This window comes from Marmota monax, unplaced genomic scaffold, assembly GCF_021218885.2.
Source record: "Marmota monax isolate L192 unplaced genomic scaffold, Marmota_monax_Labrador192_F-V1.1 WCK01_AAM20220418_F8-fsc00327, whole genome shotgun sequence".
NCBI lineage: Eukaryota > Metazoa > Chordata > Mammalia > Rodentia > Sciuridae > Marmota > Marmota monax.
The window spans coordinates 945,449-1,015,835 of NW_026692808.1; the positions used below are offsets into that span (position 1 = coordinate 945,449).

The 70,387-nt window shown below is 49.6% G+C and overlaps 3 protein-coding genes across 4 annotated transcripts; all 3 read left to right on the top strand.

The window, feature by feature from the left end:
* Nucleotides 1–1,650: 1,650 nt before the first annotated feature.
* Nucleotides 1,651–39,243, top strand: Gcsaml (germinal center associated signaling and motility like). Of its 2 annotated transcripts, none has more exons than XM_058580638.1 (5): nucleotides 1,651–1,735; nucleotides 23,241–23,300; nucleotides 29,049–29,098; nucleotides 34,411–34,439; nucleotides 35,235–39,243. In XM_058580638.1, exons 1-5 carry the CDS (start codon nucleotides 1,731–1,733, stop codon nucleotides 35,460–35,462), a joined length of 372 nt encoding a protein of 123 aa, XP_058436621.1. In that variant the 5' UTR covers nucleotides 1,651–1,730; the 3' UTR covers nucleotides 35,463–39,243. The 2 variants fall into 2 exon arrangements, with proteins under 2 accessions (XP_058436621.1, XP_046304395.1); XM_046448439.2 differs by lacking the exon at nucleotides 1,651–1,735 and adding an exon at nucleotides 9,533–10,082.
* Nucleotides 39,244–51,064: 11,821 nt separating this feature from the next.
* On the top strand, nucleotides 51,065–51,997 carry LOC124095250 (olfactory receptor 2G6-like). The gene has a single exon (XM_046448428.1). The coding sequence runs from the start codon at nucleotides 51,065–51,067 to the stop codon at nucleotides 51,995–51,997; it is 933 nt and encodes a 310-aa protein (XP_046304384.1).
* Nucleotides 51,998–59,296: 7,299 nt separating this feature from the next.
* Nucleotides 59,297–60,250, top strand: LOC124095251 (olfactory receptor 2G2-like). The gene has a single exon (XM_046448429.1). The coding sequence runs from the start codon at nucleotides 59,297–59,299 to the stop codon at nucleotides 60,248–60,250; it is 954 nt and encodes a 317-aa protein (XP_046304385.1).
* Nucleotides 60,251–70,387: the final 10,137 nt, after the last annotated feature.

Here is a 70,387-nt window from a genome sequence, read left to right on the forward strand (position 1 = left end):
TCCATTTGCTCCAGGAACGGTGGTACCAGCTGTGACCTCTGTCCTTCTCCAAGTCTCCCTCCCTCTCATGCATAATCCATCAATAAATCCTCTTAACTCTAACTTTGAGTTATCCAGACTAGGATCCTTTCCCACAACTAAACCCTCTACCTTTCTCAGCAGATTAACAGCGTTAACGGTGAATCAGGTCACCTCCACCTTACCTGGAAATACCTCACCATTGTCCACCGACTCAGGAAAAGCCTGGCCTGGCTGGGTCTTCCCCTTCCACCTCCATGACCTCTCTGAATCCAACCAATATTATTTTAATCATTGATAAATGATTAAATAAACTGCTGTCCGTTGGGCAGCAGTCAGTGGAATGTGACCCCATAATGTGGCAGGTCGCAGGTTTTCTTTAAATTGCTTTTAAGGCTAATGAATAATAAAGTAATTTATAGAAAAATAATAGGTGTGCTAAGCCTGGGAATAAACAGGAAGAAACAAAGAGAGCCAATTAAGAAGTAGATCAAGAAGGAAAGGTCAATGAGGTCAACCCCTGACAAGGTCAGCTGGGGTCACTGTACAGGTAGGATTTATGCCATGGGTTCCCCAGTGTATAACAAAGGGACATTTCTTCAGTAGTGCAGTCCACATAGGTAAAGTGTGCCTGGTCTTGCAGCCCAGTGCCTGCATTAACATAGGACTGACTTGCAGAGGAAGTCCCCAGGTTGGGATGGGCACTATGACAGTTTTGGAAAGGACCAACTAGGGCCAACACCCCCACACCCCATGTGAGGGAGTTCAACATCTGATTAGTGGAGATGGCAGAAGGACAAGCCTAAACAGCAACAGGTCTGGACAGAGCACTGCTCTCCTCTGCTCAGAGACAACCACGTCTCCTCAGAGTGCTCCTTGCTGAGCCTTTCTTTGCTTTCACTTATGACAAAGTTCTCTTGAGTGGCTTTTCCTGCCTGAATTTAAATTTTCTTTCACTAGAACACAAGAACCAAGATTTGAGGCTTCAGCTCCTCACCCTCCTGTGACAATTCCCCAGGGCCTTTGCTTGCTCCTCACATCTGCTGGGCACTCACTTCCACACACATTAGTCCTGGTGGGGACCAGGCCAGAGAGGTGTGTTTCCCAACTCTTGCTTGGTCACGTCTCTGTCTTCACATCTGCCCTCAAAGCTCACTCCTGGGCACTGTGCCCGACTGGGGTTGCCCAGTCACCTGTCCCAACTCCTGCTCTGTTTCCTCTAAACCTCACTCCAAATGACAAACACTTGGTAGTGGGATGATTGAATTTTAAATGAATTGAAAAGAAAAAAGGAAATTGCAAAACAGGGTGAAATTTTTATCTTTTTTAATATATAATAATTTTATTCATTAAATGATACCATTAAAAGGTACAAAGAGAAGTGACAGAGTGGGAAAATAATGACCTCACATATAACTGAGCACTTTTAATTAAAAAAGGAAAAGACAGAGACACCAAGAGAAAAGCAGGCAAGAGACTTGAAAAACCACTTTATATAGGCGATAGCTAAATGTTCAAAAATCAGCAAATCTCAGCATCTTAAAAGTAGATGTTATCCTTCAGTTCAGCACCTGGCTTCCATGGCTTCCTCCCCAAGTTTTACTTCCGTGCTCTGCTCTTTCAGAACGTGAACTCGTGGAGTTGCCTGGTGATGTCCGCTCTGTAGCCTGGGCATCTCAGTTGCAGAACCCAGCACAAGATGCTGCTAATGCATGTGGTGAGTGCGGAGGGCTGTGGTCCCTGGGGTGCAGCATAGCAGGAATTCCCAGTGAGAACAAGGACTTCTACCTGCAGGAAGGCTTGAGGGGTGGAGAGGGGCGACGGGTAAAGTGTGTGCGTTTGCATGCGCAGTGAGAAGGAAACCGACGGGGGGGGGGGGGCACCAGGGCACACTTGACAGACGCCACGCACCTGGTCATTGCGCAAGAATGAGCATGCCGCCACCTGGAGGGGAGTCGGGATCCAGGCGCTGCTCCTGGGGGGTTCCCCCTTGACTGGCAGGTGGCTGCTCCTCTGGCATGTAAGGCCCTTCTGCTTACAAACCTCCTCCAGTGAAGACCTGGTTGTACTGGAGGAGGGTCCCCTTAAGGGCCTCGTTATAATCGCTCACCTTATTAGAGACCCAGCCCCTCTTATGCACTGTTTTACTTCTGTGGCTGCAGTTACCTGAGGTCAACGGAGGTGTAAAAAGTGGGAAAGTGGGAAAATCCATCAATGAAAAGAACCTCTCACCCGAAGCAGCCATAGCCCTGTGCGGTGCAGCAGGCCACCCTTCTGGGCTCACACTCCCACCCTGTGCCACCCGCAGGGTCGACGCTCCCACCTGCGGTGTTTCCAGAGAGACGCACTTTTTACGCGCTGTCTGGTCCAGTCGCTGTTGTTCCTCCCTTCTAACTGGCAAGCTAACTTTCGGGGTGTGCGCTGTGGGAGACCGCAGTACCCAAGAGTGCCGCGCCACCGCGGTGCAGGCAAACTTGGGATGTCTTGGGAAGGCCCCATGACTGAGCAGGGCCTACCGTGCAGTCACATCCTGAGGTCCGGGGGCTGCGTCAGGAGAGAGGAGGTGAGGACCCTACGCTTATCCCCCGCCACTATCATTCTCCAGGACCGCTCCTGTGGGCCAGCATCTCCAGAAAGAGGAGCTCTCTGCAGCCAGTTCTGACTAGACCTACCTCCGCTTAGGGCTGGGATGTGGCTCAGTGGTGGAGCCCAGGCCTAGCACTGCCCCTGGTTAGACCCCAGCAACCTCCAGGGAATGTCCCTGTACCCAACTTCTGCAGTCAGTGAATGACAATGTAAAGACACGGGCATCTGTGCACATGCTCAGACGCGGGCAAGTACACGTGTGAGCCTATTGCCTGCCCCACACCTTTGCACAAATGCAGACCGGCCTCTGGCGGAGCCTCCGCCCACCTGCAGAGTCTCCGCCCACCTGCAGAGCCTCCCCCCACCTGCAGAGCCTCCCTGATGAAGGAATCCCACCGGAGCTCTCCAGTGCTCTGGGAAATGAGGGAGGGAAGCGGATGTGAGGGAGGTCCTGAGGAAGTCACTGCATTCGGTAGGAGTGCTGGCCTTACTCAGGGAGGCATGGGAGTCTGTCCTATGGTCAGTGCTGGATCCACACTTTGGAGCCTTTCCACACAAGGGGGAAGCAGATCACATCTGTAGCACCACGCACAGTGTCCTGTCAGACCTTCTCTGTCCTGGTTCTTGGCCAGGGCAGGAGGCTGTCTCCATTAGGCCAAGCCCCGCTTTGGTCATTCTCCTGCTGGCCATGGTAGGGTGGCCTGAGCTCCCTGCCAGGTCACTCTCCTTTCCTGTGACTTATGGAATAGGCTCTGAGACCCATGGGCCAAGAACCAAGGCTGTGACCCTCTCTACCAGGTGGATCACTGCCCCAATGCCTGCTCAGGGGTGGTGTGAGATGCAGAGCCACTGGTGACCTCGGGGAATACGTGGACCACGGGACTGTGGGATTCCAGAATGCAGCATTAGGAATAAAGGGTTGCCTGCATTCATCATGTAATGACCAAGTCAGATCGATTAGCACATCTGTCATTTTAAACATTCACCTTGTTTTTGGGTGAGGGCATTCAAGATCCTCTTTCTAGCTTTTTTCAAATAGATATTACACTCTTGTTAACTGTGGTCACCCTATTGTGCAAGAGGAAGCCAGAACTTATTCCTCCTGACAAATGCTGGACTCACTGACCAACCCTCCCCACCCTCTTCCCGGACACCCCACCTCTGGTGACCATATTCTAGTCGCAGCTTCTATGAGATCAATGATTTCATTATTGCGTATCAGTCAAAAATAAAATAAAGCTCAAAGAAGGAGATGGGAGATTTGCATACTTTGTCTTAAAGAAGATGCCGCTTCTCTGTGGGATGAGACAGAGTGGCTATGATATGTAAGTTCCACATTAGATTTGTCTGCTCCTCTGAAGGCCAGAGGCGAAGAGATCCTGCTTCCTGACTTGCAGAGCCAAGTCCCCTCTGCACTTCTGTGATTGCTAATGAGAAGTGGATGCATCTTGGTTGTATGACAGTGGATTATATTGATATTTTCCCTCCATTAAGGATTACACGTTTGAAAAACTAAGATTCCTATGTAATTTAATGCAATTCAGATATTTACTACAAACCCCTCTTAAGTAATAGGCATCATATCCAAAATAAATGACTAAGTAAACACCATCAATTTCTGCAGATTAACCTCCAATCTTACTTGACTGTAAACATCAGAACCTTTAGAAGTCCCAGTTCCTGGTGAATTAGAATTAAAATCAAAACCCTGGGGCATAGAAGAACATGCTGAGCTTATCAACCAATGCTGGGACATATCTCTGCACTCAACAGACTGCTGAGGGAGAGCGGGTGGAGGTGGGGTTCGTGGGAATTGCTCATGATGGGTAGGTACTGGGGAAGGCCCAGAGTCGGCGGAAGGACAGGAGGAAGCCGCGGGTCTTGCGCAGTGAGTTAAACCAGCCTGCCTCACTCGCCAGTCCTGATGCCAGTGGGGGAGTCCAACCTCCCTGTGCCCAGCACTACCAGCTCTGGCCTTTGCACCCCTCGGTTCCTGGCAGTGGAGCAGCTGCTGTGGGAAGCAGGCGAGGCAGCACCTCCAGCCCCAGTTCAGTAGGCCACCTGTCACAAGAGGACCTTCCTAGTGCACAGCAAATGCACGGTGCCCACAGGTCCAGGCGAGTGTCTGCCAGGCGCATTAGAATACGCTTTAGCATTGAGAAACCAGCCTCTACCTCAGAGCAAAGCCTGTCCAAGGAAGGGGGCGTGACCCTTGTCCTTGGAAAGACCCATAGAGCACTCCTAGGCACATACCCACCCCGCTGAGTTTTTTATCTACAAATAACAGGAGAGATTTATTTGCTGCGCCAGGTGTCCCTGACTCAGTCAGGCTAGGTGGGGACCCCCTAGCAACCTCCAATCAGCATGAGATAGGGAAAATACCTGGGATGCCAGATGACCCTCCCAGTAGTTTATGGTGATTGATAACATGTTGGGAAACCATGTAGTTTAGTGTGTACACCTCTTGTGGCTTAAACCAATCAGTTCAAACGAATCCCCCTCTTGTACTAACCAATCACCCCTACCCAACCTGTTCCCACCAGTGAATGTGCTAATCAATGTTAAGAGTTGTTTTATGATTTTCCTGAGGTGTGTGATGATTTGCTAAGAGATGCTATGATGTATGTGAAGTCCCTGCCTTCCCCAAAGAGTGTATAATACTGCTGCAAACCCTGGGCTCGGGGCTTCTCAGCGTCACCAGTTGCTGTGTGCATGCAGAGGATGAGCTAGCTTGCAATAAATGTCTTTTTGCTACTTACATCGATCTTGGTCTCTGGTGGTCTTTTGGGGGTCCCGAATTTGAGCATAACAGCATGAGATGAAAACCAACCAATCTTCATTCTTATTCCTCAAACCTGAGCCAATTTCTTTCTTTCATATTATAAATGTAGTAGAATTTAAATTTCGTCAAGCAACATTTAGGTATTTGAAAATAAACATCTAATTTCTTGGGATGCTGGCTTTTCTAATGACTGATCCTCATTTTATTGAACATGCCTTGAAAATGAAATAATTGCATCAGGTTTGGGTTTGGGTAGGGAATTTTGATTCTGTTACCTGCAAATGCCAACACAAGGAGGGAGGTCCAGAGGAAGTCACTCCAGCTGGCCCTGCCTGCCCAAGTGGCTGGGTCAGAGCGCCCCCTCTGGCCTGCAGCTGCTGATGCAGATTTAATAGTACAAATATCTAGTTTTTCATGGAGACAAATTTGCCAACTAATATTAAAAATCTTAAACATTGTCAATGATATCATGTCAAGATTTATTGATAAGAGCATTAATTTCAGCATTATTATAATAGAAAAACTGAAATTACTGCAAAAACTACTTGTTTTTTTGCCAAATGATTGTACATTGGGATGCTTTACATCTATCAGTGATGACATTAGGATGTATTTTATAATAATCATCCTAAAAAATGTAGCATTATGACTTTTTCTCTCTTATATGCTTTATTTTATTTTTAATTGACACATAATAACTATACATGTTTACAGGACACAGTGCGATATTTCAATACATGTATGAACAAATTGGGTCAATTTTCATCACTTTCAACATTTATCATTTCTCTATGGTAAGAAAATTCAAAATCCTCTCTTCTAGCTACTTTGAAATATATAAAACGTGTCATTATCCATGCTCTCCTTGTGAAAAAAGCAGACTTCCAAGCTTGTTTCTCCTTCTAGTGTTTCAGCCACCCTGTACCCTCTCTGCCCTGCCCTTGGCCTTCCCAGCCCCTGCAGACCACTACTGCAGTCTCACCCATGAGAACAACTTCAGATTCCACACGGGTAGACCGAGCAGTACCAATCCTCGGGTGCCTGGCTTGTTCACTTAACACAATGCCACCCATTTGTGTTTCCCCAGTGACTGGTGACAGGAGTTTCTGGCACACACCTGCTGGACAGTCCTGCCACTTCTTGGAGAAATGTCTACTCAAGTCCTTCGCCAATTTTTAAACTTGGGGATTATTTGCTTGTTTATGTGGTTAGCTACTGAGTTGAATGAACCTTTACATATTTTGGAATTGACCTCTTATCAGATATATGGTTTGCAAAGTTGGCTCCCATTCCACAGGTGGGTTGTTACACATAGTGCTCATGGTTAATAATAAGGCATTGTTCACTTAACAGTCTGTTAAGAGGGCAGATCTCATGTTACATGTTCTGTGGAGGTGCTCAATAATAAAAGCAGAAGAACACAGACACACAAGGAAATTATAGAGGTGATGGCTATGTGTATTATCTTGATTGTGGTAACAGAAATGGATGTTTAATACAGCTCAATAAATTGTACATGTTAATTATATTCTTCTTTTGTATGTCAAGTATGCCTCAATAAATCCAGGAGGAAAGTGGTCTTTGAAAACATCTATGATGGTATGAAAAGAATGTGCAAAGATGAGCTCCACTTTGGAAATATTTGAACAACTGGGTCTGTGCAGTTGCCACAGAGGTGCTCATCAGAGCACACACAGCAGGCTGCAGAGGGGCAGTCAGAGTACTCAGGTGATCAGAGAAGGCTGCAGAGGTGCTCATCAGGGTACTCAGGTGATCACAGCAGGCTGCAGAGGTGCAATCAGAATACTCAAGTGATCAGACAGGGTTACAGAGGTGCTCATCAGAATACTCAGGTGCTCAGACAGGGTTGCAGAGGTGCAATCAGAGTACTCAAGCTCTCACAGCAGGCTGCAGAGGGGCAATCAGAGTACTCAGGTGCTCATAGCAGGCTGCAGAGGTGCTCCTCAGGATTTTCAGATGATCACAGCAGGCTGCAGAGGTGCAGTCAGAGTACTCAGGTGATTACAGCAGGTGGCAGAGGTGCTCACCAGGGAACTCAGGTGCTCAGAGAGGGCTGTAGAGGGGCAATCAAAGTACTTAGGCACTCACAGCAGGCTGTGGAGGTGCTCATCAGAGTACTCAGAAGCTCAGAGAAGGCTGTGGAGGTGCTCATCAGAGTACTCAGTGGCTCACAGAGGGCTGTGGAGGGCTCATCAGAGTATTCAGGGGCTCAGATAGGGCTGAGAAGGTGCTCATCAGATTACTCAGGTGCTGAAAGAGGGCTGCAGAGGTACAATTAGAGTACTCAGGAGCTCACAGCAGGCTGCAGAGGTGCAATCAGAGTATTCAGGTGCTCAGAGAGGGCTGTGGAGTACTTGGATGCTCAGAGGGCTATGGAGGTGCTCATCAGAGTACTCAGGTGCTCAGAGGGCTGTGGAGGTGCTCATCAGAGTACTCGGATGCTGAGAGGGCTGTGGAGGTGCTCATTAGAGTACTCAGGCGCTCTCAGAGGGCTGTGGATGTACTTGGAGATGGGGTGGTTGCTGGAAGGTCTAACAGGCAGGTGAGGAACGTGTGAGGAGATGGACATGCCAATCACTCTGATTAAATCACTACAGTGATTACAAAGATTGAATTTTCATACTCAAACTCATAAAAGGATACAAATATTATGTCTCAACAACACATATTGAATTATCATACTCTACCCATAAAATGATACGAATATTATGTCTTGACAACAAAAAATGGCCTAGGAAGTAGTGGTCTGTGGGCTTATTTTGGGGTAGTAGGATTCTGGAGGTTTTCTTTTCTCTTATAGTTTCTAGATTTTCCCACACCAAGCACATAGTAATTTAGTAAGCAAGAAGCATATCTCACTGGACATCTGGCATTGAGACCCAGAGTGACATGGTAGTGCTGTCAGAGCAGATGGAGGTGATTCTGTCTTTCCGGGTAGGTGAGCCCTCAATTGCCAGTGGACAGGAGCCTGGGCAGAGACCAAGCAGAAATGCAGAGGATTGAGGCTTCATGGTTGGCAAAGCGTCCTGCAGGATGGAGGTGGCCATGCCAGGGAGCAGGCGAGGCAGGTGGGAGGCTGACTGTTCAGTCGGTGGTAATGGAGCTGAGTACCGTCCTTCCCCAGCTGGGTTCCAGCTAGTGTGAGATGCTGCATGACTCCCAGGCCTTCTGTGCTGCAGCAGGCCTGTCCTGCTTAGTGGAGCCTTGGGGACTGAGGAGTCATGTGTGAGAAAGAGGGCTGCCTGAGGTCCCCCACTCTAGCAGGCAGCTGGAGCACTGCCCAGCAGGTTTCTGACTCAGCCAACCTGAGGCATGGTCTCAGTGCTGCTGCTGCTGCTGCTGCTCAAGGACCACCCAGCAGCACACCTGGCCAGGTGCCTTGCGATTGCAGGACCTGCAGGCATCCCCTGGGCACCTGTCACAAAGGCAGGATGCTGACCCATCAGACAGAATCAGAATCTGCACCCTGAAAGGGTCCTTGGATGACTGGCACATGTGAGAAAGTCGGCAGTGGAGCTTGGTGTGCTGGTTTTCAGGTATGACTCAGGTGAACCATGACCTGAGCCCAGGTGTGCAGCACCCCGGCTTCTGCCTAATCTTCTCACATTTGAGAACAACAACAACAACAACAAAAGGAACAGCGTGAAACTGATAAACGAGATGCAGTCCTTCAGATCCTTGCGTTCTGCTGCTGGCTAACAGTTGAAACTCCTCAGCTCTAGTCTCTCCCTGGGGGAAAGAGTTGAAGTGGACCAGCTGCAGCTTCTGAATCCCGCAAATGGATTTCGCCTTGGCTCAATCCTGCAGGAGTTGCTACCTGCGGAGCACCTCCCAGGCTGGAGGCTGCTAGAGGGGCTTCTCTCCCCTGAGAGCAAAGGCTCAGTCAGCTGTTGGCTTATCTCCTGCCCTTGATGGTGGTGCCTTGGCGTTATCATCAGGACCAGCTTGCACTGTGGCTCCAGTGGGCGGCCCGGCAGGAAGCACAGGCCAGATGGAGGGAGGCCAGTCAGGCTCTGCATCCTTCCTCCTGCCACATCAGCCCTGGAGGTGACAGCTGGAAGGAGAGCTGCTGCTCCTCCACCTACTGCAGAAGGTCTCAGTGTGCCCCATATACACACTCCTTTCTCTTCCCATCTTGTCGTTGGAAGTGTCAGATTTGGAGAAAGGGGCTCCGACATGTGATTTGATTTTCATGGCCAGAGCCACAAAAATAAATTTTATTTTTTCCCTTTGCCTAAGAAGATATTTTCTTTTTATGTGCTGGGAAGGAAAGGCATTTGGGAGTCTTGAGCTCTCAGGCTTTTGAGGAACAGGCAGACACCTACCCTGTCTGGTCTTGAGCCTGGAATTTCTTTGAAGCAAAGAGCCGAGTCTTAGATTCGCTGCTGTGCACCCTAGTTTGCCCATACCTTGTAATTGTGCGTGTGCATGAACTCTCTTGCATGTGCACACGGTTCTTTTCCCCTCCCCTCAGGGCCATCTCTGCTTGCTCACTCCTGCCCGTTCCCCCGGCAGCCAGCACTTGGCAGGAGCTCAAGCGAGTGGTCAGATGCCACGAGGACCTTGCGCGTTTTGCAGGGCGTTGCTCTGGTCAAGATTGCCCCGTGGAGTGAAGCTGGAGCTGAGAAGCAGAGCCCTGTGGGAGGATGGGAAATTGTCTCCTGAGAGAGCTCAGGTGAGTCCTGGCTGGGACGCTGCCCTTCCTGAGGGAAGGAGAGGGAGGAGGAGGCAGGGCAGGTGGGCCAGGCTGTGCCACAGAGGTCTGCTCTGAGGGCAGTGTCCTTGAAGGGCAAATGGCCACTCCAGCTATGGAGCCATGGTAGGGTGCTAGGTGCAGATAGTGCTAGGTGCAGACCATGAAGATAGCGGATGATGGGTTGAATCCGAATTTCAGAATACCAGGCAGGTTTCGCTGTTGTGGTAGTGCACCTCGTGTGATATCCTGGGCATTTTTTTTGTGGGTGGTACTGACATGAAACACAATTCATGTTCATCTGAAATTGAAACTTAACAGTCTGAATCTGTATCTTTTCAGGCAGGTCTAGACCACTGCCACTTGAGTCTCTCCATTCCTTCTTTTTTCCTTACCTGGGGTCTAGGATTGACCTCCAATCCAGCAGCCTCTGGGGTTGGCAAGAAAATGCATGGCCACGGGCCTGAGAAGGGGGAGGCAGAGCACGCAGGTGCATACTTTCAAGTAGTGGTTCTGCTCGGTGGGTTTTGAGCCCTCTCGCTTCGATGTCTTGAGGTGGTGGAACAGACGTGGACACCAGGCCCAGTCCTCCTTACATGTTTCTGAAAGGATTGGCCTTGTGGCATCCTCTCTGTGGTCCCCTCTCCCCAAACCCTTCGGGATCCCCCTCTGCACGGTTCCTGTGCTCCAGGCTGCCTCCCTCCCCTAGCTAAGCTCTCGGGCAGCCCCACCCTGGCTCTGCTCTCAGATTCTGTACACACTGCTCCTTCTCCTTTGGCTGCGGCTTCCATTACTAGCTTTGCTGCAGCCCCTCCCTTGGTGCCTCCTGCCTGGCGGACAGTCGTCCACAGGCACCTGTCGAGAGCCCTGCCACCTCCCTGGGGGTCAGCACGTGGCAGGGACTTGAAGAAAGTGCGCCTAGCTGGTTAAGTAAACATGCCTTTTTGCCCTTTCTGTCATAACATGGTGCCTGCATCTTGTGCTGTTGTCACCCTGGTCACTGGCTGAGGTTCTGATTTCAAGTGCCTGCCCTGGCTGGCAGGTCTCCTGCTCCAAAGTTAATTCCAGTCAACTTACTTGTCCAAACATCCATTCTGCAGTGCTCTGATCTAATGCTTCGTCTTCCTGGCTGTTGCCAGAAATTGTTCTTTCAGTTTTCTCAGAGACAGTTTGTGTCCAGCTACAACACTGAACACAGGCTGTCTGCTGTCGTGATTCTACATGTGTGAGTCCTTTAGATTATGGATGATTTGACCACAAGGACAATGCCTTTTTTACATTCTGTGAAGTCCCTGAAACATTTGTTGACACCCCAGCACTAAGGCACAGGTAATTCTCAAGGAGGTCCAGGGGAGTGAGTTTCTGCTTTGGAATGCTGAGACTTAAGGGGGCTCTCCCTTTCTCAATTTCCCCCTTTGTGTGTTGTTTTTAAAATGCGCTCATGTTGGCAGCCTCTTTGGGAACTTTCACGGACATCACTTAACTCTGTAAACATCACAGCAGCAAGAGGATACAGATCCAACTCAGCCATGTTCAGGTGAACTGTGGGACCCAGAGTGGCCGTGCCTGGGCCAGCAAAGGTTCCCAGCTCTGCCTTTGGTTGACCTTCTCCTTGGGCTCCCATACTTCCCTTCCAGAGAGCTTTGGATTTCAGCTGTTTGGGAATCTGAATCATCTCAGGCTTTCCCCTGCAGTGGTGGTGGAAAGCTGCAGGATTAGCTCCTGAGGGTGGGTCCCTCCACCTCCCAGCTTGACTCCAGCTTTCCTGTGCCCTGCCCTGCTGCCTTGCCCTGCTGTGCCGGCTTCTCTGCAGCCAGACCTCCCCAAGGCAGGCTCCTGCCACCACTCAGGTGTGCTCTGTGGGGACAAAGGGCCTAGAAGAGCACCAGGATTGGGCTTCAGAGCGGCCAGGCCCTAGCTTGGTGGGTAACCAGGATTCAAAAAGGGGGAGGGGACATCCTGTCCTGATCTGGCTGTGAAGATTTCAGATTTCAGGCACAGGGCACATGTGTGAAGGGGCACATGTGTGAAGGGGCACAGGTGTGAAGGGGAACAGCTTGGTGATTGTGCAGAGGCACAGATGTGAAGGGGCACAGGTGTGAAGGGGAACAGGTGTGAAGGGACATGGGTGTGAAGGGGCACAGGTGTAAAGGGGCATGGGTGTGAAGGAGCACAAGTTTGAAGGGGAACAGTGCCGCAGTCCGGCTGCAGCAAAATAACCGGGGGGTGACGAACAACTTGTGTAGATTGATACAGCAGGAGTGGAAGCCGTTTATTGTAGGACAGGAGTGGTATTTATACATTCCACACAGCTTATCTAATTAGCATAAACTAGATACATCAGTCAACCAATAAGGAATCTCCACACTTAATGGCTCGCTGGCGTTACTTCACAAACCACTCCCTCTGGCAATATGCCAGGCGCCATCCAGACTTGTTTATAGACTCTAACATTCCCCTGGCAAAATTCCAGGTGCCATCCTGACTTGTTTACAGACTCTAACATTTCCCCCTTTTGTTTAATTTAAATAATGACCATAGTGGTTTTTACACAAACACCATAAATAATCTGCTACAAGCAGAAGGGGAGGATACAAAATGCCACAATACCAAGCCAATTGATGGCTCCATGCAAGAAGCCCTTGGAAAAATTATACCAGCAATGACACTGTTAGCAAAGATACCGAGTTACAAGTTGTTGTAGATTACAGTTTGTTGTCTCAGTCCAGGTAAAGCAGTGTCTCAATAGATTAACTCACAGTCCAGGTAAATCACAGTCCAGGTAAGTTCTGCAGGCAGCTAGCTTAAATCACAGTCCAGGTAAGTTCTGCAGGCAGCTAGCCTAAGCAGTTGTAGCAGAAACAGCAACAGCTCCGAAGTCTCGTCCATTTCTCAGCCGAAGTTTCCTCCGGTTTTCAGCAACACTGGAAATTCTTCCACCTTCGTCTTCACCGGCACTGGGACGAAGGCAGGAACTCCGGGTGCCTAAGAAAATCCTGTAGTATTCCAGCAGGCGCTAAGAAAACAACCTTCTGAACAATTTAGTACATTATCTCAAGGTTTTTTACATTTGAAATAAGCCTTAATATAGTGCTCATTACTCATTAGCTTCCAGGTGTGGGAGAACCATTGTAGTTACTGGCCTTGGAAATGATCAAACTTCAGGGACGCCGGTAGCATCTTCTGCTGGCTGTAGTGTCCCTGGCAGCCCCAGATGGCCCTGGGGAGTGTCCCGGACTCAAACTGCCACTGGGCACAGGGAGCAAGAGCCTGCGAGACTGTGCCTGGATTTGGGCTCTCACAGTGGTGTCCTGCTCCTCGGGCAGGGGGCGGGGAAGAGCCGGTTGCCGCCGCCTCTTGGAAAATCCTTGCTGCGCTGTGACCGGCTTGCACACTCGACAGCCACCTCTCCGCTTCACGCACCCTCCGGTAACGAAAAGTATTTAGTAATAGCCTTTTGCTGCAACTTTTTTCCTGATAATCTTTCTTCTTCTGAACTTTCTTTTTCTTTCTGACTAGAGCTCCTGGGCTTCTATCAACACATGCCCTAACTATTCTTGGTTCCATTGGGCTGCCTTCTTCCCTTAGTAATTTACTTTTCACCCCTTCCATATTTTCGTCACAAAGACAATACAACATTTCAAGACAAAACAAGACACAAACATACTGTATCAATCTTCTCCATTTTCTCGAAATGGCCATTTTTCCTCTCGCCCTATCTGTCCAGGGACGAGCAGATTTGCTCCCGCCCTATCTATGGACGGGCAGCTTTTTTTTTCCCGTCACTTACCCCTGAGTGTCCTGGGGCTCCCCGTAACGGGCCACTATCTGAACTTTCTTTTTCTTTCCAGACTTGTTTACAGACTCTAACAGAACAGCATGGTGACTGTGCAGAGGCACAGGTGTGAAGGGACATAGGTGTGAAGGGAAACAGGTGTGAAGGGGAACAGGTCTGAAGGGGCATAGGTGTGAAGGGGCACAGGTCTGAAGGGGAACAGCGTGGTGGTTGTACAGAGGCACAGATGTGAAAGGGCACAGGTGTGAAGGGGAACAGGTGTGAAGGGGCACAGGTGTGAAGGGGAACAGCTGGTGGCTATGCAGGTGTGAAGACGGCTTTGTCTCCCTAAGCTCCCTCCTTCAGCCCCTTTGGTCTTAAGGAGCTTGTCCTTGAACAGCCCCAGGACTGTTTGGCTCAGGCGGAGCCTCATGCAATTGTGCTAGAGGCACCAGGGAGGCCAAGATCCTGGCCTCACAGAGTGCTCCAGCAGGAGAAGCGACATCTGTGCTAGCGCTGCAGTTCTGACTGTGGGGACACTTTCAGTAGAATATAGAGCAGCAGGGCTTGGAAGGTGGCTGGGGGGGGCGGGGATTTCATGGCCCTAGGTAATGAGATTGACCAGTTTTGCAGTCCATTTCCTGCTGCGGTGTACAAGGAAAAGGACTTATTCCTCTTGGTTCTGGGAAGTCTGAGTGTGGTGCCGAGTCGGTGCTGCAGCGTGGTCAGGAGGAGCTGGAGATCTCGCCCTACAGGCAGCCCGCCACAAGGGCCATGTCCCCATGACCAGACCCCCTCCGCAGGTTTCACCGCCCAGGGCCATTACTGACAAGTGTTGACCCGGGTTTTGACAGGGACTCTCAAACCATCAGAGCAGGAAGGGCAGAGATACTGTGGGCTTAGCCTCCAGACACAGAGCCCAGTGGGGAGCCCCTGGACCAGGGCTAAGCTGGTGCGTGGTGGGACAGGGAGGGTGGAGGCCGCCGGGGTTCCCCTGTGACTACTGCCCATCCTACAGCTGCTTCTTCTGAATTCTTTCCCCTCCGTCTTTGAACTTCTCTCACTGCCTAAAAACACTTGATCCTTCAGGTCATTTTGTCCACATTGTGGTGTCCTGGTCATCCAGCCAGGCAGAAGAGTGTCCATGCCATCTCTCCTGGCCATGGTAAAGGGCACAGCTGTCTCTTGGTTTTCCACCAGGCCTTTCAGTAACTTCCTCTTTCTTAAAAAGACCAAAGGGCCGTGGTAGAGCAGGATCATCACTATCCAGGGTGATACTGAGCTTGTGTAGGTGGAGGGACAACAGGACCCAGCTCAAAGTTTAACTCAGCATGTGCCCAGGGTGTTGCCCGTGTGGCACAGCAGGCTCGCCCTTGGGAGAATGGGAGCAGGGCAGATGGCTGTGAAGCCCAGTGCACAGGTCCTGAGGAAAGCACCATGCATGCTCACGCTGCTGTAAGTCAGACAATGGAGATCCTGTAGCTGAGAAGTGGAACTGGGAGGAGTGAAGCTTGTCCAGGTCAGCTCTTCTGAGAGGAGTTGAAGCAGTGTGTGATTTAGATGCCATCTGTCATGACCACGGTGGCCACTCTTGTCAGGTCAGGCAGATGCAGAAACAGGAGAATGGGAGGGAGGTGCTTCTGAGGGAGGATGGCAAGAAGGAGTGTTGAGCATCTGCCTGTGGGGGTGCTGTCATGGGAGGCAGGCTTAGCAATGCAGAGACTGTCCAAACACAGGGACAACCTGGGGACCGGGCAAGCGTTTGGAGGGTAGAGCTCTGCAGGAAGTGAAAACTGGTTGTCCATCGTTGGAGGATATTTGGAAGGGTGGACCCCCATGGGGGAGAAGTTAAAAATGAGGCTCACCAACTGGGGATGAAGGGCCTTCAGAGGCCCTTGGGAAGTGGTGAGATGGTGGACATGTGTGAGCTGGAAAGAGATGCAATGTGGCCCACAGGTTAGGGAGAGTGTCCATCCTCATGATGAGGTGCAGCAACAGGGAGAGGCTGAGGGAAGACACTGACTCCCACCAGACGTTAGATGGCGAAGAGCTGAAACTCACCAGGATCAACGGAAATAAAAAGAATGCAGGGAAAGTAAATGCAGTCCCCAGGGGCTGTCCTGGTGTTCGATGGTCATTCAGATCCCAATCGTGGAGGGGAGGATGTGCTTATGCTCCTCAGCTAAATCAAGGCTGCCCCGGCCTCTCCCAGGCGCCTGTCCATCAGCAAAGCCATGGGGTGGGGGGGGGGTCCTATATGTCTGAAACTGGAGGAGTCGAGGAAGGAGGAGCAGCAGGGCATTCTGGGCGGGCTTCCTGGGATCCCAGCTCCTCCTGCACCCGCCACAGAGTCTCACACAGCTGCTGGATGGAGGAAGCAGGTCACAGGAAAACACTCACCCTATCCGTGGAATCTCCTTTTTTTCTAATTAGTAGCATACTTCTCTTTATTGGGACCCAATAGCACCCCACCCACTCATCCAACCATAGAACTCAAGACTGCCCACCCCTCTCCAGCCCTTGCTCTGCCACTCCAGTCCAGTGGCATGGACAGCAAATAGAGGCCACATTGCAAGTCCCAGTGGGTGCCCAGCATTGAGTAGGTGGACCAAATCCTCAGTGGCCCCGTAGAGGAGGCATTGCTGCCTCCCTGTCTCACCCGGCTTTGCCGTTGCTGTAAGAGAATCTCTGAGACTGTGTGACTTATAAAGAGTATAGATCTATCTCTTACAGCTCTGGAGGCTGGGCAGTCCAAGGTCAGGGCCTGCCTCTGGCTGTGTCCACTCATGGAGGAAGGTCGAGTGAGCAGGCGGGAGAGAGAAGGAAGAGGCCACTCCTCCTGCTTCAAGAGCCCACTCCCTGGTGACCAGTCCTTGCCCCAGCAGTGCACTGATGTGTTCACAGGGAAGAGGCCTCAGGACCCAGTCACCTCTGGAAGGTGCGCCAGCACTGTTGCACTGGGGACTGAGTTCCCACAGGTGAAGTTTGGGGACACCTTCAGACCATAGAATTCCAATACTTTTTAACAGACTTTATTTTTAAGAGAAATTTGAGATTCACAGAAAAATTGAGTGGAAGGTGCAGAGACGTCCTGTGAAACTGCTCTCCTGCCCCACCCATGCACAGCCTCCCCCGTCGTCAGCACCCGTCAGAGTGGCACACGTAACAGTGTTGACCAGGGCACCTCATTGTCACTCAAAGTCCACAGTTTTCACTAGGGCCCACGGTCAGTGATGTATGTTCTGTGGGTCTGGGCGAATGCGTACCATGCACACAGCACCCTGCAGGGCACATCACTGTGCTCTACCTCTTCACTCCTCCTCCCTTCCCACCAGAAAACCACTGATCTTTCATTGGCTCCATAGTTTTATCTCTTCCGGAACATTCTGCAGTTGGAATCACACAGTAGATGGCTGGAGGGTGGCTTCCTTCCCCTGGTGATATGTGTCAGAAGAGGGTTTAGTTTCACAGTTCTAAGAAATAGTTTCCGGCCCTTGACACGAGCCATGGGACCTCTCTGATAATCTAGATGGGGAAGGGAATTCATGTGGGACTGTAGGGCTCCTGTCCTGGGAGGGTGGGCTGTGCCTCCCCCACGCCTTCTGGAAGCCGGCCTCTGGTTCCCAAAGGGGAATAATGGGTGCAGTGCAGCCTTAAGCTTGTTGCTCATCTATGGGACAAATGCTAAGCAGAAGGCGGAGGGTCTTCTTTGGCAGACCTCTAACTGGTGCACATGTCAGATCTAGAATGCAGGATTCTCTGCCTCTCGACCCGTCTGTGCAGCGAGTGAGATGTGTATGCACACCTTGCCTAATCAACTAGAAAGAGCAGAGAAGTTTCTTAATCCAGACAAAAATCTGAATTGTAGATTGCTAGGTTATTGTTCTTAATCATCTTGGATATCTTATGATGTCTATGTGAACCAGCTTTTCTTTTTTCCATTTTTTATTAGAGTTTTATAGTTGTACATAGTAAACTGGTTCATCCAGCTGACACATGCATGGAATTCGATTTCAGTTCACGATTCCCCGCTTTCTCTCTTCCTCCTCCCCTTCCCCATTCTCCTTCCTCCAGTAGAGTTCCTTTCGTTCATATATTAATTTACGATTGGCTCTTTATCTATGCATAAAGGTGACGTTCCCTGTCCTATATGCACATATGCACATGACATCATTCTGCACTGCCTCCCCTTACCTATCCCTTCACTCTGCCTCTCCACCATCTAGCTCTTCAAACAGGACAGTCCAGCGTGGGAGGGAAGCGTGAAGAAGAGAGGTCAGATGTGATTAATGCACACTGCATGATGAGTGGGAATATCACGTGAACCCATTAATCTGCACCACCAGTGCCTGTTAGTGGAACAAAGATGAGAGCTGAAAGAAAGTTCCAGTCACAAGAAAATCCATCCTGCCTGGGGTGGTTCAGACTCAGCCCAAATTCCTCAGACAACATGGATTAGAACTCGGCTTTTTGAGGGCATGGCTCAGTAGTGGAGTGTGTGCCCAGCATGAGCAAGGTCCTGGGTTCAATCCCCAGCATGGGAAGTAAGGGTTGGCTCTCCATAGTTGCTCACAGGGAGGTCCCCCACGCCCTCTCAGGGCTAAAGGAGCCAGAGTCAGTTTCAGGTGGTTCCCAGGGAGTAGGGCTCTTCTCTGCCCCATCTTCTTAATGAAGGAAGGATGGTACAGGTGCTTTGCTATACATGCCGTGCTCCACGGGGTTTCTTGCATCATTTGTGATTGGTGCATGCTCTGTGAGTACCTTAGACACCCCTGTGTATCGGCCACTGCCAGCATCTGTGCCTACCAGGCATGGCTTCACTTCACTTCATGTTGTTGATCAGAAACCTTGAATACTGAGTAGTGAATCCATCAATTTTTATCTCATAGTTTCTATTTTTTTTTTGTCTGTTAAAATACATTTCCTTGAGTGGATTTCTGAACTGAGGCAAGGTTTGCACATAGTGAAATGGCGCGTTCATTGTAACACTTGCTGACTTTTACGAGTGCTCCCACCCACAGTTACAATGTCTATGATTTCTGTCAACCCATGGAGTTCCTGGTGTTCCCCCGGTCAGTCACCTCCAAATGCTGCTGTGGTTTCTGTTGCTGGGTGTGGCTCCTTGTGAGTGGACGCACACGATGTCACCTCTTCTGTGCTTGCTTTCTTTCTCCGACATCGTCAGAGAGACTTGGCCACACCACAGGCACCAACAGCTTACTCTTTTTTTTTTTTTTAATTGAATGTACCAGAGTCTGTTTATGTGCAAGTGTACACGAGCATGTGTGTGCATCCTCCACTGATGGCATTTCGGTTGCTTCAGTTTGGACTGTCATGAAGGGCCTCCATAAACACTCAGTTCCAGTGCTCCTGGGGGTGAGGGCTTCTGCTTCTCTTGGGAACCTCTAGATTATTCTTTTGGGATTTATGATAAAGTCCTGCCCCTCATGTTTGTTTTCTGGTGCGGGGAGGGAACCCAGGGTCTTGCACACAGTAGGCCCTGAGCACTCTACCACTGAGCTGCATCCCAGCTCTGCTCCCTACTGGGTCACAGAGTCATTATTCTGAGTTTTTTCCCACTGACTCTATGCTTTGCCTTCCCCATTAGACCTTGAATCTCCATATCTACTATATGGCATAAAGTGGGGTTTTAGCTTTCTTTTCTCCAAAATGTAAGACAGATTTTGCAAGTTTGTCTTTAGAAGATCCATTCTTTTCCAATTGAATTTAATTCTTTTTGTAGACCATGCACCGAGTGCCTGTACTTGGATCTGTTTCCTTAGGCAGCATTCTCCATGTCTGTGCAATTTCTTTTTGCTGCAGCCTTTCATGAGCAGCACACTGTCTTCTTAGTGTAACTGTTGCATGCTCAGTACCTGCTCCAGTGTCACTGTTAGTCATAGTCACTGAGGGAAATAGGAACCATTTGGAGGGTTCTCCAGTGGGGAGAGCTCTACACAGAACCGTGGGGTGGCTGGGATGAGGGTTTGAGAACTGACTCGGGAACCTTGGATACCAGGAAGCTTTGTGAGTAGTTTCACATTCAAGCTTCCCCAGTGCCCTCTGCCAGGCTGCAGAATGGACACTAGAACTTGACACAAAGATGGTTCTGTTTGTCAGAGGAGAAGCCAAAGCCTCCTGGTCCTTTGGACAGCACCTGTTTTGCCACCAGAGACCTGGCAGCAGCTATGAGAGTCCCTCACAGCTTGGCGGTCCTTATGTCAGGAGGGCAGGGTGGTATTGACTCTGCCCAACAGTGTCCAGTTCACGTGTGCCTTCTCGCTGCTCCTCAGCATGTCGGTTAAAACTGGACCCATGAGCCCTATCAAAAGTGCCAGTTTGAACTGTGATGGGGCAACACTAAACATTCAGCTGAATTTGGTGGCTAAGTGTGACACCTATGCAGACAGTCTCCTCCAGCCAAGTACTTGCGCCGACCCTCTTGTGTGCTCTCCAAGTTTCAGGTTTCGTTCCTTTCTTGAGTTGTTTTTAGGTTGAGTTCTAGATGCCATACGTGATGGCAGTGAGTCTGAGGTCACCGTTTCTGGCCGCCCTTGTTGGGGTGCTGCTGGATTCTGTGAGACGACTGCCCACCAGCCTCACTGAGTACCTCGTCTCCACTGCTGATGGTCAGCGCCTGGGCTCCTGCCTGGTGAGGCACCCTCTGTGCAGATAAGGACCTCCCCCGGCTCTACTGCCCACAGCACTCGGTCCTTTTCTTTTTTAATGTCATTTTGCTTCAGTATTTGTAAGCATGCTTGTCCTGTCCCGACCTTAGTAACTCTCCTGAAGGTGTTTCCACGGAGTTTGCTGTGTACTTGTGGCCCATGGCCTTTATCAAAACAAGAGCATTTCATGTTAGAACAAGCATGATGAGAACATTTGTGGCTAATGGGGGCTAAATCTTATCAAATGGATTTTTTAAACTATGAGACAACTTCACAATTTTTCTGTTAAATTAGTTTTTTTATGTTAATTGATTTTTTTGTTGGTGATGGTGACCTATCCTTGAATTTCTGGTGCAGAGCCCACTTGGTTGTGATGTATATTATTTTTGCATCTTTAGATTTGGCGAACTCTTGCTTTAGCAAGGATTACTGCATCCATTTTCATGAGCAAATTGAGCTGTGATTATTTTTCTTCTCCTTGCCTCCTTTTGGAATGAGATCATACTAATCTCATGAAAGGGTCTGACAGCAGTTGACATTTTCTACTGTCTGAAGTGCAACATTTGCCTCGTGGGCTGGATCCTTGAGAGCTCCTGAGTACACTTATGCACCACCTCCTGCAGTTGGTTTTCTTGGTGTTTGTTCCAAGCCGTGTTTATTATGATAATCTTTCGTGGTTATCCTCAGGCTGCAGCATTTGCTCTGAATTTTCTGCTTATTGAATTCCTTAGGTCCTTTCCCTTTCCCGTGGCTGGTCTTGCCAGGGCTGTAGCACCTTCTCGACAGCCTTCCTGTCTAATAGCTGGCTCTCCACCATGTTTATTTTTACCCACAACTTGCTCCCCATCCCTTTCCAGCTTGTTGAAATGAACTCTCACTTCCTCCTGGTTGGCCCCCAGGTCTTCCTTCTGAGTCATTTAGAAACCCGCCCTCACATTTTGCCTTGGCTTTGGTTCCCGGCACTTTGAGCTCCAGGAAGTCCCTCGAGGTCCTTACCGAGGGGGTGTGCAGCATGTTGCTCATACCCAGACACGCACCTTGAGTTACAGTTTTACTCTTGGTCTTTACTTTCACTTCAAAATAGTTGGAGAAGCAGCGCCAGTGGCTGATGTGGGAGCTGCCCACTGAGACTTCCTTTATGGCTCTATGAAGTCATAAGTTAGCACGGAAAACTTGAAAAATCAAGAAAAGCATAAAAAAAAGCAGAGTGTCTGAAAAAGTTCCCATAATCCCAAAACTTTGGCCAAGATACATTTTAAAGTTTAATATCTATTTTTTTAAATGATAAAGTATTAGCTGATTAATTAATCCAGTCAAACAATTTTTACATTATCTGAGTTCCTCTTAATAAAAATTTACGCTGTGTGTGATGAGAATTCGTATTCATTAGCATATTGATCTGACATTCCAGTTAGGTCGCTCCAGTGCCAAGAACTGTCAGATCCTGCTTTTTGATTTTAAACTACAAATATTCTTTGGTAGGTAAGTCACTGGACCCTAGTAACCATGGGAGAACTAGGTCACTGAGGGTAGGCACCTCCTGCCTCATGGTCTGCCCAGTGGGACAACCATCAGTGCATGGTTGTGAATACCATGCCAGCGCCACATCAGAACACTCCTGCTGGAAGTGAGACCCTGACTTCCTCTGCATGCTGCAAATCCTGCTGTCTGCTCAGGTGCCCTGCACGTCAATTTCCAAAACACTTCTGGAAGGTGCGCCAGTAACAGTCAGGGGTGGCGGGCGTTTCCTCAAGCTGCTCGGCACTGGGTCTCCGTGGTTGGTTTCTGAAATGTGCTCTGTATCAGCGGATGTTGGCCAGTGTTGAAGGACAGAGAACTTTGGCAAAAAAAAAAAAAAAAAAGGTTGTGATGGTTGGGAAAGCTGGAGAAGGCACGGAGGGCTTTGGAGGACAGGGTTGGTCAATGTGGAGGAAAGGTCAACGTAGCCGGAAAGCAGGAACCTGCACAGAGGTGGAGGCGAGGACCAGGGCTGGGGCGTGACCCGGAGGGCCCTGGCCTTCGTACAGGGTGGGTTCTGAGGGAGAGATGCACAGTGCTCACAGTCATGGTCAAATCTGGGTGCAATGACTAATAGAGTAGACTGTAAATCAGGGAGACTTAGGGGAAAAAGCATTCAAAGAAATGCTGCTTGGATGGTGGTAGAGTAGAAAGTTTGAGTAGCCAAGTCACAGGCTTTGGCCCATCACTAACCTTCGCGTTAACCATGCAAGTCACAGGATTTGTCTCACCTCAGCTTCACTCTTCAGATGACTTAGAAGTTCGCTCCCACTCAGGGGCCAGGACCCATGGGCCTTGCCCTGCAGGGCTGAGGACCAGCTGCTGGCTCTGTCTGGGCTATGGGAGAAGCCGCACCTTCCCTATGCTAGGGTCTCCATACCTTGCCAGGTGATTCACCTGAGCCCTGTGGAGACTTGGGAAATTTGCTGGCCTGGTCATGATAAACCCCAACCCTGGAGCCTATCTAAAATGTCGGACTATGGACATTGTCCCATTTGAGCTACGGCTTCGGTTCATTTCTGAACCATGTTCTGCTTTTGTGACTCCCTGTCAATGCAGAGAGAGAGAGAGGTGTTTGGCCAAAGGAGAAGATTTCCACAGTTAAGTAAATTGGAGAAGGGAGTAAAGCATCTAGAGAGGGTAATGGTCTTCTTTTTCCTCCTATGTGTCTCCATCCAGCTGCCTGGGAAAGAATCCAAAGAAGAACAGGAAGGAAAACCGAGGAGTGAAAAGGAAACGGTGAGCAGAACTGTCAGGCATTTTTCCTGGGTTCACTCCCAGAGTCTCTGTCCACGGGACCCCTCAGAGCCACGGAGCTGCCGAGCCTTGAGATCACCTCTGCCCTGGGAGCAGGTTAGGTGACGCCTGTCAGCCAGAGAGGTGGAGCTAGTGCAAGTCTTGCTTCTTACTGGCTATTCGAGGAAAGAGAGGAGTCCCGGCCACGTGATGCATGCCTGTAGTCCCAGGGACCAGGAAGCTGAGGCAGGACGGTCAAAAGTTCCAGGCCAGCCTGGGCAACTTAGTGAGGTCCTGTCTCACAATAAAGTATAAAAAGGGATGTGGTTCAGAGGTAGAGTGTGCCTGGGTTCAGTCCCCAGCAACACACACACACACACACACACACACACGCAGGGTTGTTAGCTGGAGTAAAGGGTGCTTATTCCCCGTTGACTGTTTGCATTGGGCTTCTTTCAGCCTATTTCTCATGGAGTAGCCAGGAGAACCTTTGGAAAATATGTCTAGTAACACCCTTTCCTTGCTTAAGACCATTGGCTTCCATTGCATCCAGAGTGAAGCCCACACTCCTCACCAGGACCCCCAGCTGCATAGGACTGGCTCCTGTCCACCTCTCTAGACTCATTCCTCAGCCTCCGCCCTGTCCACAGCCTTCGGGACTCCTGCCTCCATTTTGTGTTCTTCAGCCATCCGGCCGAGCCTCCCCTCAGGCACTGGTGCCCTGCCGCAGTCTGGCTGGGCACAATTCAGGAGCCACTTGTCAAAAGAAACTAACTTTATTTTTAGAACCACACACGCCAAACAAAACAGCTCCTCAGGAAAATCCCTCAGAGCCCAACTGCCACCACCGGCTTCCCACAAGCCTCTCAACCTCCCCCCTGTCCATTTTTTGGCAACGGAGCCCGATGCCTTTCTCCACGATATCATGGATAAACACCTGGTTCTTGATCATTTTTTGATAATGGAGTACCCTCTATGGTGGTTTGAGAACGGCATTCATTAGCCCAATGTCTCCCTCTACGGCATCGTGGGCAAATACCCGGTATTCTACTCCTTTGATACCTAGTTTTGTTAAACCCTCCTCCTATGGGGCAATTCCTTTTAAAATGTCCTGTTTGTTCACAATTGTAGCATGTTCTTGGCCTGGCATCTAAAGCCTGTTTTACTGCAGCTGCCACATGCCCCATCGTTTCTCTTTAAAGCTACTCCTCCTGCTCGGGGGAGGGTGGGGGGCTGATTGATAGGAGCGCCTCCTGGAGGTGCTCAATCTCATGCCTCCTCTGAAGGACCTTGCCGGCTGGGGTGCGTGGGGGAGTGGCTGTGCCTCTGCACCCACAGCTTCTGGCACTTCCACAGCCCATTTCCCCCTCCTGGCCCAGGTCTCAGTTGGAACTCTGGACTTACTTTGCTTCTTGTGCTTCATCTCCCTTTGCAGACCACTTGCTTTTACAGGCACCAGCCCTATGTGTCCCACTGCCTGGATGTACCAGTTGTCCCATCCTCAGTGGAAAAAGGAAGACAAGAGTGCACAAACAGCTCGCTGGCCTGTGATATCTGGCCCTGGCTCCCGGGCTCAGAAACACCTGATGGACTTGATGACCACAGGCTTCTGTATCTCTGCCGTCAGCTTCCTTCCTCATCATATCATCCTGGGTCTTGGTCTGTCTCTCTGGGGCAGATACTTCCTCCTCCTCATGAGGGCGGGGCAGGCTGCTTGCTGGAGGGCAGCTGAGGTTGGCAGCTTGGGCCCTCTCACCGCCTCTCACTGTGACTTTCTCTGCACAGGGTTCCATTGGTATGTGAATCCGCAGAAACAGCAGGGTGGTGGAGCCTGTCCTGTGACACATGCAAGCCTCTGGTCTCAGGCAGCAGTAATGCCATCTGTGCAGAGTCTGAACCAGGGCTTCTCCTTCAGCCATTTAATTTAGGCATCAATAAGGAATTTAAAGAACACTTTTGTTTCATAATCAATAGAGCCAGACCTGACTCTGAGACATGGTCATGCACAAAGGCCAGCTCCCAAACACACCTGCAGTCAGTCAGTCAGTACCTGAGGCCACCTTCTGCCAGCCCTGCAGTCAGTCAGTCAGGGCTGGAGTCAGGTGTGCAGTAGATTTTATCTTCTCCTTTTTCTTGCTAAATAAGTGAAGCCTTCACCTCAGCTGATGCAGCATTCTTGATTACAATCAGAGGATACCTAAATAAGACATGGCAGGCCTCTTTAGCCTTCCTCACACTGTTGAGGTCAGGAGCCAGAGTCCAGGAATTCTGCTTGCGCTGTGCTGAGGCAGACCGGGAGCCCTGTTACTCTCTCTATCCATCACATCTGCGGCCTGTTATCCACCTGCTGGGCCAGAGACAGTATTCTTCCTGGTTAAATTTGCAAATTCGTGCTCCTGAGAGGAGTGTAAGCTATCTACGTCTTTCTGTGTAAATTTTGGCTATTATTTTTTACCAGAATATCATTAAATTAATTCATAACTTCAGTCATACTTCCAATAAGGACTGTATGAGATCTTTCAATGCCTTTGACTTTAATTTTCATTTGTGGAGCTATAATTCGATAATATTCACCTTTTATGTATATAGTTTAATAAGTTCAGAAAAACATACACAGTCCTGTCACCACCACAATTGAGATACAGTTACCTCCCTTTCTTCTCCCCTCCCACTTGCCCTCGGTCACCACTTTTGTAATTTCTGTTTCGCTCTTTGCAGGAAGTCATACATCACTGTTTTATCTTACTGGAGTCTTTTATTTTTTCCCTAAATTGTTGCTATTCTAATTATTTTGAACCCCCAATTTTCTGTTTCTTTTCAGTCTTTCCTGTTAAGGAATGGAAAGATGAAAGAATATAAACTTAAATAATATTCTGTCTGTGCCACAAGGTCTCATTCATGTGTAAAAAGGTGGTCTCAAGAGGTGGAGCAGAGTGAGGCTAGTGAGGCTGGGCGGGGAGTGGCTGGAAGCAGGTGGCAGGACCTGGGATTGCAGTGAGGCAGGAGGGAGACCAACAGTGCCCAGAGAGAGGAGCAGGGGCAGGAGGGACATGGCGTCTGGGTCTGAAGGCTGGACGCGTGGGCAGTGGCTGCCAGATCAGGGAGTTTCCTTTTTGAGTGAAGGAGACGTGTGGGAACCACTGTGGGTTGGCCGCACTACTCTGAGTACACTAGAAGCCATCAGTCTGTGCTTGGAACAGGCAAGTGGTGATGTCTCAGTGAGGCCACTTCTAGGGCACACCAGCCTCCTCTCATCTCAGGAGTTTGCAGGCTGTGTTCCCAGCATTCAGTGTTGGGCTACATTGCCTTTCACTTCTTCTTGGATATGAGGAGCTCTGGATCCCAAACACCACTCTTACCGTCTCCAACACACCTTTCTTCTTTGCGCCCGGCCCGTGTGGCCTGTGCTTCTGCTGCTGCATGGGTTTTCTTAGTTCTCCTGGCCACTTGTGTCAGCTGGGAGTCGAGTCACCTACACTCTCTAGGTCCTCGTGTAATGTGGTCCTGCACTACCACCGGAAGTCGGGGCCGTGAGAAGCACAGCTCAGACCCAGGCCTGTCCTTTCCCGGGTGTCTATCAGGAGCTCATGTGGCAAAATATGTTCTGGCTGGTGGCGGGTCTGCTGGCCTCAGGGATTTTGAAAATATATTCTGCACCTTTTGTTTCAGATCATAATTTTGAAGTGTACCTGCTACAGAGACTTAGCTCATTACGTATTTCAAACACTCCCTGCCCTCGTCCTCCCTACTCCTCGTTACTGACTGACACAAATGATGCACTGTCTTTTCATTTCAGTTAGTTTCATGGTTTCTTTTGCTCTGCTTCACATGGAGTCCAGGCACCTTGGTGTGAAGGGTTCAGAGCAGCCGCAGGAGCCTGTGGCTTTCCATCTGGCCTGTCTGGATCCTTATTTGAGATGACCAAGGTGGTCTGCGGAGTCGTCCTCCGGAGGACTGTTGGTAGGGTGCAGGGAGGTGGTGGAGGAGGAAATGGCTGGCCACTGCCTTCAGCTAGTTCCTCTGGGTGTCTCTGCCCCAGTGTCACAGATCAGTCTGAGTTGGTTCAATGGGGCTGTCACAGAAAGTGCCACAGACCAGGTGGCACAGGCCACAGAAAAGGGGGGTGGCATAAACAACCTCCCCATAGTCCTGGAGGCCTGAAGACTGAGATCAAGGTGTCATTAAGGCTAAATCACAGCTCACTGTCCTTGGCTTTTGGGTGGTTGTCATCTGTGTCATCTTCCTGTGTCCCAGGGTCTGCTTCTAATAGGGATACCAGGCAAATTGGAAGAGAGACCCTTCACAGGATCCTGTTTGCGCAGAATTTTTACTCTGCAAAGGCCCACAGCGTTCTGAGGCCTGTGGACAAAGGGTTCAGCCCTCATATGAAACTTGAGGGGAACGCAATTTAGTTCAAAGCACAAGCCAAGAAAATCCAAGCACATTCCTGGGAATTTGGAATTACTGCCTCTGTCTGGAACTGACCCCTAGACAGGGATTGCCCTGCTGGATTTAAGTGAGAGTGGAAGCCAACGCTAGGTGCCGACCATGCTCACCTGCATTTGGGTGGGTTTGGGATTTGTGGCCAGACCCTCAGAACTTGGAGAGCAGCAAACTGAGCTCTACCATTCCCAGCTTCTTTGCCACCTTTCCCAGAGGTTTGCATGTTGCAGACTTCAAATGTGGCTGCACAGTCATGTTCATTTCCTTTTTCTTAAAAAAACTCACAGGTTATATATTCTCAGAGGAATAACATGTTTGACAGTACACTTTTTCTTTTCTTTCTTGGTACCGGGGATTGAACTCAGGGGCACTTGACCACTAGCCCCATCCCCAGCCCTATTTTGTATTTTATTTAGAGACAACTCACTGAGTTGCTTAGTGACTCACCATTGCTGAAGCTGGCTTTGAACTTGCGATCCTCCTGCCTCAGCCTCCCGAGCTGCTGGGATTGCAGGTGTGCGCCACTGCACCCGGCAATACACTTTCTTTTTTGGTGATTCTCGGATCATATTTTTATATTCACAGCTGTGTGAGTATCACGCCATTCTCCAACTCCAGGCTCGAGTGTGTGTGTATGTGTGTGTGTGTGTGTGTGTGTGTGTGTGTCTGAGGGTGTGGAGGGGCGTGCGCTGGGATCGGCCTCCTTTGGCCGGCTGCTCTGGAGCACTTCTTCCTTTGCCCCCCCATCTCTGCACCTCTCTTCTGTGAGCACTGGCTGCTTCTGAGGTGCAGATCAGCACAGGTGGTGCCTCGGCTGCCTCCATACTTCCCTTTAGATTTAGGGGGCTGGGTGGAAAGGGAATAAAGGTGATGTGTTGTCAGCCCATCGTCCCTAGGCCTTCTCTCGGTGTCCCCGTGAGGACAACCTCCACTTCTCTCACTGCCGGCCCACACTTTCTAATGTGTGCCACTGTAAGTCTGTGAGAACTTGTGGGCCCTCTCAGCACCTGTAGGATTTGCAGCCCCATCATGAAGAGCAGAGAGGTAAATGGCCAGTCTCCCTGGAGTTGTCCTCATTGCCCCAGCTTATGTGTGTTCTCCCTGTGTGTGGCAATGTGTGGTGTGGTGATGGTAAGTCCTGGGACTCCCAGCTGGGGCACTCTCTGGCTCCTGCCCTTTCCCGGAATCCCCCACTTTTCCGAGGGCTGGGGAGACAGGCTCCTAACTGCACTGCCCCCGTGAAGGGCGTGAAGGGCGTTGGAGGATCAGAGGAGACCCGGGAGCTCCTCACTATCTCTTTCCTTGCAGGCAGGAAGTGGCCATGGTTGAAGGAGAGACTCAAGGTCAAGATAAGAATGGTAAGTCATTGCTTTCTAAGGTCTTTGATAGCAGGGAGGTAAACCTAAACATCCAGGGTATGGATGGTCCCTTGGTGTTAGAGGCAGCTGTTCAAAGTCTTGCCTTTTCAAAACCAGATCTCACTATTCTTCAAATCACAGTAATATTTGTACTTGATTTACTTTGAGCAACACTTCATAAACTTACTTGGGAGGTGATTAGCCAAAAACCTATGGATTTTAATGTATATGTTATCGTTTTAAAATAGTGCCAGCTTGAATAATGTTTATATATTTGTTTTTAAATAGTGTCAACTGGTGATGAGAAGTATATTTTTCTTTTTTCTTTACTCCACCTGCCACACCGTTGAGGGTAGTAATTATGTAATTATTCAAAACAAGCAATTAAGAATAACAGCATTCAGTCCCTGAGGACAGCTATGTCGTAAAGAAAACTCTAGTTTTCTTCTATTCACTCATTTTTTTTTGAGGTATAACTGGCAAATAAAAATTGTGGGTGATGGTTTGATGTACGTGCACATTGTGATGACGCCACGTCAAGCCAGCGGGAAGGAGAAGGAACACGCCAGCCTGGTCTCCCGCAGTGTCAGCCACAAGCACTGCTGGGGCCCAGAGCTCACTCACTTGCAGCTGGAGCTTGCACTGGGGACAAGCTCTCCCCTCCTCACCTGCAGGACTCCTCCTGCGTCTTGCCTCTGGCCAAGGGGAGCTTTGCTCTTCCCACTCCCTACGCCTGGGGCACTGGGCCACCAGATACCATTGCCACCCCAAGCAGGAGTCCCCATGGTCATCGCATGGGAAGTGTCACCTGATAGTGATTTCAAGTGCAAGTGCGAGTGTGGTCGTAAGGACCATGGTGCAAAAGCCATTTGTACCCATGTTTCATGTCACACCTCTGCCCAGTCCAGCTGCTGACCTCAGTCTGGATCCTGATTGCCCTGTCTCTTGCCCCTCTGCTGTGGCTCAACACCTCTCTCCTGAAGCTGCTTCCCTCTGAGGTCACACTACCTTGGGACCCTCCCCCACTGCACTGTCTTCGGTCCAATCTGAAATTGTGGTGTTCCTTAGTGGTCCATCTTTCAGTTATTTTATTCACCCCCCTGCACACACCCCAGTGTGTGGTCCTGGGAATTGAACCCGGGGCCTCACACACTAGGCAAAGCATCTACTGCTAAAATACACCTTGGCACCAAGTTCACACATTTTATTTTAAATATTTATTTTTTAGTTGTAGTTGGACACAATACCTTTATTTTATTTATTTATTTTTATGTGGTGCTGAGAATTGAACCCAGGGGCTCACACATGCTAGGCGAGTGCCCTACCGCTGAGCCACAGCCCAGCCCCCAAGTCCACACATTGTATTGATATTTTTAATGGAACCACATTTTGCATTTTACTAAGGTAGTACCTCTCACTCTGGACCTAACTTCAGCTGGTGCATGGCTTACTAAAGGGCTCACCAGATAGTGCACTGCTTTTGTAAAGAGAGCAGACAGGCTTGATTTGATGTGTCCATCCTGAAGTAATTCAGGGGACGAAGCCCGAAGAACCTTCCAGGAGGGCAGGTCCTTGTTCTCCTTGGGCATCAGGGCTTGAAGTCAGCTAAGGAGCCTGATTCCTCTCTTCCTGGATCTGTCGCTTCTGTCCTCAGGGCTGTGGACCATCAGAATGTGGAGATGGAAAGGGCAGCCTTTCTGGAAGTCAGATTTTGACCAAAAGATGGAAACTGATGGAGCCTGTGGTGCACACCAGGGAAGCGGGGCTGGCTCCCTGCATTTGAGAGCAAGTGCATATTAGACGTTTGCATATCTTGCTGGGTCCAGGAAAGAGGCTTCATCTACACTGAGGTTTCCATCTAGTGTTTGTGAAAACTTAGACCCAACCATCTTTGCACAGGTCAACACAAGGGAAGTTAACAGGGGAGGCAACCGAAGTCATTAATCTCACATCTTTGTATAGTCACCTTCCTGATTACTGCAGGGAGGTCATCCTGCTGCAGGAGAGGCAGGGTGATGCTGCTCCCAACTGGGCACTGGTGGCTATCTTTCCTGCGATGTCCAGTCCTGGAGAAATTCACAGGGTATGTTGTTGGGCCTTTTCAACCCATATGAAACAGATCCAGGAACAACTGTATTTGTCCCACTACCCTAAGGAAGGGTTAAGGTGCAAAGCAGACCTTCAAAGCAGTTTCCTTGGCCCTTCACTCAGGCCTTGAGTCACAAATTGAAAGCCATGATAATACCATGTCCTATGTTTCCATGCTCTAGAAGAACATGGATCACAAATAGGCCATACTCTCCACTCTTTCTATAATGCCCCATGGGAACAATCGTTTAGGCTGTGAGCTCTCTGATTCAGGTAGGCCTGCTGCCCCCAAGAACTCTGAACTGTAAGCTGCTTATGTCCCGTTTTTAAATGTTAAGGGTATCTGCTGAACCTCTAACCCAAACCAGGTGATAGAACTCAGCCCAGACTCTCAAATCTTTGGGAGTTTCTTCCTTTAAAGCATCCTTCAGACCAGCTTCTGCAGCTTGGCTGCATTTGTGTTGAACTGCAGAAAAGATCTTTCAAGGCATACTTGGATAATTGGATTTATTTAAATCAAGTTCAGTTTGCATTTCAAGAAGCAATGCAATACTTATTAGTGTGTATTCCCTGGACTTGGAGAGAGGAAGACCTTCTTTGCCATTTCAGCAACTACATTCATATGTTCACTTTGAAATGCTCACTCTCCTGCATACTCTCTATATCCAGGTTCTGGTTGGCAGCACCTGTGACTATGGGCCCTGAAACGGTGGGAGGACAGGGAAGGAAAGATGGCAAAGTGAGGCAGCAGGGTGAAACTGGCCCAACCCTTGATGTCTTGTGTTGCTGGCCTTCAGAGTCGGAGAGGCCACAACCCAGGGACAGGGAAGCTCTGGATGCATCTCCTAGGGAACCCTTAGGCGGTGGGGCAACCCAGTCAGCCTGTTTTCTGGGCAAGTGGGATGTCGGGGGCCAGATCCCTCCCTCCACTCCTGAGGCTTCTCTGTCTCTCCCGGGTCTGGGGATGAAACCCAGGGCCAGATGTATGCTAGGCAAGTGCCCCCACCACTAAGCTACACCTGCAGCCCTCCTGGGTTTTTATGTGGGCTCTTAGGCTGGATCTAGGAATCAAATTAATATGAAGTCGACACAAGAGGCTAGCATAGAAGTTTCACAAATTTTACACGTAGAGACCTTCACCAAAAAGTGGAGTTGAAGAATAACCAAAGCAAGATGGTTTTGTGCTTTTTAGACAAATAGCAATGCATTTGTGGAGGAGCAACAAGACAGATGGAGCTCTGGACTGTGGTAGCACATTCTAGGGATGTTACCTGGATGCATGGATGGAGGGTGAATGGAACAGGGCCTCTGTGAGCATGTTATTCACCTTCAGTGTGGCCCCATTACCAGGCTCTGGTCATTTTGGCTCTTGTCCCACCTTAGCACAAGGATGATACCCTCTTCAAAAGAATCTGTCAGGCTTGCTGCAGAGGGAAAGTCAGGCCAAACAGCCCTTTCCACAGGTATCACTCCTCGTGAATTTAGCTTAAAATAACCAATTTATCATTTTTGCATATTTTGAGATGGTGCATCCTTAACTCCTTCAAGACCAACTTTGTGGCCTTTGAATATGAAAGTTATACAATTGTTCCTCAATATTGTAAGAATTTCAGCACCAACAGCAACACTTCACCCAATAGTATGATTTCTTCATGCTGTTCAGACTTGTCTCTAGAACTGCACATAGGCTACGTAAATTCCTCAGCCTATGATCATAAAACAGGAGGGAACTGAAACACACTTATCTAGCTAAACAATCACATATGGCTACATTGATAAGGGTACATGATTAAATGAACGTATGTAGGTAACGTTCAAATTGATTTGAAATCAATGCATTGGACATGACTTTTTATTTGTGAAGAACAGTTAGCTATTAGAAATTCTTAGCTTATCAGTATGGAGAATCCTTGGAAAACTGGGAATGGAGCCACCATTTGACCCAGCTATCCCACTCCTCGATCTATACCCAAAGGACTTAAAAACAGCATACTATAGGGACACAGCCACATCAATGTTTATAGCAGCACAATTCACAATAGCTAAACTGTGGAACCAACCTAGACGCCCTTCACTAGATGAATGGACAAAGAAAATGTGGTATAGATACACAATGGAATATTACTCAGCTTTAAAAGATAATAAAATCATGGCATTTGCAGGTAAATGGCATTTGCAACTAAGAGAAATTAGTCAATCCCCAAAAAACAAATGCTGAATGATTTCTCTGATTTAAGGATGCTGATTCATAATACGCTGCAAAGGGTGGGGGATGGGAGAATTAAATGAACTCTAGATAGGGCAAAGGGGAAAAGGGGAGGGGAGGGGATATAGGGGTAGGAAAGACGGTGGAATGCGATGATCATCATTACCCTAAGTACATGTAAGAAGACACAAAGGACGTGACTCTACTTTATGTACAACCAGATATATGAAAACTTGTACTGTATATGTATAATATGAATTATAATGCATTCTGTTGTCATATATAAAAAATTAAAACAAAAAAATTTAAAAAGAAATTCTTAGCTTATTTTGTTCAACAGAGTCTATTCGATTTGCTTTGTATGCCCAGTAATTGGTAAGATTAGCTGTCAAGTGTATTAGATCGTAGGTTTCAGAATCAGTCACTTTTATTCTTATGAATTGGGATGGTTGCTTATTCAGTATTTGCTGAATTCCCTAGTTGGAGCTTGTTTATTTAAAAAAAATGGGTAGTAGTGGATGCCAAGTTACTACAAGTTGAATTCAATTTCCTTGTATACAAATTACTTCAGGTTCACAGACAGAATCAACCTGAAGGGTATATTTGTATTTAATTTGGAATAGTTACTCTTGCTATTGTGTATCTATCTATCTCTTACATGACTTTTCCTCTTTAAGAATCATGCTTGTCCTGTGGTACTCTTTATAGAGTTTATGTCTTACATTGACAGCCTCATGGCTTCTTCTTTATGCTCTGTACTTCATTGCCTTGGTGTTTGTGGACTTTATATTACCAGTGTCCATCTCGGTCAGCAGACTTGGTGTGTGCCAGTTGCATAGAATGCAGGATGGCCTGCCTCTCGATCTTGCCGTTCAGGGGAAGCCTGGGCTTGCAGGGGAGTCAGAAGTGTGGGCACCAGGCTCTGCAGTTTCTCCACCAGCTCTACCTTCACTTCTGCTACTGTGGTGGTGGCCCAAAAGTCTCACATTCTTTTCCTTTTGTTTTTTTTATCCTCTAGGTAAAGAATTTCTATCCACTTCTAATCAGGTAATTAAAAATCATCAGGATGAACCCCAAATTAAGTTTCATTTCATTTTTCTGATAAATGTTAATATACAGATGATCTTATTCAAGTACTTGCAATTTCTGAGTGGACTTAGATAAATCTTTTCAATTTTAAATCATTTAATTGGTAATTTTAATGGACAAATGGAAGGAAATAAAAACTTAAAAATTTTAACTGATTTAGAAGATTAGAAAGTTATTGTTATAGTCCAATATTCTCTGAGACTTAATGTTTTAATTTTCAAAGCTCTTAAAACAGGTGGAATCAGAGAGATTTGCACTTACGATCTGGACACCATAGACCGTTTTCCGTGTAGTGTCCACATCTCTGCCTATCTCTGTACCCAGGAATTAGCATTCATGCTTGTGAACATGATAGAAACCAATAATGTGGACAAAGTTTTTCCTTTTAAAACTACATCACAAGCATCTCATTGGTTTGATTTGTATATATTAACGTCTGATTTTTTTTCTTTTCTTTACTATCCATGCAATTGAAAATATGTTGAAATTCTAATTTTATAATTAGAATTTTCTCTTATTAAAAAACCTCGGGTTAATGATCTGCTCATGGCATCTCAATGTGTGACCGCGAGGGTAATGTCCTTCCCTCCTCCATCACTGGAGAGGGGCAGGCGCAGACCCAGCAGTGCCTTGGGGCACGGTGCCTGCTAGGGCAGGTCCCCGATGCCCCTGGAAGCGGGCCTGGGGGTCCCGGGGTGAGAACCCTGGGGCGACTGTGCGTGCGTGACCCAAGCCTGTGGTTTCCCGGTGCAGGAACCCGGCTCAGAGGAGGTGTGCTACACCGTCATCAGCCATCCGCCCCTGCGCCGGCCCTCGCTGAGCTCCAACGACGACGGCTACGAGAACGTCGACCGCGCCTCGCGGCGCCTGGGGCGGTCCAGGAGCTCCCAGGAAACGGAGTACGCGCTGCTGAGGACCTCCACTGCCAGCCCCATGGCCAGCACCCTGGAGCACGACTACGAGCTCGTGCTTCCGTGCTAGAGCCCGCTGCCGCCCCCAGCGAGGCCCGCGGGGCCAGGTCCGCTGCGGGTCTCTGCGCTGCCCGGGCGGCTTGTGGGCGGCGCCCCTGTGACTTGGGTGGGGTCACCTGGTCGCAGCGGCGCTGAGCGTGCACACTCTGCCTGCCAAGCCGGAGGTCGCCGAGGGTGGTACCTCCAGCACCGCGGTGCGCCGCGCAGGTCCTCGCAGCTCAGGTCCTGTCATTTCTCCAGTTGCTGGCGCGGCACCTCCACTTGTACCTGCTCATTTGGACCTGTCGTCTGCTTAATAAACCCTCAGACCCAAGACCGAGGGCGGACTCTGCCGACCTGACACTGACTGACCCTGCTTTTGTCTTCTCCGGTCTTTCTCAGAGGAGGGACGCAAGTGTCCCAGAAAGAAAGGACAAAGGATTCGGACGTGGTTGCTCGTCAGTCCAACCGTAAAGATGAGGATTCTTTTCAAAGATTAGTAAAAAATGAAAACAAACAAAAACTTCACCGAAAGTCCCTGTGCTTATTTATGGCTTTGCTCGCAGCTCACTGCGACACAAGGCTGGTTTTAACGCCTGCATTCCCGGTGAACCTCAGGAGTGAGCCTCTGATGACCGCCCTTCCTGAGAAGCTGCAGGCCAGAGCCCACAGTGTCTCCCATAGCCACAGGGTCCCCCCTCCCACCCCATGAGCACTCACGCAGGACTCCAACCAAGCTCTGCCTGTCCTACTTGTTGCATGCAGATTTTGACTAGTTTTGTGCTTCTTGGTGGTGATGTCGTTGTCTGAAAGAACTTAATGGAAATCGAGTAACCGCCATCCTGTTGGTCTAGTAAAAATCAGACCACTTTATGCAAACTGACAAAGTTATTTACTCCCTGTATGTCTCTGTCCTTATTCCTAGTGTATAATAAGCCTGGCGTTGAAGGTGAGATTGAGGGGCTGTGGTAGGGCTTGGTGGGCAGCTGGGGACTGGAAGGAGGGTGACCTCAGAGTTGGGGACAGGGAAGCCCAGGAAGTCGTGTGCTAAGTCCTTGGTCATGCTAAGTCTTACCTGTTCATCTGTTAGTGGACCTTTTGACAAGCAGGGTTTATAATTTTGATGAGGTTAGAATTATGAATCATTTTAATATTTTGCTTTCTGTGTCCTAACTGACCATTTTAGGCTCCCAAGTTATGAGCATGTTCTCCTGTGATCTTGTGTTAGGCTTTGTGGTTTGAGCTTTTCCAATTAGAATTCTGATGAATATCAGATCAATTCTGTTCACAGTGTAGTGTCATGAAATTATATTCTCAGATTACATTGAAATGTAACCATCTGTTTTAATATTCTCTTCTCTGCATTAGATCCACTGTAGACTGTTAAACAGATGATTGCTCACTGTTTGTGGTTATATTGTCACCAAAAAATGTTCCTGCAGAGGAGACCTCAGCTCAGGACCAGGGAGGCTCTCCATCCATCTGATTCAGAAGGATTTCAGCACGTGTTAGTCAGAGACAGACTTATTTGGGAAAGTGGATACACATTCAAGGGGGAAATTTGGCCCATCTGGAGAGTGGGTCCCAGGATTCTTCTTCAAAGGAACCTGGATGAGTTGTGTGGGAAGGACATCAGTCTGGTGACCACAGATGGTTTATGATGGTCTGGTGTTCTCAGGATCCTCAGACTGATGTGTTCTCTATTACTGTTTGGTAGATAATGCTGGAAAATCCCCTAACTTATAGTTTTATAATTTTCTTAAAATACATTGTTAAGGGGCAGACAGATGTGACTGGCGGAAACATGAGGTTAAGGGAATAATTCTACAAAATGGGCCTACTGTGCTGACCCCTGAATACTTTTACTTTCAAAAAACAATTTCCCTGCAGTTCTGTCTGGCCTAAGTGGACAGGATATGTCACATTCCTGTTATCTGCAGGGGAAATGCAGGCCTTGAAATGCTGATAAGAACAACACAGTCACCCTGAAGGGGGAGACTTTTGTGACCCTTACACAGAACCAGTCAGCATGGGCCAAAGTGACCTAGAGTAGTCATGGCAGTGGGGACTTGAAAGTCTGATGTCATCCTGCTGTCAGTCAAAAGTCGGGAGTTTTCTGGATTCTCTGGAAAGTTCCCTGGGAATCCTCCAACAAAACTGGAGGGAAGCAGAGGCACACTGTCCCTCTTCTGTCTGAGAGGACCCTCTCTCTCTCCCCCCTGACAGTTCCTTTTCCCATCCCTTGTAATGAACTCATGCCTGCTACTCTGAGTGCCGGGTCTGAGATTGACTTAATCACAAGAGTCGAGGTTTGAAGGGAATCTTTGCGCTGCCTGGGTTTCCCAGAAGCTTCACCCTGTAGCTGATTGAGTTACTGGCCACTTGGGTTCAACTCCATCTCAGGACTCCTCTCCTCCCAGAAGGTCAGCGGTGGGGTGGGGCTGGAGAGTCCTTTCATCCCAGAACTTCTAGGGGACCCTGCCATCCTCTAGCTGGCCCTAAAGCAGGTGGGCCAGAGGGGCATTCTTAGGGGTAACCCAAAGCAGTTCTCCTAGGAAATTCTGTGGTTTTAAAAGCAGCCTGTGCTTGGAATTTGGGGAAAATTTATATACTTTTTATTTTACAAAATATAAATATTTCCATTAAATGTATTTGTGACAAGTAAGCATTGCAGCCAGCCAAAATACTCTTCCTTCCCATTTTTTTGTCAATTGTGTTAACTCTAAATTTCCACAAGAAAGATTACAACTTTTTTCATATTTGCATATTCTGCTCCAAGAAACTCAAGATTGATTTGTAGAACTAGTGCCAAGCTCAGGCTGCACCTCTCCTTGATCAGGACTTTCTTGCTGGCCAAATTGTACTCAGCCCCTTTGAACTCTTTCCCAAAGGGACTGACACTCAGCTTCCATTACAGTCTCTGTGTTGTCCAAGTTTAGCAAGTAACCTGCTGTAGGTGACCAGGGACACCCTCAGGGTAAGGCACTGTATGCATCAGGTTCATCATCCTCTACCCCTGGGGGAGGCCTGGCCGCTGCCCCAGCCTGCCTTCAGCAAGAATCCTGTGGAACTGACTTAGTGGGTGTATCTTGGTGTTTCTTCCTAGAAACGCTCCACACTGACCATCCTGCTCCTCTTCTCTAAATTCTCCAGTCCGATTTATATCTGGATTTGAGCCCAGTCTCTCTCCCCTGCTGCAAAACCCCATTACAACAGACAGATTCACATGAGGGAAACAAATGGAGTTCATTACACTGAGTTTTACAATCCACGGAAGAGATCAGGGGATCAGTAATCCTCAAACAGGCAACCCAGACCTCCAGTGTCCGTGGCACCTTCAATAAGATTAGTGAATTGTTAAAGTGACAAGGAAAAGGGAGAAGACTTCAGGTCTCCAGGAACAGCAGGCTGTGGGAAGGCAAATAGCTGGCAGATAAGGGAGAGTCGGGCATCTCCTTCTATAGATTCCTCCTGTACCACCTCCAGGGGGAAGGTGTCATTATTGGTTGGGGCAGGAGGACCCTCACAGCTGGGGCCGTGTCCTGCCCCAGGCAAAGGGGACTCAGAGGCCCTTCCTGCACCAGCTCCTCCCATGGCACTCAGCTTAAAACACTGATGTTGAAGAGACATGCACTGCTGATCCACTATGTCAATCCAGTTCTTCTTAAGAGTACATTTCAATTTTGTGCAATCAATCCTAACATTTTTTGATTTACATAAGTGATGCTTGCTAGTGACCTGAAATTTCAGTGTATCAGTACATGGTTGTCGATTTGATCTTTAAATCAATAAAAGCTGCCCTATTTTGCCAATTTGGTGTTTTTATCTTGAAATTGTGTTGAATTTTTCTAGTTCAATTCTTTCCTACTCTTTTCCCTCTAGTTCATTCCCATGTCTGCTTCTTGAACGCAGGTGTTTTCAAGCCTGTCCATGACGTTCCTCTGTGGATTAAACATCCACCCTGTGAGAGGCGATGTACTTACTGATCTCAGGTTCATAAGCACCCATTGTGCGCCTACCCTGACATTCTTCATCTTATTTTTTAACTTTATTTTAACTTTTTAAATTTAAGGTGTCTTTGTTTGTATTTCTTCTGTCTTTTCCTTCATAAACCATTTTATTTAACCTTTTAAGTATCCAGTATTTGAGAAGTAATGTGGACTTGCTATCAGTTCAGAATTTTTAAAAAATTGTAACTAAAATAAATAGTTCAGAATTATCATCATTTAGAAATTAAAAATCATATTTTGAAAAGTAAAATGGTTAGTGCTGTTTAATTTTCTTTTCCCACACTATCCATGATTTGATGAAAGAATGTTAGACATTTGGATATGCTATTATTGTTAATTACTTTATAACATATAGCTTTTTAATTTTTACCTACTTGTGGGGTTCCTTTTGATGAATTCACAAGTGAATGACATAATGTGCTCCATTTCAGTCCCCGCACTACCTCCTTTCTTCCCCTCCCTCTGTCGGTCTTCCTTCTGTCAATTTATTTTTAATTGGTGCACTGTATTATCCACAAAAGGGAAACTCACTGTGATGTAGTCACACAGGCACCAGGCACAACTGAGTCAATTTCGTCTCCTTTCCCATCTTTCCTCCCTCCCCCTTCCCCAGGGTCCCCTTCATTACTGGTCTCCCTTTTGGGGCGGGTAGTAGGGATTGAACTCAGGGTCATTCAAGACCACTGAGCACATCCCCAGCCCTATTTTGTGGGAAGCCATCCTGACACGTGACTGGGCGGCTCCCGTTAAGGGTCTGAGGCTTCTGGCTGTGTTGGAATTTTCCCGGCCCTTTCCTGATGAGAGAACCCGTCCGTGTGGGGGTGTGACTGACCACTGACCCCGGGGGGCCCAATCACTGACCCTGACCTTGGAGTGCAGTCCCCCCTCAACCTTCATTGGATGGAATTATCCCCTGAATTTCTTGTTCCCCAATAAAAGGCTACTCCCTGGCGTGTTCACTCTCTCTCTCTCCTGCTAGCCCTGAGTAATCCTTGCTGCCCTGCTGGGCGGTTAGAGGTCGGAGCCAGAGAGGGGAGCCGTCTCGGACCTGGCAATAGAAATAAGGTAACTGAGTCTGTGTGTTTTATTTCGATCTCTTCTAACTAACTTTATGCCAAGAACCTCATTAATGAAACCATTGCGCAGGCCGCATGGTGGACTATTTTGTATTTTATTTAGAGACAGGGTTTCACTGAGTTGCTTAGTGCCTCGCCCATTGCAGAGGCTGGCTTTGAATCAGTGATCCTTCTGCTTCAGCCTCTGGCACCACTGGGATTACAGGTGTGTGTCACCACGCCTGGCAACATCATGCATTTTTAAGGAACATTCTGGTGGTCAGGAGGACCCGCAGGCATGCCCACCACTCCACCTGCTGCCCGCCAGCACCTGCGACTCACCCTGTTCCTGCCTGCTTCAGGAAGTTTCCCTGCCACCTGCCTTCCCCGCCACCCTCAACACCTCTCTTGTGCCTCAGGGAAACTGCTCCAGGGCTTCTCCCACACCTTTGTCAATCAACACAAAAAGATGCTGTGCTGTTTGTTCTAATCTAAAGGGGGAGGGGCTGGGGTGTAGCTCAGTGATAGAGCTCTTGCCTAAACCAGTACTGCAAGAAATGAGTGAATAAGTAAAAATAAGAAAGTCCTCTGGAGACCTCCTGCTGATTGACTTCTTCTCCCACCAGCTCCTGAGTCACTCTGGATCCTCCCTCTGGACCCCTGTCCCCATAGCCATCTAGTGGCAGCAGTGCTGCAGAGGCCACAGCTCTTCCCCTGGACCCTCTTTGCCCAGAGCCGGTGCCAGCTTGCCTTCAGCTGGAGCAGATGTGTGGCTGAGGATTCTAGTTTCATTGCTGCCCTGGGGCTCACCTCAACCTTATTTGGGTTTTAAGTCCATTAATATAGAATTGTATACATTCTAGATTCTAGAATTGTACACATTCTATGCCATTTAATTGTTGATTAAAGTTGCTAACCAAAAACAAATAATAACATTAAAAATGCTGGCCCTCCTTTCCTTTTGGCAAGCTAGGCAAGCGCTCTACCACAGGGCCATTGCCTCTAAAAATACTAGCACTTGTAAAAACACGAGGGATTTATTTATGACAGCTGTATGATCAAAATGCCACAGATTTGAAATTAAAGGTGAAACTAACTCTAAAGGAGCTCCAGATTGGGGGGTGGGAGGGGAATGCACATGTCCATGGATTTGGAGGATAAGAAGCAGGTGCTCACCCAAGGCTTGGATGGAGCCCGTCATTGTGTAGATTCATCTGCCGGCAGATAAGTACTGTCAGGGATCAGAGCAAGCCAAGTCCAAGGAGACAGCACATCAGAGCACTGGTGACTGGAGGCTGAGCAGCCTCTCCAAGGACATTGTATGAGTGTGCCCAGGAATTCTAGACCTTCTAAAGGATAGTCCTCTCACCTGGAGGTGAATTGCAGGCACATCCCCTGCATCTTCTCATTTGATTTTTGGCTAAAAGTTACATGTAATACTGGTGGAGATTATTTTTCCCTTACCCATCTCAGTGTGTGGTGAAGTTTAATTTGCCTTAGTTCAGTTGAATATCACCTTCCTTTTGGACGTGTGGGGAACCATGTAGAACCCCAGAGTTTGGTATGGAGATTCTTTTAAGCTGAAGAAAGAAGCCTTCTCAGAGTTCTTTGCCTGAAGAAAAGCAGCAAATTCTGGGAAAGGAGGGGCCATCAACTCCATCCCCAGGGCAGGCTGCTCCTAGGGGGAGATCCAGATAAGACCCCCCTAAATACCTGGGGGGGGTCGTGGCCAGGAAGCAGGGAGACCCCCACACCTACTCCAGCAAGTGTCACCACCCCTTTACTGTTTCCTCTGTTCTTCTGAAGTCCCCAAAACTTTCCTTAACAAAGGGCCTTAAGCTCCTGCCCACCTCCCTGCTGTGAGGCCTCCAACCAGCCCTCAGTACCAGTAAACCCTGGCTCTCCCTTGGTCTCTCTTTTTAAATTAACTTTGTTTTAGCTGATAGGTAAAACATAAGCATTGCACATGCCGAGGGGGGTCGATGCTTCCTACATGTATGCCTTGTTTAGACCAGCTTACCTGTCTGTCTCCCCAAACACCTGCGGATTCTTTGTGGTAAAACCTTTTGAAGTCCTTTCTTCCAGCTTTTTGAGATGCCCAGTGTTCTACTGACATCTACAGTCACCCTGGACTCCTAGTTTCTCCAGCTGCAGCTTAACCACCTTCCCCCTGTCCCCGTCCAGCGCACCCTCTCTCCCCAGCCTCTGCATCCTCAACTCTTGCATAGTCAGTGCTCCTAGACAGCATAGGTGAGTGACGGACAGTTGTAGAAATGCTCTTGGTAGATCTCTCTATCCTCAAACCTGTCTCTACGTCCATGAACTACACTTTGACAGCGACAAGCCTTAGAGGAGAGCTGTCTCTGGGAGGCAGCGGCCACCCAGGGAGTAACTCTGCAGGTGGTCAGGGTTTAGGCCTCCAGCTGGGCGGCCCCTCTCCAGCCAGCTGCTCTGCTTCAGGCCCCTCCCAGCACATTATTTTATTGAGCGTAAACCAAGTGTCTGGACCTACATCAGCCCTCGGGTAAGACATTTTCCATACTGGAGAGGGTTATTGGAACAATCAGGAGGGGACCTGAGGAGGACTGCTTTAGGATGTTTCCCTGAGGTTCAGAGCACATGCAGGGCTCCTTCCCAGCACAGCCATGCCAGGTCCCATCTGGAGTCCAATCTGCATGCTGAAAAATACCAGTAGTGTCTGGCTAAATAATAAGACCAGAGCGTCACGCCTGACTTGCAAGCTCTCTTTCCCTGGGGTCCTGGCTGACGGAGCCCCTGAACTGGGTTCTAACTGCTCCCTTGGGATCCCATGCGCCAGTGACCTTCAACCCGGGCACCCTCCTTCTTTCTCTTGGTGACTTCCCCACTCTCTCCTTATTTTAGAGGAAAAGAAGGTCTGTACTTTGTAGAGGCTCACACAGTGGGTGTCTCCTGTGCCTGCTCGCCTGCCCCAGGTGAGGGCTCAGCCCTTGGACCAGTGTCACCCAGTTTCTCTCAGTGACAGCCAGTCCTTAAGCCTCCTGCAAAGCGTTCCTCCGAGGGGAAGGCAACCACTGTTCATGTCTCATTTATAATAAATACATGCTTTTCAATTAAGTGGTCTGTCATTCAAGAAAAATAAGTATGAGTGCTGACTGACTGACTGTGGGGAGTTCACAGCTGTCACTCTGTCCCCTGTGGTGGAGAGTGCAGAGCATGCTGGATGCAGCAGTGAACAGAGGCCCCGTGGGGGTTATTTCTCTGGTCCCCTCAAGAAATGGTGGTCATTGATTTAGACTGTGAAAGTAAATCATAGACCTTGGGATGCTAAAGATCTTCATGTGATGGCTGAAGCTCAGGGACAGTGACTGTAGCTCCCAGTCTCGCTCCAGGTTCTTCTTAGCAAGTGGTCACCATCCCAGGTGGGTCAGAATGGGTCGATTGGAGCATTGCGAAGGCTGCTCCTGTCAGCCTGCTGCAGAGGCAGAGTGGAACCTGCTCTCCTGCTCCCACCAGGCGACATTCGCCAAGCAGGTTGGGGTGAAGAAGCTGGGGACAGCTGGCTTCCTGGGCCGTCCACAGAGGTGCTTGCTTGGTCTGCGCAGCATGGAGAGGCAACACACAGCAACAAGCTGGATTCTGTGTGGTCTTCCCTGGCCTCCCTCACAGCCACGTGTCCCCCTATGATCAAGCTCTGGCACCCTCAAGTCCGTCCATGCTCAGGGGTGCCCCTGCCTGAATGCTCAATGCTCTGGCTGAAGCCCATCCTGCGGGAAAACTAACCTAGGGGTTCCTCTGCCCCTGCTCACGGGGCATCGCAGGAAAACAGGTTCTTGTGTTTGATGAAATAAACTTTAACGTCAGACACCAAAAGTCATGTGAGAGAGCTTTATTAGAAGTGAAAGTGAAGTACAAGCAAATTGAGGCTGGAGAAAGCCTGGGGAGGAGAGAGAGAGAGAGAGAGAGAGAGAGATCTCCAGGCAGAGGACATCAAGGGAGACGATGCTGTCCCCAATTTTACTACTGTTATGTTTACTAGGAGAGCTGGGGACCCCCTTCTGCACTCTTTGCCAATCAGGAGTTCAACTTCTTCACGTCGGGAGGTGGTTTTTGACCTTACTTGGTACCTCTCTGGAACTTGATGGCCATCCTATTTAGGGGAGGGGGGCTTCACCTACAAGTCAATCCCATGATAAGGTGGGCACTAGGGTCAGCAGCTGGTCAGAGTTACCTTAGTGTGCCTGCACCTCTAAAGGAATCTTCAATCCCAGATAGCTGGAGATGCTTGCAGCCATAATTCCTAGCTTCCCATCAACCTCAGTGGCCTTGTTAAGAGTTAGTCCCATTAATCCTTTTCTCTTGATGTGATTTCCAATTAGCTCCCCTGTTTCTACCTTCTGTGAACTACCACCCTTTGCTTTCTCATCTACTTTGGAAGTAGTTTAAAGAAGACCCTAAAGTGATTTAAAGGACACTTGTGACCTTGCTTGCATTTCCTGCCTCATGGATAGCTACTACCTAACAGGCTCGGTCTGGATGGGGTGAGGAAGAAACTTTTATTGGGTTGAGTTCGTTGAGCCTTGTGCTGACCTGGCTGCCCCCGTAACAACAGAGAAATTTGCTCTGCAAGAGGAGCATGAAATGAGTTGCCTGTTGGAACACCTGTGGGTTATATGTTCTCGGCCACATTCACTGATTTTAAATTAGCTTATCTTTCCCATTTTTATGAATTTCTTCTCCTCTTAGGGCGGTTATTCCACTAGTCTGTAGACCCTTGTATTGAACCTTTCATTTGCCCTTTTTGCCTAGGTAGTAGCTTTTTAGAATAGCTCTTTCCATCCTGAGGGTGTGCTTGGTCTATTTTATGCATGCATGGTTGCTGACTGTCCATTTGAGAATGTGAGTCTTTACTTTAAGGCCATTTCCTGTTGGCCTGGGCTTTTCCCTGTTTCTTGTTGCTGCATTCATTTGACTCCAGTGCATTTCTGTGGACCTCACTTGGCTCTCTCCTTCATTCTCCCCTTCATTTCACAGGGTCTCCTCCCGTATCTGCCGTTTCCTGGGCACCCAGGAACTGGTGTGAGCCTCCTTGGTCTGGTCAGGAGAGGTACTGCCTGTTTCTAATGCACACGATTTGGAGAGACATCGGGTCTGAAGATGTGCTAGAAATTAAAATAAAAGGCATGGTCAGAGGGATTTGCTTCAGATGGACAGCTGGGCAAGACTCTTAAGAACGAGGTGTGAACACAGGAGGGTGAGAAGACTGTCTGGCACAGGAAGAGCAGGAGGTTTGTCCTGGTACCAGGGGAATTGAAATGTGAGGGATGTAGAGCAGCAGAAGTGAATGCCCAAAACCCCGGTTCAGCATAGCCCAGGCGGCAGGAGGGATGAGTCCTGGAGCACGGCCAGGTTCCCCCGCGGCAGGCGACCTGAACTGGCTGGGTCTGCTGGGGAAGCCGTGAGGCTGGCCACGAGGCTGGCCAGGCTCAGTGAGGCCCTGGGTTGGGGCGCTGCTGGGTGAGCTCTTGGGGCTGGAGAGGGCTGCCCAGGAGGACACCAGGAGCTCAGGGACCACTGCCACGGCTCTCTGGCTGTCCTATGCTTAGGGAGTGTTTCCTGGTGGGGCAGGGCACTCAGGGGCCATCGAGCTCTCTGGAGTGGAGCCTCCATGCCTTAGTTAGGGTGCCAGCTCCCTAGTGAGGCAGGGCTGCTCCGGGACCAGGAGAAGAACAACCCCCTACTTGCCACAGATGAGCCTCAGGCGCAGGGCCCATCAGGGCTGCATTTTTCATGGACAGAATGACTTCAAGATTGAGAAGCCACTGCAGAGTCTGGAAGGAGACATCTGGGTTGTGTTTCCCGGGTGCCTTCCTGCTCAGGGCTGGTGGAGGTGAGGGAGCCGGCTGGAACCTGCCTCATTATGTCTGACCACAGGACTCCTTTATGGTAAGGAGCAGCTTCCCACTTGAGCCGTACATTCAATGATAATAGGTAAGTTGTGAGGTCAGGGTGGTGGCTACTGGGGGCAGTAGGGGCAGGGAGGGTGGGGCAGGCTGGTCAACACCCACCAGGTTGCAGGGAGATGGGGGTGAGTTCTGGTGAGCTACTGCCACAGGTGCCCAGAGAACAAACATGCAGTGGACACTTAAAAACCCAGGAGGAAGGGTTTAGAATGCTCGCCATAAATAAGTGATGGATGTTTGAGGAGGTAGTTACGTTTAATCAGACTTAAACACACAGAGTGTCCATGCATCAAAACAGCACGTACGACTTTCATGTTTTTGCGTATTAGGTACAATTCATGTACGTGTCAGCAGTTTCAGGGTGAGTTAGGAGGTGTTTCCATGGCAACACGTAGATGTATAGCCGGAGAGCTCAAGGACTGCACCTGCTCAGCTCCACACCCAGGGTCTGTCTCGCAAGGGAGAGGAGTGCTTCCTACCTGGGTCCTGTGCCCACCCTGCCCTCCGCGCTGCACTCCTGGGAAACAGCCTGGAGCAGGCTTTCTCAACCCCTCAGGAGGCCACATCCCCAGACCCCAGAGGGGCAGGGAGGGTCTGCTGCTCTTCCCATGGTGGCATTTTATCCCTCATGCCCTTTCTCAGTGCCACTGCAGTCCTCCTTATTGGAGCCTGTGGCTGGCCTGTCTGTGCCTTCTCAATCAGCCTCCCTCCCCTTCTTCTTCCAAGGCAGAGGGTTCAGAAGCTCCCCTCTGAAGCAGGACTTGCTGCGGTGCCCAGCGACGCTGAGTACCCCCTGCACCATGAGCAAAGCCCCTGTTCAGATGTTAGATATCGGGGCACCCTGGGAACAATGCAGCCTTGGGAGCGCAGAGCTACAGCTCAAAGTGGGACAGATGGCTTAGGGGAAGCAGAGCAGCATGTGACATGAGAGCACAAGGGTGACATGAGAGGATGAGAAGTGCGTCCCTCGGCTACCGAGCGCCCACTTCTTCCCTTCACCAGGAGCCAGGAGGCCTGTGTGATGAGGAGCACTTTGGAAAGCCAGCCCTGGGCCCCAACTCCACTCTGCCTCAGAGCCTCCCTGGGCGGGCAGCCTCCACCCTGAGGCCTCCTCCTCTGTGACCGCAGGATCTCCCTGTGGAGACAGACAGGTGTGTAAGTCGTGTCCTCCAGGGCAGCTTGGCGCCCAGGGAGTCCTCCGCGAGTGTCCCCTCAGGTCCCTGGCAGCTCCTGGCTCTGCTGGCTTGGTGTTCAGATGCTCTGACATCGATAGCAAACCTTTCACTCCTCTTGCCAGCACACCTTGGATGCACAGAAAACAGAGAATGCTGTCTTCATTTACCTGCTTTTATGTTTTTGTTTGTTTTTGGTCCTGGGGATTTCACCCAGGGATGCTTTGCCAGTATGTCACATTCCCAGCCCTTTTTTATTTTTTACTGTGAGACAGACTCTCATTAACTTGCCCAGGGCCTTGTTAAGTTGCTAAGGCTGGTTCAAACTTGTGATCCTCCTTCCTCACCTCCCCAGTGGCTGGGATAATAGGCGTGTGCCACCGTGCAGGGCTTATCTATAGATACTGACTTCCAAGGACATGGTATCTTTTCACAAGCTAGATGAGTGGGCCTGTGACACCCTGAGGGCAGGTTCTTTATACCTCACTATTCACCTTGTGGGTCCCTGGGCTAGGGTTAGTGCTGCTGCTCTCTCCCCATCCATGCAACATGAGCAGGCAACTGACAAGGGTTTTTAAAAATTTTACTTTACTCTGACAAGATTCTTGACAGCAACACACACAGCTTTCTATTTCCTATTCCTGGCTGGGCTGGGCTCTGTTGGTAGAGTGCTTCCCTGGCACGTATGGAGCTCTGGCTCAGTACCCCACACCACTCGTGATGAACAGAGAGTCAGTGGCCAACTCATTAAGACACCCATTATGTCCAGCTTGAGGGATGACCACGGCGTGCCTCCAGCAGAGGTTGATGGATGAATTAGCTGAAATAATGTCTAGTGAGAGACAAATGCCAGTGTTTCATCCAATCTGTCTGTCTTCATCCGACTTCAGAGTGTGCTGTTGAACATAGGGAAACCTGTCTTCCAGGCGTTTGTGGTTGGAGCAGCACATGGGACTAAAGAGCTCTCTATTCACGTCTATGGGATGGGAGCCATGAGGTGAGTGCTGAGATGTCCTTTCTGTTTTCGTTGGAGTGTGTGCAGACACACACTTAGTTGTCTTTATGCTTCTGTCTTAAGCACCTGACCTCAGGCCCTGTGGCCTGAGGTCAGGTGCTTAAGACAGAGGTCACTGTCATGTCTGTCCTCTGCAGTAGCACTGTGTTCAATGTGGTTGGCTAGCAGTCCAAGAAGTGCCTTTGTGCATAAGCCTTTAAGCCTGCCTTGCCTATTTTAGGAGGGGCACGCATTCCTTCTGTGAAACAGCAGGGCTTCCACGTGGTGCTCAGGGAGCTCTCGGGGTGCACGTTTTGCACATCTGTCCAGCTGCTCGCTGCATGTGTTACAGTGTGGTCACCACATCTGCCCAGTGAAACAGCGCGGTGCTCCACAAGCACTTTGACTTAGCAAATGCTTTTGGAGAATGTGGTAGACATTAATAGCATAAAGATAAATAAGTCATTAGATTCGTGGCACTCTGATACTAGCAATGCATAAATATAAAATATCGTAGAACTAGTTGGAAATGTGACATCTCTCTAAAGATTTCCTGTCTTTTGGGTCAAGTCTTAGAGGACTTATGGAGATGCCTAGGTGGGTTCAGTGAGGGGACACCATGCAGCCGTGGTGGGAGGGGCAATGGAGCCACACTGAAGGTTTGGGGAGCAGGTGAGGCTCCGGGGGACAGTAAGGTGCCTGTGAGCCTGCGAAGGCCGTGTGAGCTGGCAGTAGTGCCCACAGGCACAGCGATCACTGTTCACTGGCACACATTTGTCCCTCCACAGGGCTGGTATCATGCACCTCGTCCCCATGCGACAGCTCTGCTCCTCTCCAGGTCCCAGCTGAGCCAGCCAGGGCACCTCATGCAGTGACATGTTCAGGAACACAACTAAAATGCAGAAAGTGGGTTGTACCTGGAGCCTGTTCTCTTACCAGATTGTCCACCATGCTCTCGAGACGTCCTTGTAGGCAGTAAGGGATGAGGAGGTGACTTCAGTGGCATCCTGGTGGGAGGACACCAGGTGCAGGCCCATTCTAATAAATAGCATGAAAGAGAAACTTTGAAAACCTGAGCTGAGATAGCAAACCTGCTCATTCAGGGAAAGACACAGTCAGCCAGTCTTTCATCCTGAGCAGGATGGTGTGAGTGAGCAACTTCAGGGAGGACACAGGTCTCGGGGAGTCACCCCTCAGCTGCATCTGGAGAAGAGCAAGATCAGGTTGTCCAGGAGTCTGCAGATGTCCAGGCCTGGGCAGTGGCCACAGTCAGTAGGCTCCCCCTCCATGCTGTGGAACTGCCCGTCATCCAGGTTCCCTGTGCTTCACGTGTTGACAGGGCGCTCAGCCAGGCATGCGCAGCCAGTGGCTGGCGTTAAGGTGGGTGCCAGGAGACAGGAGACAGGTCCCTATTACAAGAAGAGCGTCAACCATGTGGACTCTATTCTTGGAGTTTTCAGACATGGTCAGCGCGGTCCTCAGCATCCCTGGTTGAAATTAAAAAGACAGAGGCTGTTTTTAACTGTTCAATCTCTTGGTTCTGTCGTGTGTGAACCCGATTTTGGTTTCTTCTGTTAGTTGGTCAAGTGCATTGCCGGCAGGCGAGCCTTCATGAGTCAGCCTCTGCTGAGTTCCCTCCCTTCTGGTCATACTGCACTCACTCCCTTCCAAGTGTGTGACATCGACATTGTCCACTGTCCCATGAGCCCCACACATCGATTCTGGGTCAGGGTACTTGAAGTTTTAAATTCTCTTACATTGTGCAAACATTTATCTTAAGAAGGGAAATTTGAACTGAACTAAAACCCCTCAACAAGGGCTATGCTATCCAGATAATGTGTACTGATGTCTGTGGCCCTGGAAGAACTGATTTAGTTCACCCTGGACGTGCTGTGTTCTGTAGCATAGGCGGCATGTGCAGTAGCTTCTCCCCACATTTGGCTCCTTCCCCCTCTGGCTCTGACCATGTGCCCTCTCCATTTCCATTCTCAGGCTGGGCTGCCCTCCTTCCGGACTCCTCAGGAGCAACATGTGACCACACCTGGATTCGTCCTGAGCGGCCCCGCTGCATTCCCACCGTGCTTGGGGATCTCCCGGGCACCTGCCGGCTGCTCTGTGCCTTTGGTACCTTGGGAATAACCATATTTCTAGAGTGCTTGCAGTTCCCACAGTTCCTATAAAATTCTAATATGTTTACACTAAAAAATCCATGTTGTTAAAAAACTGGGGCAAACTCGATCTCAAGTGATGCTGACTTTCATGTGATCCTCGAGCTACGTGGGACACCTGTGGGTCTCAAACCAGGTTCCACCTTCGGGGCCCAATAAGAGTCTCCCACTCTGGTGTTCTCTGCCGGCTATATGTGTCCAAAGTCTTAGTTCCCAGAATGTAACTTTTAATTGTCAAGGACTTGGCACAGGATCCGAGGCTCTGCCTGACGTGAGTGGGTGGAGCGAGATAATGGGGGGTGCCAACGACAGCCTCCTCTCTGGGTTCCTTCTGCTGGGGTTCTCAGACCAGCCTCAGTTGGAGCAGGCCCTCTTTGGGGTCGTCCTGCTCCTTTACCTCATGACCCTTCTTGGCAACTCCGCCATCATCCTGGTGTCCTTCCTGGACCCCAAGCTCCACACGCCCATGTACTTCTTCCTCTCCCACCTGTCCTTCCTGGACCTCTGCTTCACCACTGGTATCCTTCCTCAGCTCCTAGTCCACCTGGGGGGCTCAGACAAGTCCATCTCCTATGGCGGCTGCGTGGCTCAGCTGTACGTCTCCCTCGCACTGGGGTCCACTGAATGTGTCCTCCTGGCCGTCATGTCCTACGATCGTTATGTTGCCATCTGCCGCCCGCTACACTACACTCTTCTCATGCACCCTCGGCTCTGTCACTCCCTGGTGGCCACAGCGTGGCTCAGCGGAGTGGCTACCACCCTGGTGCAGTCCACCCTCACCCTGCGGCTGCCCTTCTGTGGGTATCGCCGCGTGGACCACTTCTTCTGTGAGGTCCCTATGCTCATCAAGTTGGCCTGTGTGGACACCTCCTTCAATGAGGCTGAGCTCTTTGTGGCCAGCGTCCTGTTCCTGGTGCTGCCCCTGTCGCTCATCCTGGTGTCCTACGGCCACATCGCCCAGGCCGTGCTGAGGATCAGGTCGGCTGCTGGCAGGAGGAAGGCCTTCGGGACCTGCTCCTCCCACCTGCTGGTGGTCACCATCTTCTACGGGACCATCATCTTCATGTATCTGCAGCCGGCCCGGAGCCGATCCAAGGACCAGGGCAAGTTTGTCTCCCTGTTCTATACGGTGGTGACTCCTGTGCTCAACCCTCTGATTTACACTCTGAGGAACCAGGAGGTGAGGACGGCACTGAGGAAACTCTGGGGAAGACCTTATGATTGAGGGGACCTGGTGACTGCCAGGTGACACTTAGTTGACGCGGTTGCTCCCCTAGAGGATGACTTGGAAATGGCGATGACCCAACCCTGGGCTTTGGTAGAAAGCGAGGCTACTTTGAATTTCAGAGCAGGACAGACTGAGAGAGGCCCACGTTGCAGATCTGTGTCCTCATCACGGGGTTGCCGATGTTAGGCAACCAGATGAGAACGCGACTGTGCTCCAAGCACTATGCTGCGTGAGAGCTTCTTCTGTGTAACTGTCTTAGCCACGTGCTAGAGAGAGAGAGACCTGTGATGGGTCTCTCTCAGATACTGAAGAATTTGGGTCAGTTGCTCAGAACAGAAAGTACAAACTCTAAAGCTCAGTGACTATATTTGACTGACCATGGATTGCTGGACCCTCAGGTAGCCAAGGGTCCCTGAGTTCTCTTAGGTGTATCCCCTACCCCATGAGTCCTATGAGCTCTGAGGCCCCCTAGCGGGTCCCTGAGTGAGTCCCACTGAGCTCCGAGCCTGCTTGTGTGGGTCCTTGCACGAGTGCTGGGAGCTCCGAGCCCCTCTCCACTACTGTCCTTTCCTCTACTGGACATCAAACTTTTAATTCCTCTCGTCCCTGTTTTGAGACACCCACTGTGCTGTGACTTAGTCCCTGTTTCCCATGTAATCTCAGTACAGGTGCCTCCTGGATGTCCATTTCAGTGCAGACCTTTCCACCTGTGTCCTCCTGCTCAACCAAACTGCATTCGACTGCTTGGCCCCGGGCATCAAAGGTGATCTGGCATTCAGCACCTGTTGACTAACTTCAAGCCCTGTGGGGGTGCTTTGCCCACTTTTCTCAGTATTAGAGAGTGAAGAGCTGTCCCCAAGCCTCGGTCCTTCCTTCCTCTTACACAGTCCTGGGGCCTCTGCCCTCAGGATGCCATGGGCTCCCTGCTGGACAAGACATTGAGTTAGTGACGTGGTCACCTCTTACACTCTCTGTTCCACATTACATTGTGTGTGCATGTCTTCATACATCTTGGAACTGCCATTTCTTTTAAGAATTTGATTCATTTATTCAACAGTTATTGAGGCTCTGAGGGCATAAATTTAAAAAGAAAACAACCTCTGGCTTCACAGAGTTTTTACGCTAATGGTCCAACTCAATTTGTGGTATATTTTTCACTATGTGACAGTATCAAAACAATAGAAAAAATATTAGAGAAAATTCTCATCATTAGCAAGTTATTTGTAAAATTAAATCCATGTCAACCAGACTACAAGATAAATAGCTACATTTTTCTTTCACTTGGATTTTTGTTATTAAATTGACATGTCGACAAAGGAACGTTATCTGAGCAGTAACTCTTCACCCTGAAGGAGAAGGAAAGAGTGTTCATTATTTTCTAATTTACACATTAAACAATTACACATTAACAAGTGTATAAAAATGAAGGAATCTGTGGCTGAGTTTTCAAGGGCCTGACATCTGTGATGGCCTTGAAATAGTCCCCATGCACCTTCGAAGCAGAGGCACACTTCCTGTCCAGCTAGTGCAAGGGCCAGGAGGGGTCCACCTGGGTAGCAGGACAGGTGGGGCACCTTCTGCTGTGCTGACGAGGGCACCTGAACCTCCCTCCTTCAAGCAAAGTGGGATCCGTGCTCTGGACTGGTGGCCACAGTGAGACAGTGAGGACCGTGGGCTTACTAGGCAGGATGGAGATCTTGGACCTCTCTGATGAGGGGGTCAGGTCAGTGGTTATTCAAGGGAAAGTAGGTGCTCCTGTTCTGAATATCATAAAGCAAAAATCCATAGCTATTTAAAAGCTTTAAGTTAAATTCACATTTTCCCTGACACTACAATAATCCTAGGTGCTAATGGGCAGCACGTGGTGTTCCAGGAAACATTAGCTCTGAGCCAGCTGAAGTGTCATCAGAGTGGATGGAGGACTAGGGACAGGGGTGTGGATTCTCAGCCCAGCCCTGTGCAGGGGCAGTTGGCCCTGGAGGGTGCGCAGTGCCACAGCCCCCCACGTTGCTGTGCCCGACCTCAGTCATAGCCTACTGCAGCCATGGGCCGCTTCCTGTTGGCTTTGCCCTCGTGGCCATCTCCCCGAGGACCCCGTCGTGGTGTTCCATGGCTGTGTGCGAGCCTTGGAAGACGCTCAGTTTGCTGATGTCTCACACAGACCCCTAAGTGATGGCAGAGACAGTGACTGAGGGTATTTTTCCAGAACGGTGACCTGGAGTCTCTGGTTTGGACTGTGTTGGTGTGCCTTGCGCACACTTGGCACTGTCGTACCACGGACTTCGTCCCCAGCCCTCTCTTCTCTTTCCTTCCTTCCTTCCTTCCTTCCTTCCTTCCTTCCTTCCTTCCTTCTTTCCTTTTCTTTTCTTTCAACAGGGTCTGCTGAGGCTGGCCTTGAACTTGCGATCCTGCCTCAGCCCCCTTAGGCTGGGATTGCAGGGGCACTGCCATGCCCAGCTTTGTTTGAGTTTCTGTAGAAGAAAGACAGTGATTGTCTAAGCCTTCCAGGGACCCATGCTGTGTTAACAGGCGCTCCTTCTCCATCCCAGGTGAGCTGTGCCTCCCTGAGGCAGCCACTCTGCTGCTCAATTTCTCCTGATGTCCCCCCCACCACTCTTCCTCTTTCTTGGAACAAGCCTCTTCCTGCAGCTCAGCAGGGGCCCCTCTCTGAGCTACTGCAGAGAGTCAGCCTGAGAAGCAGCTTCTAGCCAGAGCAACACCTCTTACTCCTAACTAGGGGCCATGCTCCACCTGGGGGTCCGACTCCCGGACTCTTGGGAGAAGGCCTCAGTCCCCACGTGGTCTCCAGGGGCCAGCACTGGAGCCTGGCTCCTTGGAGAGCACGCTCGCTGCTGCCTTCTGGGAACACCTGGTCTGCTTCCCCCTCTGTCCTCTCCAGCAGTTCCCATGACCCGGGCACCACCTGGGAAGGTCTGTTTATACCCACTCCTTGCAGGTGGCCAGAGTGGTAGCTCCTGAGCCAGAGGTTGGCAGCCAGGGCCAGCCACAGCGGCCAGGTGTGATTTAGCAGATGCAAACAGCGAACTGTTTCCCAATGCTCTTCCTCAGGAATGACGGTGTCACCCCCCCGCCCCCCCTCCCCGTGCTGATCACCTTCAAGGCAATTAAAAGGTTTGCTTTGCCCCCTCCTGTCATTTCCCCATCCCATGCCCCCTCATGTTGCAGCCCAGAATTGCCCTCTGAGGGAAAAGGCATTGAGTTCAGTTGAAGAGCTTTCTGGTTAAAGGCAAAACTAGTTAGTTAGCCTTTGGCCTAGAGTTCTCTCTCTTTGGCTTGGAAGAGACAGTTGTGTTCAGGATTTCTTTTCTTCAAAGCCTTCATATTTGGGTTCTGTTGTTGGATTCTGGAAGTGAAAAGAGTCAAGCAGAGAAGAGTGATGGGTGAATGGCTCAGGGCAGGGTTGGCATCTCAAGAGAATCTGCGAGCTCCGTGTGGGCTGCACCCGGCACCCACCCTGCAGCCGCAGTGATGTGCAGGGTGCTCGGCAGGAACAAGACCAGCCTCGTGAACCAGGTAGGGTATGGGAGCTCGTGTCTGGTGTTGACTCACATGGCCTCTCTGGTGGTGACAGCTGAGAGGGACGATGGGCATGTCATTGCAGCCTGAGTGTCAGGAAGGGCCCGTCTGAGCAGCTGGAGGGGCCAGGAGCAGGGGTGGTGTGAGGAGCTGGCTCAACCAGCCCTTCAAGTGAGGGCTGTCCGTGGTGTGCTCCAGTCAGGCAGGACAGCGATGCTGGCAGGGTTTCAGGACAGACCCCACCCCCACCTTGTCATCACCATCTCATTTCTGAGGGTGGGAAATAATCAGCCATGGGATTCAGAGAACTGCATCTTCTAGAAGAGTTCTGGAGGACCCCCTCCGTGGGCTGCCCAGACTCTGTGAACTCCTCCAGGGCAAAAGTTCCCTCCAGCTGCCAGTTTAGAAGGTCTATGCCCAGTGGTGTCTGGCCCAGGCTGCGTGTGTGAGGTCCAAGGAGAGCAGGTCGAGCAGAAGGAGAGGCAGAAGTTCAGGGAGGTGGCCTCCGTGGAGGCTGGTGGGGAACCTGTTGGACCTTGGCCGAGACTGCCTGCACTGGAGGAGGGGCAGTTGACTGCAGGATTCACCGGGCTCAGCAAGGTGAGGCAGTCCTTTCCAAGACCTCGCTGTATGTTAGGGACACCGAACTTTGACTCCCAAAGTGTTTCTTTTGAATTTTAAAATTTAATTTTATTAAAACTTTCTACTTTAAGCTCTTTGTATATCCTAGAGATCCATCCTTTGTCAGGAGAACAGCTAGCCAAGACTTTCCCCTGTGTGCTCTCTCTTCACTCATAATGGTCTGCTGGGAAGAGGCTTTGTAACCCAAGGCCATCCCAAGTTCCCGAGCTTGGGGGTCCTACTGACAAAGCCGTTGCCTCAAAGCTGAGTGCTGACCCTACATTTTCTCCTAGGAGTTTCTAGCTTCTGGCCTGATTCCCAGGTCTTCGATCCATTTTCAGGATCAAAGTGCAGGATGGGAGGTGAGGTCGAGTCCCATCCTTCTACACGTGGGTAACCAGATCCCCAGCACCAGTGGGCACAGGGGCTGTCTTTTCTCCAGGGCATGTTTGGGCACTTTGTCAAGGATAGGTTGACGGTATCTGTTAGCGCAAAAAAAGACCTGGATGAACAAAAACTTCACACATCAGCCAAAAGCCTTTATTCAGAAATGGTTCTAATGGACCCACTTTATTTATGGTTCTTTATTCATGGTCCTGATGGACCCACTCTCCTGGTGGAAAATGAGCCACTGAATAAAGAAAGGGGACTGGGCTTATATAGGTGACTTAATTAATGCCAGAGCGTGTCTCATGGAGGGTCTGGAGTCAGTGGTCAGTGGCCCAGATGGAGGGTCTGGCATCAAAGGCCAGTATTATCTCTTTCCCCTGGGGACTCACTGTACTGTCACTGAGAAGGACTTATGTGCGGAAGGGTCGATACTTGGGCTTCTTCCTAGAGACTGTGGTCTAGGCCTGGAAGGCTCTGTCCTCCCCAGGGCTCATCTTGTCCCTGGGAGATGTACTGGAGAGGATCGATGCCCCCAGCGAGTGGCTTCCTTTCCCTGCCTTTCCCCAGGCCTTACTATGTTGGGTTTGTCACTTTCCACATCTCATGGGGTCTAAGTGGCTGGTCTCTGGGTCTTCTGGCCTACGGGTCTGGTTTATACCCGGGCCATGAAGTTTACTGTAAGGAATGTAATGATGACGTGTTGCAGCCCAGGTTTCTTAGCTTTGCAACCAAAGCACAGAGTGTTACCAGTACGCTGTTGGTCTTGTATGCCAGCCTCGGTCTGAGGCAGGAGCCTAAAAATGTTCCTGAAACATCCTCAAAATTACTACTGCAATTGCTAATTCTGTGTTATCATTTCTAATGTGCTATTAGATACCCTCCCCATATTTAATTAGGGATTTCACAAACCATAATTTATGTGGGCTCTTGTAAATTTTTAATTTTAGATGTTTTTATCCAAGTATTCTTTTCTGATAGTTTTCCAATTAATTTTTCTTAATTATCTTACTTTGTTTAGCAGGAGTCCCAAACTGTGAATACTCTGGCTGTTGGATAGGTTTCTTTTGAATTATATATTTTAACACTCTCTTCAAATTTGGGTATGGAACTTTGTTTTTAGTGATCTGGTTTTATGAACACAAGCTAGAGAAAACACGGTCCGCACTCCGGTGCTGCCCATGAGTGGACTTTTATTAGGGCCCAACACCCCTCTCACTACAGCCGATGCAGTGCGTGCACTTCCTCGGGTGGGGAGGTGTGGGAGCAGGATCAGACAATAAGGAGGCCACGGGCATTTCTACGTTGTGATGGTGAGATTGTGGTGCAGCAGCTAGAAGGGGGTCGTGTGGCCTGATGCCCGGGGTTGCCACGTTGCCCAGCTATCATGCTGGGGAGCCCTGCTGATGTGCACAGGGTTAGCGCAGCTCAGTCGGGTGGCACAGTCACAGTGTCTCCGAGGTGTGACTGGAGCAGCAGGGCCTCTTCTACCAGGGGCGGGGCCTTTGTGCCCTCTTCCCTTGAGAGTCACGTGACCCGCACACCAGTTGACCACACCTCAGTGTCCTTGCTTGGGAAGCCTAGAGACACACACCGCAGGGTGGGGGTGACTTTTCAGTCATCCCTCTGCTGGGCACTCTTGTTGTGTGTGGCCCCCCTGGCTCTGTGAATCTCACAAACAATTCTGAAGAGCCACATGCCCCTTGTTGAAGGCAACAAGATAAAATTTAAAAAAGCATTAAAAACCAAAACTCTCCTTTGCCAAAGATTTCATAAGAACAAAGGTTCAGGTGTATATACCAGTAAAGAATTCTTTTCTCTGTTTCTGATTTTGCCGCACTGGGGACAGAAGCCTGGTGCATGCTGGGCAGTGTTCCACCACTGAACTCCAACTTCTCTGCTAAGAGGAGTCCTTCTGGTAGCTGTGGCCTGCAGGAAGGACTGGCCGTGGTCAGTAGCGTCCTCATCCCAGCTGCTTCTGGTGATAGGAATATCGTTCTGCACCTGTGCCCTGAGATAGCGCCTACAGTATGAAGGTCCCCAAAGAAGGGAGTCAAGATCACAGAGATGACACGTCCTCAGGAAAACTAGTGTGGGGGGCCAGAGGCACCTGGTCCCTCCCTTGGTCTCTAAAGGGAGGCCACAAAATGTGAGAACACACCACCAAGAAGCAAGGACTGAGGGAAGCAGGAGGCAGGAGTGGTGTGAGGCCAGGAGAGAGCTTCCTGATGGCCTCCACCACCCCAGACGGTGTCTTTGCCAGGTCACCCAAGTCTCAGGAGCTGGCTTTTACTTAGTGAAATCAAACCCAGCATTTCTCACCCATGTAAACCTGTATAACTAGTGTCCAGACTTAAGCATGACGAAAAACAGACTTTATTCCCCTTAATTGAAAAGTGCTAAAGTAAGACCTGAGGTTCTCTCTTTAGTTGGAATATCTCAGTCTCTACCTTTCTGTAACCAGGAAGACAGTGACGGACAGGAGTAGGCTTAGATAAATTGGAAAGGTGATCTAGTTTATTGCAGACTTGTAAAACCTTCGAGTTGCCCTCTGCTCTGCTTTGGATGGCAAGACCTGGAGAGGTCGACCCCACACCATCAGAGGCAGACACCAGGACACAGAGCCTGGCCGCCTGCTGCCCGCTGCGAGGGAGCCGCCCATGAGTGCCTTCCTGGGAGGTGGCAGGCCACAGGGACCTGGTGGGGCCTGCCGTCTTTCCCAGCTCCTCGGCCTCGGGAGCACCAGTGGGGATGTGGATGCAGAGGGGTGTCAACGAGAGCGGCCCGGCAGGCTTCATCCTGGTGGGGTTCTCGGACCACCCTGGGCTGCAGAGGGTTCTGTTTGTGACCATCTTGGCCTTGTACCTGCTCACCGCCTTGGGGAACTCTGCCATCATCCTGGTGTCCCGCCTGGAGCCCCGGCTGCACACATCCATGTACTTCTTCCTCTCCCACCTGTCCCTCCTGGACCTCAGCTTCAGCAGCAGTGTCGTGCCCCAGCTCCTGGTCAACTTGTGGGATCCCTTCAAAACCATCTCCTACGGCGGCTGCGTGGCTCAGCTCTGCGTCTCTCTCATGCTGGGGTCCACCGAGTGTGTCCTCCTGGCTGTCATGTCCTACGATCGCTATGTTGCCATCTGCCGTCCCCTCCATTACACTGTCTTGATGCACCCCCGCCTCTGTCACTCCCTGGCGGCTGCAGCGTGGCTTAGCGGAGTGGCCACCACCCTGGTACAGTCCACCCTCACCCTGCGGCTGCCCTTCTGTGGGCATCGCCGAGTGGACCACTTTATCTGTGAGGTCCCTGTGCTCATCAAGCTGGCCTGTGTGGACACCTCCTTCAACGAGGCTGAGCTCTTTGTGGCCAGCGTCCTGTTCCTGGTGCTGCCCCTGTCGCTCATCCTGGTGTCCTACGGCCACATCGCCCAGGCCGTGCTGAGGATCAGGTCGGCTGCTGGCAGGAGGAAGGCCTTCGGGACCTGCTCCTCCCACCTGCTGGTGGTCACCATCTTCTACGGGACCATCATCTTCATGTATCTGCAGCCGGCCCGGAGCCGATCCAAGGACCAGGGCAAGTTTGTCTCCCTGTTCTACACAGTGGTGACACCCGTGCTCAACCCTCTGATTTACACTCTGAGGAATGAGGAGGTTAAAGGGGCACTGAAGAGGGTCCTAGAGAAGGTCCTGGGAGTAAGTTGTACATGATTGTCAAAAAGGTGTACATGCAACACTGTGAAGAGCATCTTTTGTGATATAAAACACATTTATCATCTGAAAACAGAACACTTTTGTGTCATTTTCTCTCTAAATTCCCTGGAATTCATGCGTATTCCCAACTTGGCCGCCACTCAGTAGTAGTGCGGCGTGGACCCTCGGTGCCCTAGGCTCCGGGGACTTTCTGTGAAGTGCATTATTTGTGAAGCACTTATGAGGCTCACTGTAAATCTGTGCTTTGCCAGACTGAGGTGAGCAGGGGCATGTTGGGGATGTCTAGAGCAGCCAGCCCCTTGGTGAAGACATAGCTTCTCTATGTGCCTTCCCACAGTTGCAGAGGGACGTGGGGCCCATGTGCTTACCAGGATGCCGCTGAGATGGCTGCAGGGTAAAAGTGGTGTGTATGGGTGCGTGGAGGTGTTGGTGAGCTGTCCTGCGGCCAGTCCTTCACTGCCCCAGCAGCTCACCTGCTGAAGGCAGGGAAGAGATGGGAGAGGGGTGACACCGCACAGGGACCAGGACCTCCTTCCAGGTGACAGACAGCGGGCAGCAGGGCCGGCTCTGGCTGTGCTCAGATCTGATGAGCATCAAGTTTCTAGCTGTCAAGTGAGACTGGCGTCTGCCTCCTAAGAAATACGCAGTTGTGTGCTCTTCTCTGGCGTCCACAGAGGTATGAAGAGGGCACCCATTGCTGCTGGATGGCTACATTTCCATCACAAAACACAGCTTACATAATTTTAAGGTTTATCTTTCAGGGAAAAGCATCATCAAAGTGATCCAAACATCTCCACTAACCACTGACTTTCGTTTCACATGGGTTCACTCTGAATGCCCGTGGCCTGGACCATTCTTGTTCTAGAAATGAAGAATCTTGGATCTTGACCCTTGGAAAATTTGTGAGCTCAATGTTGCCTTTTCATTTCATTTTACTGAAGCAGGCATTAGGCCGTCCACGGCAGGAAAGAATGCTCACGTTTAAACCTCCCTCAAAGTAAACCAACGGTTCAGCGAGACAAGCAAGAATGTGCGGGGAGCGTCCTGCATTGTGCTGACCATTGCAGGACAGGACCGAGGTCAAGGAGGAGGGCCATTTATAGTCTCAGAGGTGAAATGAGGAAGACCACACTGGCCCTGCGTGTGGGAGTTCTTGTCCCTCGACAGTTGGCTTAGCCACAGTGACGTGCAGAAACCTGTGAGCATCTTCTGGAACTAAACAAGATGTGGCTCGGCTGGAATAAAGGTTCAGAAGTGAGAGGAGCAGGAGAAACCTGGGCGGGAGGCGCTGGCCATGAAGGCCAGTGTGAGCTCGAAACGGGAGCGGGGAGCCCCAGGAGGTTATGTCTGTGCTGTAGGTCCTTCCCCAGACCTGCCCTCTGGTCCCTGAAGAAATGTGGCACTGGGCTCCCCCACTCTTCACACTAGGGGAGTGCGTTTTGGGGTTGAGCCTGAGGAGTTGCAAGTGGCAGGTGCTGGTGACCTTTCCTCCCATCATCTCCATGATAAAGGAGAGTGGAGTCTGAGCACAAGCCACTGACTCATCTCACAGGATTTGGTCAACTTTCCACATGCTGAGTTCAGCCAACGAAACTGAAAAGAAAAGATGTGAATGAGGCTTTTTCCCCAGACAGCAATCACACAGGTACACGGACGGCTGCCTCCCATTCAACTAGAACACGCAGGAGGGTGCCTCGGGTCTAAAGGCTCTTGTAGTTTTACATCCCCATTTGTACAACTCCCTCAATGTCCTTAGAGGGTTCCTCTGAATCCTTTCAGAGTGGAGTCACAAGCTCCATGGACTTAGGATCCATTTCTGGAACTTGGTTTTCTTACTTAAGTGTGTTTTGATTCCTTGATTTTTACTTTTTTTGTGTATTATAGATTCTTGCTTTGTGGTTACTATGAGGCTTAGAAAACATCTGTTGATTATTACAAATTATTTTGAAATGATGCTAAATTAACATAATAATAAATAAAAGAAAAAATAACAAAACAAGAAGGAAGAAGGGTTGTCCGTGTCTTAGCCAGAGAGAAGCCACAGAGGCCCGGGAGCAGGAGGCTCACTCTGCTTTCCCGGTTTGTGTTACTGGTGGATCACAGTACCCATTGCCATGTACCATTTTTGTATTTTTTTTTGAGTGTGTCAGTTCAGAAAAGAAAATTAGTTTAAAAATAAAAAGAAAATATTAGAAAAATACAATGCTATTTTTATTAGCTCAGAAACTATGTTAAATGATGTATTTCCTCTATAAAGTAACGAGCCCCAGAGGTGTCAAAGGAAGAAGAGAGCCCTCCGCACTGGGAGAGAGTGTGACTCATTGTTCCTGGGTGACCCCCAGAGGTCAGCAGTTCCTCAGCTCATTGCCAATCGGGACACTGGCACCCCCAGACCAACGGCTAGGTGAACGACACTTGTTTAAGGTTGCCGGGTGACACTGGAGTTCCTCCTTCTCTCCACATCCTCATGACCACTCAGTAGCTCCCTGGGGTAGGGGGAAATGCTCGTGCAAGACACGAACTCAAACAGGGTTGTTTCAAAGCCACTCATCCCTTGGGTCAAGAGCTGGTGGGACACAAAATAACGAAGCTAAGGAAATGTTATATGATACAATTCCTGACGGAGTGGGAACTCCAACAAGTTCAAACCGCTTCACAGTCAGACTTCCTTCTGGCTGGGTCATTGGAGTGTGCTCTGTCCCCAAAGGGTTGTAAAGGGTGATGACGAACCTTGCAGCTGCAGTCAGGGTTGGCTCGTCCTCTCAGTGCAGTGAGGGTGCCGATGGGTGAAGCTGGAGTGCTGGTCGGTCTCAGCTCTGCATACTGAATGTGGACATGGGGCAACTTATTGCCATCCCCAAAGTTAGTGTTCCGCAGTTACTGTGATGGATTGGCATGTGAAGTGCATTTTATTCACAGAAACAACGTAGTTAATAAGTAGAGATACAGAGGTAGATGAGAGAGAGAGAGAGAGACAGGCACCTGATCCCATCATGGCATAACTCCAGAACTCGATTCCACCCTGTTGAACACATCGCTGTTACAGTTCCCTTATAGAAGAGGGTGTGCAATTTTGGCCCAGGAGGCTGCACATGCTCAGCACCAGAACAAGAGGAAAGGCACCTTGAGGGCATCCCAGGAACCAACCAGGCTGCAGCCATCACAGGCTCAGACAAATGAAAATGCAAGCCTGCTTCAGGACTGGTGGAGACTAGAGGCCCAGGGAGCCCTAAGCCCAAGGAGACCCCATTTGGCCAACAAGCAGCTCCGAGGTCCTGCAGCTGTGGATCGGGCTGCCCAGCACTGCTCACGTGGGTGTCTCCATGTGACACTCCTTCTGCAGGATGCAGGGTGCAGGACATGGTGGAGGCTTCACCAAGGGTTCAAAGCAAGGCCCAGGGGCCAGACAGGGTGTTGGGGGTTGGATTCCCCACCAGCTGCCCCTGACAGGATGATGCACGGGGCTCTGAGGTGAGGTGAAGCTTCACTGAGACCCCAGGGAGGGAGAAGTGCTGGCCAGGGGATCTGCAGGCAATGTGCACAGCGGTCCAGAGAGTGGGCCGTGTGGGCCACCATCACGAGAATCAAGCCCTTGGGAGCTCATGTCTGAGCACAGCGTGTCCAGAAGGATGGGCTTGGACCTGAGGATTTAATGTTCACCCTGCTGGGTTTTGGTCTTGCTTTGATCTGAGCTCTCCTTTTTGTTCCCTTCTTTCTGCCTTTTGGAGTGGAAATGCTTACCCTGTAGCTGTCCCACTATTGAATCTCAGAAATAAGTAACTCACATTTTGATTTTTACAGGGCTGGTAGCTGAGTCTTGGAGGAGACGGACGTGGACTTTAGGTCATTCAGAGGTTAAGATGTTGGTTCTCTGGGATGAAGTGCATGCATGGCACGTTGTGAGGGCCCTTGTGGGCCGTGGTGGAATACTGTGACTGGACCTGAAATGTCCCCAAAGGTTTGGACGCTGAAGGCTTGGCCCCCAGCGCAGAGCTCCAGCCTGGGAGATGGGGCTGAGGGGAGGTCTCTGGACCACTGGGCTGTGCCCATGAAGCTGTGCATGGAAGCAGACTGGCTCGAAGGCAGCCATCCTAGGTTGTGGGGAACCCTAGCTGGGTTTCCCGCCTGGTTTCCCAGCAAGCCCTAAGGAGACAAAACCATTAGTCACATGTGGCCTTTGCCACTGGACCCTGGCTCTAGGGGTGTGCCTGGCTCTTCATTATTATCCTAACAAACCAGGCCTATTCCAGCCAGGAGGAAGTCACTTTTGTCCTAATCCACTAATACTCCCCTCTTTCTGACCCAAATTGCAGGAATCCAACTGGTCTTGCTGCCACCCAGGACCCATTTTGTGTCAGTAAGCCCCTGAGTAAGTCCTACCCTGTGCAAGCTGAGATCTCTCTGCCTCTCTTCCTTTGGTCTCATGGCACCTGGAGCCAGTCATCATAAACCAGGACTAGGTGGTCCCAGAACAAGGGCATGGGCAGTGCCATCCTCTCCTTTGTCTCTTGCTTTGGCTGCCAGGTGATGAGATCAACGGCTTTGCTCCATGTGCTCCCACCATGGTGGACACCACAGCCCAGAGCAGTTCCACCCCCAAGCATGGGCTGAAATATCCAAAACCATGAGCAGAACCAGATCCACTTTTTCATAGGCTGATGATCCCAGGTGTGTGTTGGAGTAACAGAAAGCTGAACACCACCCCGTGTGACAGAAAGACAAATAGAGGTCGGAATGCTTTCAGCTAGACGGTTGGGGCAAAGACAATTATTCATTATGAGTTCCTTGTTTTCCAAGGGTGGTGCATTTAATTGGCAGTCCTAACAGGTGTCAGGTGCCATGGGGACACAGAGAGAAGTGTTGTCAAGTGTTTGTGGACTCTGTCTCTTGGGATGGCTTAAGTCTCAGTGCATTGGTTCTGGATGGTGGGACCCCAAATCCCCACACTATATTACGTGGTCACATCACCCACCCAACCCAAAGTGTCTCTCGTGGTGGTGGAGCACCCAGGGCGCAGGGTCTCAGAGGCTCAAAACAGGTGCTCAGAAACCAAGTACCGGAGAACAGTCAGCATTGGAGAGGGTTGGGATGGAAAGTGGCTGGGCTTGGGAAGAGAGTCTTTGGGAATCTGGGGAGGGGCATCGAGGAGCTTCCTTCCTTTGGTCTCAATGCAGCGCCTGGTGCTTTTCAAAACAAAAGACTGCAAATGTTCTCCACTGGAATTAAAAAACAAACCAGGGAGTCTTGCAGCATGTATGTTTCACAATTTTATAACCAAACTACAAATTGCTTGGAGTTACAACATCTTAATTTGCTGCCTTATGTAGAAACCTCTTTATGAAGTAAATTCTATTAAAATGTTTCTAAAATCTATCACACTTTTAATTTTATATATTTATCTCTGATGTGCTATTAGACTCTTTTTTTGCTGATATTTAATTTAGAGACTTCTGTTTATTTAAAATGATAGTTTACTCTTTTATTTTCTTGTATTTTGCTAAATTATTTAACTTTCTTTATTCATTTTACTTTGTTTAATAATAGTGTTAAACCTGAATATTCTTACATTGTGATGCTCAGGGGTTTGAAAATTGATAAATTCTAAAGATCACTGATTGAAATTTTGGCATTCCTAATTACCTTGCTTTTTGTTCCTGCTTTCAAGTCTTACTGCAATGTGTTATGGGATTAAACATTTCTACTCTGATGTAATCACATCTTCATTGAATTAATACCTAGTCAACGATGCAAGCTGTCTATCACCAGTTTGGGCTTTGCATATTTTTATGAAAATATATCAATACCTACCATCAATGTGGACTGTCATGTTATTTCATAACTCAGATATGATGTGCTCATGTGGTAATAAAACATCTCTGTAATGACTTCCCTCCACCAACAGGAAGCACACTTTGCATCCACTTGGAGCCAAAGGTTAAAATGTAAATGATTGTAGGAAAAAGAAATTTAAGAAGGTAGAGAAAATAATCCACTTCCTAAAGATGGTTTTGGAGCTTGGTGGTGTCCAGAGTGCCTAAAGGAGTGGTGAAGCAAAGAATAAAAACCAGATCCAAGACCAACCCCCACCCCACCCCACATCCCCGTGCACGCGCACACACAGAAGAAAGAGGAATGAGCTGGGGTGGGGGCTCAGGGAAATCAATTCAGCTGCTGGTTTCAACAGTTGCCAAATAGTTGCTTTCCACCGACAGCCCTCCAGCTGACTGTTTGCTAATGCTGACCACATCTGCCACGAGACCACCACACCCTCAGTTGAGTAAAACCTTAAACTAAACCTCAGTGCTCTCTCTGGTTGGAGTTATCTGAGTTTTTCCATTTCTGTAACGACAAAGGCATTGGTTTATGTTAGGCATAGTGGTCTGGGAGGAATGGGTGTCCTTGTATTTCCTAGAGCATGATTGTATTTGTAGTGTTCTTTACTTCACAGAGCATCATCACCAGCTAAAAGGCAAGGAGAATTTGCATTCCATAGGTTGCACGGTTGGGAAGCAGACCCAGGCCACTAGACCTGAGGACAGGGCTGCTAGGAACCTAACCCAAGATCGGTTTATGCAAGATGTGGGCCTGTCACTCACTTGAGACAGTCATCTTTCTCAGCTGAGCCTCAGCCTCAGGGGCACACTGAGAACGTGGGGATGGTGAGGAGTGCTAGTGAGAACAAGCAGGCACTCACTAGTACACCCACACTCACTAGTACACCCACACTCACTAGTACAGCAGCACACACCAAGATAACAACACATGTTAGTGTAACAACACACACTAATATAACAAGGCACACTCATCAATATAACAAGGCACACTTATTAATATAACTATATACCCTAATTACCCAATATACACTAATATAACAAGACACACTTAATACAAGTTACCAAAGTCCAGGGGAAGTAACTTTAAAAAGGTGTTTAAAGATGTTTTTCCTCCCAAATAATTATACTACAAGCTACACTGGTGTATTTCATACAGGAAAATATTGAAATTTGAAGGAAGCTGTATGTTCAGAGAAGAGAGTTCAGAGAATATTTAAGCAATAGAAGGCACTGAGAGAGTCAAGGTACTGAAGACAGAGATGTTGAGATATTTGTAAACAGACTCAGTTTCAACATGTCGATGAATGCCCTAAGTGATGGTGCTACATTGAGTGAAGAACGTCACACTCAGAAGCAGGTTCTGGGCCTTCCCCCAGCTCTTCCATCAAGCCTGATGGGAGACCAGCATCTCTAGCGGCATGACTGGGTTGGCGGTGGTCTCTGCTCCTTCAGGATAGTGTGAGTTTGAAAAAGGTCTCTTGGAGGCCCATCAGCAGGTGCAGACTCTATGCGGACCCAAGGATCTGGTCTACCTGAGGGAGCTGCACAAAGGAATGTGATCAGCAGCTGTGTCCAATTGTGAGAGAGGAAGCAGGATCAGAGATGAGGAAACTGGGTGGGGCTTGATGGCTCCACAGGTAAAGACGAGATTATAAGAGAGACAGTGCTTTTCCTGGTAATTTATTGTGAGGCTACTTTGTACTGATGGAGAGATGCTCATGGAGCAAATTATTTGGTGCAGGGAACCAAAAGCACAGGTGGAAAAATAAGCTTTAAATGGGTTGAGAGAATCCTCTGCCATAAGGGGGAAGGGCTTAGCAGAAGTGGATTTTTTTTTGTGTGTGTGTGTGTATGGAGCAGGTACCAGGGATTGGACTCAGGATGTTTAACCACTGAGCCACATTCCCAGCCCTTTTATATTTTATTTAGAGACAGGGCCTTGCTAACTCGCTGAGGCTGACTTTGCATTTGGGATCCTCCTGCCTCAGCCTCCCAAGCCTCTGGGGTGACAGGTGTGCACCATCACTCCCAGCTATAACCATTATAAAAATAACAGTGGGTTATTTTTATTTATTTATTTATTTATTTTTTACTGTGGTTTTGTTAAGTGTTGGACAAGCCTGTTGACTGCTGCTTCCCTGATCAAGCAGAAGGTCCCAGAGTGATGCTCAAGGAGGAAGGCCCCTCACACTGGGGAGATGCAACCTCTTCTTCCTGGACTGCCCCCAGAGGTTAGTCAGCTCCTCAGCTAATTGCCCTTGGGACGTGGCTTTCCCCAGAAGATGTAGCACCAGGAACAAGCCAGGGCCCTTTGATGAGGCTTCTGTTTCCCACCCAGGAGCCCCTGTCTCGCTGAGGTGGCTTTTCCAGGATTGGGTCCTGGAAACGTGTCTCAACAGACCTTGATTTGAAGTCAGTGACCCGTGGTCTGGGAATTATTTGGACATGGACCCCAAGGCTTGTTCTCTGAGGACAGGAGAAACGTGAGCTCTGCCCCTCACAGTGAGTAGGCCGGCAGTCTGTGCAGCCCGGGTGTCCGGGGTCTTGCTGTGGTCATGGAGTCCAAGAACCTCACAGTTCCCATCCCAGTCAGCTGCTTCTGTCATTAGGGTGATGGTGATGTTGCCTGGGCCAGGGGAACTGTCTGGGATTCAGAATTGTATCTTGTAACTTCTCATAAATGCAATTGCTTAGTATGACACCAACCCTCAAGAATTAAAATAAGAACACCACGGATAATGATGGCTGTGATGACTAGAATGATAGATTGAGAGGCACTAGACATACAGGTGACACAGGTGCGCAGGCAGACGTGTAGCTAGACCTGCGGCTCTGCACCCCAGGGGAGCAGTCCAACCCTGGAGCTCCAGCCCTGTGGAACTGCTGCAGAGCAATGGCTTACCCTGGCTTCTTCCTCCAGGAGGGAAGCTCTGCAGGCCTTTGAAATCGGGAGCTGCTGGCTCAAGCAGTGGAATGGCGTCTGTCAATCAAAATGACAGAGTTTTAAATGACAGGACTGTGAGTCCCTGTGGATAGCAGCAAGGCTGGAGCCTCCCACCCTTCCAGCCTCTGCCACTCACTGCGCAGAGCAGACAGACCACAGCGACTAGTCAGGAGAGTTGGTGCGAACAAGAAATGGTCCCACTTAAGGGGGAAAGAGAGCAGTATTGGTGTGAGAGTCAGGGCGTCTTCTCATGGGCCAGGAAGACAAAAGGTGAGTCAAGAGGAACAGGACTTGATGTGGGAAAAGGTGTTACAATCAGCCTCTTGTTAATAACCAAGGGCTGTTTGGGACACTGTTTCTCAGGCGGTTACGGGGCACACTGGCTGTGGCAGATCCGTGACGAGGGGGGAGGACCTGGGCTGCATCATAAGCTGAGTGTCTCCTACACAGAGCATCAGGTCTTCATGAGCAGGCACAGTAAGTGCTGCTGGTTGGAAGGCATCTTTGCTGTAAAATTACAAACAGAATAAGGAGAGATCTCCCTCTCCTCATTAAAATGTAAATGTTTATTACATTTCAGTTTTTTTTAAATGGTCAAAATTCTGCCTTTTCCTCAATTTTGCTGTTAACCTAAAAGTATTCTAAAATAATAACTTAAAATTTTAAATACACTTGAAAAAGTTTAAATCAAAGAATAAAATGGATTTGGGGCTGGATGCTGCTGGGTGAGAACCAAAGGTGTTGCAGAGGACAGGTCTTTCTGACTTGTGGTTCTGGTCTCCCTTTCCGGGGTCCTTCCAGGGAAGCACTTGTATTTTCTCAGACTTGAGGTTCAGCAAGAACTCGAGTCTGCATGTCCAGGGCATCGTGCTTGAACACGAGGCCAGGCACTTCACCAGTGGGTGATCGTCTGACCTGGTCCTATGATGCCTGAGCAGACACGGGGGACAGTAACCATTGCTCTTTCATTGGTTGGCAGAGTCACCCTGGAGGAACGGTGCATCTGGGAAGTGTGCCAGGCCAGGAACCTCGGTTCTGCCCCTTAGGAGAGGCTATGAGTACCCCATCAGCCCATGGCACAGCTCTTTGCCTGCAGTGGCTGGAGGCTGCACTGGGCTGGTGCCATGGTGCAGGGTGTGGAGCCAGCTTGTGGACGAAACCCCACATGAGGTTCTGGGCACAGGCAACCTCTAGGGTGTGGTGGGCAGGCCCCGGAGAGCTGCTCTCCCACACCAGGCCAGCAGCACAGCAGTGCCCTGAGACTGAAGGGTCACGGGGGGACTTGGTGTCCCTGGCTGGTCATGCATGTCCCTGTCTTGCCAGCTCTGTCCTGAGCATTCCTGTCACCTGATGCTT

Coding starts and splice junctions, on each gene's coding strand:
- Gcsaml (XM_046448439.2), top strand. CDS start 10,054: ATGGGAAATTGTCTCCTGAGAGAGCTCAG. Junction 10,083..23,240: donor TGTCTCCTGAGAGAGCTCAG/GTGAGTCCTGGC, acceptor GTCTCCATCCAG/CTGCCTGGGAAAGAATCCAA. Junction 34,440..35,234: donor TTCTATCCACTTCTAATCAG/GTAATTAAAAAT, acceptor TTCCCGGTGCAG/GAACCCGGCTCAGAGGAGGT.
- LOC124095250 (XM_046448428.1), top strand. CDS start 51,065: ATGGGGGGTGCCAACGACAGCCTCCTCTCTGGGTTCCTTCTGCTGGGG.
- LOC124095251 (XM_046448429.1), top strand. CDS start 59,297: ATGTGGATGCAGAGGGGTGTCAACGAGAGCGGCCCGGCAGGCTTCATC.